At 40.1% G+C, this 65,745-nt stretch overlaps 1 protein-coding gene across 1 annotated transcript; it reads right to left on the bottom strand.

The window, feature by feature from the left end:
- Positions 1-19,884: 19,884 nt before the first annotated feature.
- On the bottom strand, positions 19,885-59,506 carry adipor2 (adiponectin receptor 2). The gene is made up of 9 exons (XM_023278305.3): positions 59,393-59,506; positions 40,695-40,757; positions 40,303-40,594; positions 28,972-29,139; positions 27,792-27,963; positions 25,291-25,477; positions 24,307-24,494; positions 22,493-22,686; positions 19,885-22,145 (listed from the first exon to the last, which is right to left on the bottom strand). The coding sequence occupies exons 3-9, from the start codon at positions 40,387-40,389 to the stop codon at positions 22,017-22,019; spliced, it is 1,125 nt and encodes a 374-aa protein (XP_023134073.1). The 5' UTR covers positions 40,390-40,594; positions 40,695-40,757; positions 59,393-59,506; the 3' UTR covers positions 19,885-22,016.
- Between the last annotated feature and the right edge of the window lie 6,239 nt (positions 59,507-65,745).

Raw genomic sequence — 65,745 nt, 5'->3', positions numbered from 1 at the left:
ACTTGCTCTAAAGGAGTGAAAGTTGCTCCATATTAGTTAAGTTGCTTTGTATTACTTAAAGTTGCTCTGTATTAGTTAAGTTGCTCCATATTAGTTAAAGTTCCTCTGTATGAAAGTTGCTCCATATTAGTTAAAGCTGCTCTGTATTAAGTTGCTCCATATTAGTCAAAGTTGCTCCATATTACTTCAGTTGCTCCATATTAGGGCTGCAACAATGAATCAATTAAAAGCGTTGGCAACGAATTTCATTATCGATTCGTTGTGTCGCGCGATTCATGCGTCACTCGCCATGTCGCAGAGCTGTCTACTTCACCTGCAGAGCTTTGTCAATGCTGGCTGACTGAAATAAAGTTTAAAAAACAAACAAAATTCCACCTGCAGAGCGTGTTGAACAGAATGAGGTGGAGGCAGAGCGGAGGCGGTATTTTCAAAGGAAGAGTAAATACAACAAAATGAAACGTAGAAAACTGTTTGCCGTTTTTAAATGTAGGACAGATCAGAACCTTTCCTATACTTTCCAACAATCACTGCAGCTGTTTTCTTCGAACGATCGGATGACAGACAACACACCACGACCGGCATTGACAAACTGCGAATGTCTACCACCTTAGGACCTGCAAATCATTTACAGAACCACCTTCTAACTTGGACTAGTGCTTAGTTGGATCATTTCTTTATTTCTGGTGTACATTCAGGGCTTTATTTACATTACCATAGCTCAGAGAAATCAAGCAGAATGCAAAGTTCGATTCACCATCACCCCTGAAAGGGCTGCTTCCCAAACGAGTAAGCCACCTGGATTTCACAAGAAGTTTTCTACTTTGGTAGAAAACGAACCTCTGAAGGAGCGAATGAATAATATGGGTCACCGTCTTCAACAGCTCCTCACTGAAAAGGAGCAGTTCTTTAAGTGGGTAGAGGCCAGCAAGGTCAGAACCTGCAAATTGGAAGAACTGTTGATTAACCAGAGCAGGCAGATAAGGCAGCTACAAGAACAGCTGGGGCCCGAGAGCCACAACACCCAGCAAGACCAGGCCTCTTCAGAGACACCAGCTCCAACCATGACATCGGTCAATATCGCTAAGGGTGAGGAAGAGGAGAAACAGCCGGTCATCCAGAGCGAAGACCAGGCCTCTTCCCATACCCAGACTACGACCATGAATTAGGCCGATGTCATGGAAGCAGAGGATGAGGATGAGGATTATCTGTTGTAGATTTAGATCAGCGCAAAAAAGTAAAAAGAAAAAGGTTTGTCATTGAGAAATGCAGCTGTGATGGGAGGTTTCACTTGGCGTCTAATAATCATTTCAAAGCTCTTTTATAATTTTTTCTGGAATCTGGAGAAAATGCATTTCCAAGAACCTTGCAGAAATCAAGAGATGGTGAAGAGCGTTTACTTTGCAGATCGCCATCAGAGAACAGGAAGTTGATCGAATGACTGGCATCAATGACAGCCTCTCAGCGGCGCTCTTCAAAGCTGAGGAGCTGCTGCTGGAAACTGTCAATGAAATGGAGGAGAAAGAACAGGCATAGAAGACTGAGCATCAAAGTTGAGAGCAGCTCAGGAAAAATGTTGCTCTGAAAGAAGAAAATTATATATATATATATATATATATATATATATATATATATATATATATATATATATATATATATATATATATATATATATATATATATATATATATATATTTATAAACAGATTTATATAGATACACAATCTGTAAAAAAACATGTCTAGAATCTGTAAATATATGTATACAAACAATATAAAAATTATTTTTGCTATTTTTTTTTATAAAAAATATAATACACACACATATATATACATGTGTATATACATATATACATATATATATGTCTCTCTCTCTATATAAATATATATATGTATTATATGCATGTATATATAAATATATATACACACACACACACATATTTTATATATTTGGGTTTTGCAGGCATAAGCGTTGTATAGATATTGGATGGATTTAAATTCTCACAATAACAACCCTGTCGGGTCTAAGCTCAATATGTATTCTACTCAGGTTAAATCTTATTCTACATGCTGCTGCTGTGTATGTTTAAAATAAAAAAAACAATGGCTTGACTTCAGATGACTTCCAATGCATCTGACAATTTTTTTTTTTGAGTTACTGTTGACTGGTTGTTTAGTGTATAAATTGCTTAATAAATGCTTTTACTGTGTAGCCAGTTGTCAAAAATGAACAATAAACAAGAGAAAACAAGAAAAAGTAGCTAATATTTGGATATGAGAAGCTGATACCAGTAAATCTTTGCTTCAAAAATGTCTAAAAATCATAAATTACAGAGTTTAGAAATGGCCTTGTCTTCCAGAGGCCATCTAGGTGAGGATGGCACGCCATCGCAGACGGAGACGCCGCAGAGGGCTCCTCCTCCTCGGTTGTCATTTTCATTTTCAGCAGCTGCAAGCCTGCCGTCCGTCTTCGTCTATCCCGCCTCCGTGGTTTTGCCCCACCTGCCGCCAAGGAGCTGAGGACGGATTGGTCCAGGAAAGACAACCCCCGCCAATCCAGGTGCCAGGGGGACCTCAAAAGGCTTGGTCATGCAGCATTCGGTGGCAGTTCAGGAGTTGAGCTGTCCAGATAGGGTTCATGAACATTGTTTGTTGAGCATTTTGTGTGTACGAATAAATCTTTGGTATAGTCCGATTTATATAGAACTCATTGTTAGATAGGAGTGCTACTGTCCTGTATTTTTTTTTTTTTTTTTGGTTAGGGGTTTACTTTGCATTAATTATCTACTATTTCGTTTCAGTAGGTTAACATCAGCTTGTGAGTAAAGTTCGCTTTAGGTTATGTTTTATTCTTTTCTCTTCAGTAGCACCTGACCGTGTTGTGCTTCCACATTGTTTTGTTGTACTTCTTTTTTGGTGAACCTACCATTGTCCAGCTCATTTGCAATGCCTTTATGCGCAGGGGATGCAATAATAACGCATAAAGAGATGAATCAGTCTCATCCTCCTAATCTCAAGTGTCCAGGCCCAGTCGGAAGCTGACACCCTCCTCCGTTTCCACCTTGAGGGACCTCCTGACTGGGGGGCCCCACGTGGAGGAGGGTGGTCCCATCGGCCCGGCCCTCCCCCCTGGACTTCTCTCCTCTGCCCCAACCTGGCAACCCACTCCATCCCCCTCCTGCCCTGGCCCCCCATCCTTCCCACTCCCCACCCCTTCCCTCTATAACTTTACCTCACTTGCCTCCTAATTCCAATCCTACCCAGTCCCCCCTCCCTTCCCATTTCCCTCCCATTAACTGTACTACTCCACCTCCCCTCTCTGTTAATTCCAACCGGACCCCCCCATCCTGCCCTCCCCTTCTCCCATTGTTCCTATTCCCTCACCTGACCTTTTTTCCTTTTCCTGCAGACTGCTGCTGTGCCGTTGTCCAGCTCATTGTCCTCATTTGCAATGCCTTTATGCGCAGGGGATGCAATAGTGACGCATAAAGAGATGAATAAATAGATGATATATAGATATATGTGTGTGTGTATACACATACACATACGCTGTAGATGTTTCAGGGAGCTTTTGGGACAACCTGATAATAAGGAATTACAGTAGTGAAGCCTAGAAGTAACAAATGCATGGACTAGTCTTCTGCATCACTCTGAGACAGGATGTTCCTGATTTTCACAATATTTCTCAGGTAGAAAAAGGAAGTCCTACAGATTTGTTTTATGTATGAGTTAAAGGACATGTCCTGGTCAAAGATAACGCTGAGGTTCCTCACAGTAGTACTGGAGGCCAAAGTAATGCCATCCAGAGTAACTATATGCGTTGAAAGCAATTTTCTAAGGTGTTTGGGGCCAAATACAATGACTTCAGTCTTGTCTGAATTTAGTAGTAGGAAATTATAGGTCATCCAGGTCTTTATGTCCTTAAGACAATCTTGCAGTCTGGCTAGCTGATTAGTTTCATTTGGCTTCGTAGATAAATACAATTGAGTGTCGTCAGCGTAACAATGGAAAATAATACAGTGCTTCCTAATAATATTGCCTAAGGGAAGCATGTATAATGTGAACAGTATTGGTCCTAAGACAGAACCCTGAGGAACTCCATGATTAACCCTAGTATGCTCAGAAGAGTCATTGTTGACATGCACAAAGTGGAACCTATCTGATAAGTAGGATTTAATCCAGTCCAGTGCTGTCCCTTTAATGCCAATACAATGTTCCAGTCATTGTAATAAAAGTTTGTGGTCGATTGTATCGAATGCTGCACTAAGGTCCAACAGAATAAGTATAGAGACCAGTCCATTATCTGATGCTATGAGAAGGTCATTAGTAACTTTCACCAGAGCTGTTTCTGTGCTATGATGCACCCTGAAGCCTGACTGAAACTCTTCAAACAAGCTATTCCTTTGTAAATGTTCACATAATTGATTTGCAACTGTTCTTTCCAGAATTTTAGAGAGAAATGGGAGGTTGGAAATTGGTCTATAGTTGGCTAAAGAATCTGGATCTAGAGTGGGCTTTTTAAGTAAAGATTTGATTACAGCAACCTTAAAAGCCTGTGGTACATAGCCTGTTACTAGAGAGAGATTAATCAGATCTAACATTGAGGAATTAATTAAAGGTAAAGCCTCCTTGAACAGTCTAGTTGGGATAGGATCTAAAAGACATGTCGATGGTTTGGATGTAGAAACTATTGAAATTAGTTCAGAGAGATGTATGGGAGTGAAAAATTCTAAATATCCATCTGGTCTTACAGCCAATTCTAAAGCATCTGTACTTGATGATACATCTGTGACATTTGCAGGAAGGGCCAGATAAATTTTTTCTCTAATCGTAACAATTTTATTTGTAAAGAAGCTCATGAAGTCCTTACTGCTCAAAGCTAAAGGAATACAAGGTTCAACAGAGCTCTGACTCTTTGTCAGCCTGGCTACAGTGCCAAAGAGAAACCTGGGGTTGTTCTTGTTTTCCTCTATTAAAGATGAATAATATGTTGTCCTGGCATTACGAAGAGCTTTTTTATAAATTACTAGACTATTTTTCCAAGCTACATAAACTTCCTCTAAATTAGTGGAGTACCACTTCCTTTCCAGCTTTCGGGACGCCTGCTTTAAAGTCCGCAGCTGGGAATTATACCAAGGAGCAGGTCCTCTCTGAGATAGAACTTTCTTTTTTACAGGTGCAACACTATCAAGTGTTGTACGCAGTGAGGCTGCAGCATTATTAACAATATAATCCACTTCTGCGGGGGTAAAATAATATTTCAATGTCATAATCAGCTTTATTGTCAATTCTTCAATATGTACATGACATACCAAGAATCGAAATTTCGTTACTCTCTCTCCGTGCAACAGTAGACATTAAATAAACACTTAGAAAATAAGATATTAAAGGGCAAAAAAGAACAAAGGAAGCAAAATTAAAGCCGAGCAACAACTAAGAACTAAGAAAAGCAGAACTGAGTGAAATGTAAACATGACCATGAGATAAAGTGATGGATTTAGTGCAGAATACTCAGAACAGTGCAAATAAGTAACAACAGTCCACAAAGTGCAAATATGCTTGACGGTTGAATGTGCCATTACAGTGCAGATCAGACGTTATTGACCAGAGTTTGTGTATGCGGGGGAAGCGGGTGGTAGAGAGGGGAGAGAGTTCAGCTTCCTGACAGCCTGGTGGATGAAGCTGTTGCTCAGTCGACTGGTCCTGGTCCTCAGACTCTTTAGTCTCCTCCCTGATGGCAGCAGGCTGAACAGGTTGTGGGACGGGTGAGCAGCTGGGTGTGTCCTCTCCTGAAGTCAACAACGATCTCCTTTGTCTTCTCCACGTTCAGAGAGAGGTTGTTGGTGCTGCACCACCTGGCCAGGTTGCTCACCTCACTCCTGTATTGTGTCTCATCGCTGTTACTGATGAGACCCACCACAGTTGTGTCATCCGCAAACTTTATCAAAAGATTGGAGTTGTGAGCCGGAGTGCAGTCATGGGTCAGCAGGGTGAAGAGTAGGGGGCTCAGCACACATCCTTGGGGGGCCCCGTGTTCAGGATGATGGTGCTTGATGTCTTGCTGCCGATCTGTACTGCCTGTGGTCTCCCTGTCATTATATCAGTAAGTGGTGCTGAACTAAATAGAGAGGGTATTATTTCCTTAAATTTAGTCACCGAATTGTCAGACAGACATCTACTGTAATGATATTTATTGTTAACTCCTATACAATCTATTGTTGTAAATTGAAATGTTATCATAAAATGGTCAGAAAGAAGAGGGTTCTGGGGAAATACTGTTAACTGTTTGATTTCTATGCCATAAGTCAGAACGAGGTCTAGGGTGTGATTAAAATGGAGTTGGTTTATTTACATGTTGAGAAAACCCAATTGAGTCTAATATTGAATTAAAAGCAGTCGTAAGGCTGTCACTGTCCACGTCAACATGAATGTTAAAGTCACCCACAATAATGACTTTATCTGAGCTGAGCACTAAATCAGATAAAAAGTCTGAGAATTGAGATAAAAACTCAGAGTAAGGAGCAGGAGGACGATATACAACAACAAATAAAACTGGTTTCTGAGCTTTTAAATCTGGATGAGAGAGACTGAGAGTAAGATTTTCAAATGAACTGTAACTAGGTTTAGGTCTCTGGTTCATTTTTAAGCTAGAGAGGTAAATTGCTGCCACTCCTCCTCCTCGGCCTGTGATTCGAGGAACATGACAGTTAGTATGACTAGTAGGAGTTGATTCATTTAGACTAACATATTCTTCCTGCTGCAACCAGGTTTCAGTCAAACAGAACAAATCAATCTGGTGATCAGTTATCAAATCATTTACTAACAGAGATTTAGACGAGAGAGATCTAATATTTAACAGACCACATTTAATTGTCCTGTTTCTTCACTCAGTTGAAATAGTGGTATTAATTTTAATTAGATTTTTATGGTTACTATGTCTTTTGTTTATTTTTGATTTGCTTAATTTATTGAATTTTGGTGGTTGGGGGACAGACACAGTCTCAATAAAGCTAACTGAATTCCTAGAGGTTGACAGCTGTGAGGAAACTGCAGAGAGGTGTGGAAGACTACAACTCTGCATCCTGGTCTGAACTCTGGGTTGTCATGCTTTAGGAGTTCTAATAAAATCAGCAATATTTCTAGAAATGAGAGCTGCACCAGCCAAAGTGGGATGGATGCCGTCTCTCCTAATCAGACCAGGTTTTCCCCAGAAAGAGCTCCAATTGTCTATAAAGCCAACGTCGTTTGCAGTACACCACCCAGCGGCGAAACGATGACATGCGGCTAAACATATCGTCGCTGGTCAGATCTGGCAGGGGTCCAGAGAAAACTACAGAGTCCGACATGGTTTTGGCAAAGTTACACACCAATGCCACACTAACTTTGGTGACCTCTGATTGCCGTAACTGGGTGTCATTACCATTTCTAACATTTATTTTTTATTATATCACTCCTGTGATTCCATAGTTTTGTTGGTTTAACATAATTATGTTAAGGTTTTTTCTGAGCCTAAACGTGTAGTAGAAAGTAGGCAGGTTGTGTTACTCAAGCCTTTCCATGTCATGGAAACATTGCCGACTGAATGTTTGTGTTCACTGACACTACCTGTACCCCTACTGTGTCTCCTCAAATGATGGGCCCTCCGTTTTCATCCCATCTCCTCACAAGTGGTGAACAGAGTTACATGGTTAGAATGAGGCCACTTCTTTACCATCACAACTTTAAATTGCTTATTTGCACAATAACATGAGTGCTGATCTCTGGCACAGGCGACACACCAATTCACCTGTTGTCTCGGTGACAGCTCATCATTGTAGGTAATCCCACGGTCTGATGTGTCACCTGGTTCCTGAGGCCGGTGAGCACCTTCGCAGATGTAATGCTGTTCTAACAGGTTAGGACATTCAAGTTAATGGGATGTCTGAAAACATACTGGATTCTTAAACCTTCGAAATCTGACTTCAACAAATGTAAAATACAACCAAACACCACTATGTGGAACCCAAATGGCTGACAGCACTCACCAAACTGTAACGAGTTCCTGTCTAGATAAGAGCACAAACACCAACAATTAGCTTCACATGTAAAAACATTTGATGGGTTTTTTTTTTATATTGGGCAAAACTAAATTTGTCATAGTAACAGGGTCTTTGTACATAAAATGAAGATGATTCTAAACATAAGTCTTACATGTGCAGCGATGCGATTTTCAGGATTCACAACAAGCTCCCTTGTTCAGTTACAGTTCAACAGGGCTGCTGACCTTCAGTCTGAAGGTCATGGTGAACCTGAAGTGCTTGAGCTTCACAACACTGTTGACAAAAAAGAGGAAAAAAAAGGAGATACAGAGGAGAGGGTCACATATCACAATGAGAGAGGAAATTAAATGAAAAACTGCTGGTGGTTTTAGGCTGTTTGTGATGATATGATGTTACTCACTTTGGCAGAGTCAGAAACAAAAGCTGTTCTATTGATTCTCCAGCTCCACATGGACACCAGACATCCAGTTGGCCCTCCTGCAACAGGAAACAGCATGAAAAAATATGTTTTAGTTGTTATTATTCACAGATTATATCAGATTCACGTAGGCTTACATGTTCATGCACACACTTTGTTAGAGTGTTAGAATAAATTATAAAGCGGCACTTACTTTCAGGTAGTGCAGACACTCGCTTACTGAGCCTGCAGGTACCAGGTCCAAAGAGAGCTTTTAGTTATTTTTTATTTCTGAAAACTGAATAAGGTAGGATTGGAGGTTGATGGTATAGGCTGCAGGCAGTCATGGAAAAAGAGTTGAGACTTTTGTCCAGTGTGGATGCGCATATGATATTTCACATCTTTTAATTGTCTGAAAGCCTTCCCACACTCGCTCACTGAGCCTGCAGGTACCTAGCAGTGTTTTTGGACAGTACTACTTACAAAGCCTGCAAGGAATAGCAACAAGCGATAGGTTTTTAGGAAAAAACTTATACATACTAGACATACACTATACTCACATTAACTGAGTGCAAAAAAAAGTTTGTGCGTGTGAGAGTTGAGTTTCACAGCAGCACCAGCAATGCAGCTACGAGCCACTTTGCATGAGAAGGAGACTGTGAACAACACCCACATGCACAATGCGTGTGAGATCAACAAAAGGGATGGGGGGCTGCAGCAGACTGCGATATGTATGTTTTTGGTATGTTCTCACATAAAATCAGCATGCAGGAGAGTGTGAGAACAACAAACCAGAATGCATTTTCTGCATGTTTCTGACTCTCAACTACTGTGCCACAAACATACACACATGTACACTGACACACAAAACACCTGCAAGGAATAGCTCTGTGTTTTGTTACAAAATAGTGTTTTGGACATGCATTTTTTCTGTCCCTTGCAACTCAACTAAAGTGTCACATACAAGCGTACGCACACTCTCACACACACACACACACACACACACACACACACACACACACACACACACACACACACACACACACACACACACACACACACACACACACACACACACACACACAACCTGCAGGGAATAGCAACAAGAGATGCTTGTTTTTTTAGGAAAAAAATTATACACTATGTATCAGTACTAACAACTAACAACCAATCTCCATCATATCTTAAAGACCTGATAGTACCATATTATCCTAGCAGAACTCTTCGCTCTCAGACTGCAGGCTTACTTGTTGTTCCTAGAATCTCTAAAAGTAGATTGGGAGGCAGAGCCTTCAGTTATCAGCTCTTCTCCTGTGGAACCAGCTCCCAGTTTGGGTTCGGGAGGCGGACACCCTCTCTATTTTTAAGACCAGGCTTAAAACCTTCCTTTTCGACAAAGCTTATAGTTAGGGCTGACTGGGGGACCCTGACGGGGTGAGCTGGTGTTTTCATTTGCACAACTGACTTCCCCTCTTGACGTCCCTTTAGTCTGCCCCTAGTTATGCTGCTATAGGCCTAGGCTGCTGGGGAACCTCTCTTGATGCACTGAGCCCTTCTCTAACTACCTATGTATTTACTATATATACCATTATTGCATTACATTCACTCTGTTTCTTTCTGTGTCCTTTCTCTGAGTGTCCCTGGTCCCAGAGCTGGATGCTTCAGATGTGTGGTTGTTCTCCCACCTCCAGCTGCCCATTTCCACTGATCTACTCTGCATTGCCCTTACTATACTTGATTTGCTCATCTACATATTTTTGAATTTACCACCAGCTATATATGTAGTATATTTAATGCCAGAGCTGTACACCATAGCAGTAAACTATAATTAGTTTCCATGTTAGTTGTACTTTGCATGTATCATCTGTCTTATCATGCATGTATTATACTGTGTGTTTTATGGTCCTTGTGTCCCCCCCCCCACCTCTCTATCTCTACCTCTTCCCCTCTACCTCCATCCCTCTATCTCTACCTTTCTACCTCTTCTGTCCCTCTCAACCCGCCCGGCCAGCAGGCAGATGGGTCCCCCCAAATTAAGAGCCGGGTTCTGATCAAGGTTTTTTTTCCCTGTTAAAAGGGTGTTTTCCTTGCCACTGTCGCCTTTTGGCTTGCTCTGGGGGTCAGGCATATGGGTTCTGTAAAGCTTCTTGAGACAATTTCACTGTAATTGGCGCTATATAAATAAAACTGAATTGAATTGAATCTGCTTCCATGATGATGAGATACATGGCTTGAGATGTGCATGTTCTCACAGTCAGACTTTTTTTTGCATCAGGAGCAGACATGGGCCTCTCAATAAGGCATTATTGTCTGTTGTCAGTCTCACATCATGGGTGTTTTTTCACACGAACGATCATGAGGGCCTCTCGAGTCTGGAAAACGGCTTATAAGGTTTATAAGGGGGAAAATGACACTTTTCTTCTGTCATTTCACAAGGAAAGTATCTCTGTTTGTTAATAAGTTTGCATATAAAATCACTTTCTCCTGAGGAGACACACAAGTTTAAGCTTGATTTTTTTTTTTTTTTTTTTTGCTTGTCTCATAAAAGTGATCCCTGTGGCTGGCAATGGGTGTATCTATCACAATCAGATATCGGTAGGTTTTGTCTTTATGTTTTTAAAATAGATCTGCTTATTTAAAGAAAATAAATAAATAATGTAACAGGAAAAAAAAACAACTGTTTATAGATTACGAGGCCGTTGTAAGGTACTTACCGAGCCAGAATGATTTGGAGTCGTTTTTTGCCGAGGATTGGTTGGTTGACCGACCTCTGACCTGCAGGCCCGCAGTCCCTAGAACCGGCTCTGCCGCAGCATCCTACAGTTCCATCTCCGTGGAGACCTCCACCCGGGCCAGGTATCAATACGTGCCGGCAACTCAGAGACACACGGCCCGCAGAAAAAGAAGCCGAATTTGGGGGACGAAGCCGAAGCCTCCGAGAGCCACGGGTTCTTGACCCGGTCAACATCCCAGGAACCCAGCACCCAAATTGGTCACACCGGCAGCCGGCATCGGGGTTCGGCCTACAGGGGTCCCCGATCGTCAGAGCTCGGCCAGAGCTCCACCACAGTGTGAAAACCCAACAACGCTGAAGACAGACTCGGGTGAGTCTTAATATTTTACTTTTCCAATTTGAATAATACCAGAAAGTTTTAAAGTTGAGGAGCTGTTACCCCTAGCGCGCTATCGTTCAAATGAAAATCACGTGTTCTTTCGTCAGAGTTAACGCCACCCCCTTTGACGATGTATCCTGTTCTAATTGGTTATTGTTTACACTGCATCTGTGTCTGTGTTTGTGCCTCTGCATGTCAGCCTGTGTGTATGAGTGAGTGTTTCCTGTAGAAGTTTGTGTAGATTGCATTTTGCATTTGCATTTACTATGTATGGTGTACTATCTACATAGCCCACAGCGCGTTTTACTGCCTCTAATGTTTGTATTTGTAACATAATTACAAAGAATTTTGTTTAGTTCACAACAAAACGGAAAAATCGCATGCAAAAACATCAACAGTATTACATACAGACAGAAATCAAAATGCGTACCCACATTAACATCATCCTGCATTTCATATATTCTATGAGACACAGATTAAGAGCACCTATACTGTGTTTTCTGTGCTAAATAATGCTTTATTACACATATTCCTGCTTTTATGTCATATGCTACACTAAGTGTGGCAGTGTTTTTACATGCATGTTTACATATATCCTCTTTATTTTGTTAAATTCTGAATCAGGGCTGCACTAAAGGGGCATTTTCCTCTGGTTATATAATATTTCTTTCGATTTGTGCCACCTGATGGAGTCTATTTCCTTTAAATGTGGTTTCAAGTGCATTTTTAAGTTCTGAGGTCAGTCGCATGTAGATCAGATTGTTCTGAAGCCTGCATAAAACAGCACAGATATGGATACCCTCTGTCCCCACCTGGAACTCCCCCCATCTTCCCCTCCAGCACACCCACTGCCTCCCCCCTCTGGCTCCCCCTGCCCGTCACCCCCGCTCTACCAGAATTCAACAAGCTGCCAAATCCCCACCATCATCAGCTTCAGACAACCTCGGCAGCCCTCCCTCAGAAACTGCCATTTTGCTAACCTTCGCCCACTTCCACGGACCTCACAGCCTTGTCCCCAGAAGCCCTCCCCTAATCACACATCCACACTTCACCTGAACTTTGCCCTCTTCAACACCCGCTCCGTCACCAGCAAAGGCCCCATTCTACAATTATTCATCCTGGACAATAAACTGGACTTCCTCTGTCTAACCGAAACATGGCACAAACCACTGGACTTCTACCCACTCAACCAAGCCACTCCCTCCGGATACACGTACCTCAACTCACCCCGCCCAGAAGGTCGAGGAGGCGGCATCGCAGTCATCCACAAACAGCTCTTCACAACCATCCCACTTTCCATCCCTGCCTCCCCCTCCTTTGAACACCTTGTTTTTAAATTACCCGGTCCCACCCCAATGGTCACTGCTATCATTTACCGCCCACCTAAACCAAACCCCTCATTTCTCCCTGACTTTTCCCACTTTGCCACCCAGCTATTAGCTACATCTCCGTCAGTCCTCATCCTTGGTGACTTCAACTTTCACATGGACAACCTTCACAGTAAATCTGCCTCTGACTTCCTAGACCTCCTACAATCACTCAACCTCACCCAGCATGTCAATTTCCCCACCCACAACCATGGACACATCCTCGATCTGGTTTGCTCCTCTGGTCTTACAGTCCTAAATATCTCCAGCTGTCATCTCTCCATCTCTGACCACCTAGCAATAACTATGGACATCAGCCTCCCCACCCCCCTGCCCAAGGAAAAACGGACAATCTTTTTTAGAAACACTAGATCACTCTCCCCCTCTGTATTCTCCGCCTCACTGACCACTGCATTGTCCATCTCCCCTCCCCCATCAATCAATAACCCCACTGACCTCATCAACCACTACAATCATACTCTCTCTTCCTGTCTTGATCAGCTTGCTCCCCTCAAATCCAAATTAGTCACTTTCTCCCACTCTGCTCCATGGTACACCCCCGAACTCCACCTCATGAAAGCCCATAAACGACAGCTGGAACGTCTTGTCAAGAAAACAAACCTGACAGTTCACCGCCAAGCCTACTCCGACTTTCTCCAACAATACAAAGACGCCCTGAAATCTGCACGGTCCACTTTCTACTCTGACCTGATCAATACCAGCTCCAACAACCCCAAGTCCCTCTTCTCAACTGTCAATAAACTCCTTGCCCCCCCGGACACCGTCTCAAACTCGTTCACCACCGACAAGTGCAACCTATTCCTCTCTTTTTTCCATAACAAAATCATCTCCATCCACAGCAGCCTTGTCACCTCTCCCACCTCACTTGATCCCCCCTCTCCTCCACCAAACCCTCTGAACTTTCCCCCCCTGGCCCACTTCTCGCCCATTTCCCCCCTGGACCTGCCCAAATTCATCACTGGAACTAAAAACTCCACATCCTGCCTGGACCCCATCCCCACTGACCTCCTCAAAAACTGCCTCCCTGTTATCTCCCCCCTCATCTCTAACATCATCAACACTTCCCTCAGTACTGGCTGTGTCCCCTCACCCCTCAAGCTCGCCTCTGTCTCCCCCATCCTCAAAAAACCTGGTTTGGATCCAACCTCCCCTCACAACTTCCGGCCCATCTCCAACCTCCCCTTCTTATCCAAAACATTAGAACGTGTCGTCGCTGCCCAGTTGAAAACTCATCTCACCTCCAACAACCTGTATGAAACCTTTCAATCCGGATTCCGCTCTCATCACAGCACTGAAACCGCTCTCCTCAAGGTCACCAACGATCTCCTCCTCTCCTCAGACTCCGGACAAGTCACCATCCTCATTCTTCTCGACCTCTCTGCAGCATTTGACACAATCAATCACTCCATCCTCCTGTCCCGCCTTCAATCCTCCATTAACATCACCGGCACCGCCCTCACCTGGTTCACATCATATCTCACAAATCGACAACAATTCATCAAGGTCAACAACTGCACATCCGCCACCGCCCCCCCTGTCCCATGGTGTCCCTCAAGGATCAGTCCTTGGCCCCCTCCTCTTTATCCTGTACCTCCTCCCCCTCGGCAACATCATCCGCCGCCACAACCAACACTTCCATTGCTACGCCGACGATATCCAACTCTACATCTCCACCAACACCACCGCCACCACCACCCTCCCCTCTCTCTCCAGCTGCCTGGCCGACATTAAATCCTGGATGAGGAAAAATTTTCTCCTGCTAAACTGCGACAAGACTGATCTCATCTTTATTGGACCTAAATCACTCACACCATTTCCCCACTCCCCCATTACCATTGATAACACCACCCTATCTCCTTCTGCTCACATCCGCAACCTCGGTGTGATATTTGACAGCAACCTCACTTTTGAACCCCACATTAATCAGATCACCAAAACTGCCTATTTCCATCTCCGCAACATCGCCCGTCTCCGCCCCTTCCTCTCCTTCTCAGCCGCTGAAACCCTCATTCATGCCTTCGTCACTTCCCGCCTTGACTACTGCAATAGCATTCTCTTCGGCTCCACCTCCAAAGTTCTCAATAAACTTCAACTCATTCAAAACTCTGCTGCCCGACTCCTCACCCGAACCTGTTCTCACGACCATATCACCCCCGTCCTGCAGAACCTCCATTGGCTCCCCATTTCACACCGCATCCAGTACAAACTGCTTCTCCTCACCTTCAAGTCCATCCATAATCTTGCCCCCTCTTACCTTACCGATTTGCTCCTCCCCTACACCCCCCCCAGGAATCTCCGTTCCTCCCACACAAACCTCCTTTCCATCCCGCACAGGACCAGCCGGCGACATTGGGGGGACAGAGCCTTCGCCATTGCCGCCCCCACACTCTGGAACTCACTCCCCCATGCCCTCCGTGACTGCACCAACCTCACCACATTTAAATCCCTTTTAAAGACTCACCTTTTTAGATCTGCTTTCCTTAAGTGATTCTGTATTTTATCTTGAACTTGTTTTACTACCTACTGATTTTAATTAACAGTTTTGTTTTATCTTATTGTATTTTATGTACAGCGTCTTTGAGTTTTTGGAAAAGCGCTTTATAAATGAAATTTATTATACTATTTACCCAATGAAGAATCTGATTTATGTCAATAAGACACATTTTAATTAGTTTTGCATCATATTAATTTATGTTCCTCTTAGACATAGTTGCATTAAGCCTGACTCAGTCCCTGCATCAAACTTTGGCAGGAAGATCATTTGTACAGCAGCAACCATAAAAAATAATAAAAGTGTTTTACTGAATATGTGATTCCTGCACTCAGGAATCACATATTCCTAGTAGTAGTGGTCATAACATTGGTGTCTATGAGCAGCCGGCTGTAAACAGGTATGGTCTGCAAATTGCAAAACCGCTTCAACAGCAAAGAGAGACACAAATATTCAATAACTTCACTCTTTTACACTGTAGTATCACCAAAATCACTGCAGCCTTCAACTGACTCCTGCTGACACCAATGTTATTCCTGCAACTTGAAAGACAACTTGGGCGTCTTTTATTTTCATTTCTGAAAGGTGGCAACCCGACACACAAATATCCTCTTTATTATCATCTAACTTCTTCAGACGTCTCCATCTTTGAGTTCGGTAAAGTTGGAAAGATATTCACAGATTCGGACTTCCGGCATCAATAACTCATGAGATATACGTTGTAAAAACATAAACGAGGCCTCTTTTAAATCGTTGTAAGCTAGACAATGTGCTACAAGGCCAGTTTTATCAAAAGTCGCTGTCTTTCAAGCTGCAGAAATAACATTGACGTCTATGAGCAGCTGGCTGTGTGACGAGTGAACAGGGACCGTCTGCAAATTGCAAAACCGCTGCAACAGCGAAGAGAGACACTACACAAATATTCAATAACTGCATTCTTATGCATTGTAGTGTCACCAAAATCACTGGAGCCATCAATTGGCTCATGCTGGTCATACTACAATTCTTTATTTGGTGCTAAACTAAAAATAAGAATTTTAAGGAATTTGTATTAGTAATAAAATTCAATAACTTCATTCTTATACATTGTAGTGTCACCAAAATCACTGGAGCCATCAATTGGCTCCTGTCAATCATATTACAACTCTTGGTTTGACAAAAACATATTTTTTCATAATTTTAAGGAATTTTTATGGTAGTAAAATTCAATAACTTCACTCGTATACACTGTAGTGTCATCAAATTCACTGGAGCCATCAACTGGCTTCTGCTGGTCATACTACAACTCTTGGTTTGATATTAAATATGAAAATCTAAATTTTAAGGAATTTTTATTGGTAATAAAATTCATTTGGTTTGATATAAAAACATTTTTTCACAATTTTAAAGAATTTTTATCATTATTATTTTATTAGTAATAGAATTTAATAGCTTCACTCTTATGTACTGTAGTGTCACCAAAATCTGTGGAGTCATTAACTGGTTCCTGTTGATCATACTTCTACTCTTAGTTTGATATTAAACACAAAATCCGAATTTTAATAAATTTTTATTATTTTATTAGTAATAAAATTCAGTAACTTCACTCTTATAGACTGTAGTGTCACCAAAATCACTAGAACCTTCAATCATCTCCTACTGGTCATACTACAACTCTTGGTTTGATATAAAAACATTTTTTCATAATTTTAAGGATTTTTTTTTCTTTTTATTAGAAATAAAATTCAATAACTTCACTCTTATAGACTGTAGTGCTACCAAATCACTGGAGCCATCAATTGGATCCTGCTAATCTTTGAGACAAGCATATGCTACTATAGTAATAACTCTTGGTTTGATATTTAAGTATTTTTTCGTGATTTTAAGGATTTTTTTATTAGTATTGAAATTTTTGTTATATATCTCAGATATTTTTAGTTGAAACAGATAAAAGTGCTCATCCATCTTTTTGGTAAATTGTGAAACATTAATAACCGAAAGCAACTGAATGTTATTTTATTTGGGTTGTTTATTGCCATGTGAAGTTGTGCAGACTATTTAGTGTGCATGCTTGTGTGTGAAGTTTAAGGATTATGAGTAAATTAGCTCTGATGGCTCTTCTCTTGATGTATGTGGGGCTATATTTTTAGATCCACAGTGCACCTGTTTGTCCAAATACATGATACTAAATAGTAATGGAACTTGGAATCCTCACCAAAGAGAGCATCAGATAACACCAATATACCAAACTAAATTGTTTAGACTGTCTCCTCAAGTACTGATGATTGGGAAGAAAGACAATAAGATGCCTTCTTACAAGGCTGCAGCGTTAATTGATTTATTTAAACCATAATGTTAAACCGCTAATAATATTTTCCAAGTTAAGGACTGTACGGACAATACTTGGAAGAAAAAACCTGAAGGTATGATCAGTAGGACCCTTTTGATGGTTGGATGAAGTTTATTTTTTCTGCAGTGTTTTAAGAGTGAAGTGATTGAATTTTATTTACTATAAAAATTCCTTAAAATTCAGATTTTTAATTTATTACCAAACCAAGAGTTGTAGTATGACCAGCAGGAGCCAATTGATGGCTCCAGTGATTTTGGTGACACTACAGTACACAAGAGTGAAGTTATTGAATTTTATTACTAATAAAATAATAATAAGAAAAAAAATCCTTAAAATTATGAAAAAATATTTTTATATCAAACCAAGAGTTGTAGTATGACCAGCAGAAGCCAACTGATGGCTCCAGTGATTTTGGTGACACTACAATGCATAACAGTGAAGTTATTGAATATTTGTTTCGTGTGTCTCTTCGCTGTTGCAGCGGTTTTGCTATTTGCAGACGGTCCCTGTTCACTTGTCGCACAGCCGGCTGCTCATAGACATCAATGTTATTTCTGCAGCTGGAAAGACAGCGACTTTTGATAAAACTGGCCTTGTAGCACATTGTCTAGCTTACGATTTAAAAGAGGCACCGTTTATGTTTTTACAACGTATATCTCATGAGTTACTGATGCCGGAAGTCCGAATCTGTGAATATCTTTCCAACTTTACTGAACTCCGTCTTTGTCGGGAAAACAAAATTCACGACAAGGAAAGAAGTGTCACTGGTTCGTGTGTTATTCGCGTGGAAAACGACGTGGTAAAACACCAATTTTTACTGCGTCATTTAATAAATAGCAACGTAAAAAACACATCACTAACGTTTATGTATACGCTTTATGTCGTTTCGGAAAAGCTACCGTATTTCTAACCTGAAAAGTTTCAGAAGTGAGTTGAGTGGTTCCCTCTGAGGCAGTTATTTGAGCCAACATGGCTGCCGTTGTCTCCAGTTTCCCTCCTCAGTGAACTTACAACTAATTAGCGCCACCTACTGACACAACAACGTTGTAACATGACAACAAAAAAGTTTGACTTTTGTATGAAAGTAGAAACTTTTAAACTTAAATATGGATTTATTCATGAGAATTTCCCTTCATAAACAATGCATTTGCTTCCTTTTCACCTTAAAATAGAATAGAATAATTTCAGAGACCATTCACTATTCAGGTTTTGGCAGCAGCTTACTGTCTATATTCAGACATTTTATGAATTTCTGCGCTGGAGCAGGTCCATATTTATTTCAGGTAGTCAAAAAAACGTACTTCCTTATATTAGGCATTGAATTAAAGACAATTTATGCCAACATTTATAAGATTTAGGTCCTTAAACTGGTGAGCTAATAGGTGGCGTGTACATACTAAGCTGCAAAGCATGAAATACACAAAAGCTCCAAATATTTCAGACATTTTTGACAAATAAAACTAGCACTAGGGATTACTCAACGCAAATAAATACATAAATACAGCCTTTTAGTGCACATCTTAGTGCTTTAGAAAGAGGAATTTGAACAGTCAGACACAATTGCAGCAAGGGATCTGATTGATTGCATTTGAAATTTAGAACATGATATCGTGATTTTGGGTGTTTTTGGTATAAATTTTTCAACTAGTTTAATTTTCTTACCTCAATTTAAAAAAAAATATACACCCCCCTTCTTCAGCGTTGTTACCTGACATTTATGCAAATAAACCATAAGAAACTGAATTAAAGTCCAGTGAACCTGATGTCTTTTCTGCATCTGGAGCTTAAACTACAAATATATGAACTCTGATTCAGAAAGAAATAAGCATTTATCCAGCTACTTTTTGTTGAGTTGTCTATAGTTTTCTAAAATACATACACAAAGAAATGTCCTTCACTAACTTTTCTAGGCAGAAAAGTAACTGATTCTCACATTTGTGATTGCATTTCCTACATTTATTGATGCAAAATTAGGAAATCGAGGCCAGCAAATGCTAAATGTTTTCTTGTTTTTAGCAAATCTTTATAAATGATTTACTTTATTATAAGAACAATAACATACAATACAGGAAAGTAGCTCATTATGTGTGATTTAGTGTTGTGCAGATATTAACCACTAGGAAGACAGAGTGACAGATTCAAAAAACCTTTTTATTAGAACAATACAGCAGATATAAAGGTCTATTGCAATCAAACACTCCCATCAGAACGGAACGTGTGCTTCAACAGACAATATGCCCCCCCAAGAGAAATAAATTATTATAAACTAGATAAAATAGAAACAGAAAATGAGCCAAAAGAAAAGAAAAATGACAGTGAAAATAAGATCTTTTTCTTCTTCTTCTAAGCAAAGCGAAATGCAAAGAAGACACGCAGGTCAATCGACTCATTGTTTAGCAAACCGCAATTTCAAACAATCATAGAAATACAAGCTGAGAATATAGTATTTATTTATATAAGTGTTTTCATTGTGCAGGTGTAAGATTTTGGTATTGCCAGAAAACAAAAATGCAAAAAGTTCACCTTGTATTAATCTCTCAGGATCTGAGACTTATTCACGAGCCCTTAAAGTAGATGGAACTTTTTCAGAACGTTGTCAGATCGTTTGAGGAAACTTCATGTCGTTTTAATTTTTTTGTGTTTTTGTTTTTGCTGTTTTTATGGTTAAAGAAACTTCCTGCCCTTTCCCCACCTCACCTGATGATCTCTGGCTGAGCAAACACAAATCAATGAAAAAGAAAAAAGTGAACTTAAAGCTTGAAGTATAATGATAACAGCAGTGGATAAATAAAAATACAACTCAATCAAAAAAAAAGAAAAGAAAAATAAACATGTCTTCAGACAGATTAAACTTGTTCTGTATTGAGGTGAATTTTATCCAGAGGAGGAGGAATATGAACTGCATCTGTACTGAAGTAACTGCAGATTTACCAACATGATATAATCGACTCTGGGGCCTTTTTTACTATAAAAAATATCATAGCTATCCTTGATGTGTTTCAATAAATCATTTAAGGGCATGTTATAGAAAAAATAAACTGGCGGAATACAAATTTATCTTTTAGACACATCAGACAATTTACAGCAAAATAAATGAACCGCTACATATCTTAATCTTTTTCATAGTTTTTGATTTTGGTTTTGCACAAATCTGCAAGTCTAATTTAAGAATCGCTGCAGATTGAACACAAAAGTGACTCCAGGACAGTAATTCTGTCGTCTCCTCGCTTGTAATTTGAGGTTTTTACACCAGAAAAGTGACCCTTTGAGTTGCCACTTCCCACCTACACTGGAGACAAAACCAGTGAATTTCAAAGCTTGTTAAAGATTCAGGTGCTGTGCCTTTTGTTTCTGCTCAAATTCCACCTTTTATCGTCACGTTTATGGACTAAATAAAGTTGTCTGAAGCACCAACCGCAGAATATTTCCTCCACAGCAAGAACAAGAGTAGATATAAGCCCTCTCCTCCTCGCCTTTTACTCGATTTATCGTCTAACATATTCATTTATTCTTGCCATCATTTTATAGCATCTTTTTTTAATTTTATTTTTTTATATATATTTAATACAAATCTATAACCCAAAATTTAGAAATCTTATTTACATGGAAAAGTTTTTTTTGTGTGTTTTTCTTTTTAACTTTTAAAAGTGACTATTAACCCCTCACCCACCCTGTTTCCCAGCATCCCCCACCCCCTCGCAAACTTTCACAATCGAGGAAGAAATCCAAGACATTTTCCACTCAGTTCTTTCACGTTTTCACATCTGAATGCTCTAAAAAGTGACTTGGAAAACAGCATCTGACAAAAAAAAGCAACACCCCAAAATGTTTTTTTCTTTTAAAGCCACGATTATGCTTCCTCTTGAAATCAAACCATTAATTCTAGAATAAAATGTAGAATTACTGAAGGGAGGTTTTGTCGCTTCCTCCCGAACAACAGGAGATACTTCTAAGACAGTCTCAAAAACTGCTTTATAAAACTCACAGAGGTGGTTTTATAATCGAAGCAACAGAGCCAGAGAAGGTGGGGATGGACAGACAGACAGACGGAGAGAAAAAAAACCCTCGTCAGTCAGTTTAATAGCGCCCCCTGGGAGGCCGTCCTGTGTATTACAGACACACAGCGGGAAGCCACTTCGGTTTCAGTTTTGGGCGATGGAGATCATGTGTGTGTTTAAGGAGCGAGTGTGATTCTGTGCATATTATTAGAACCAGTGCCTCTCCAAAAACGTGTGTCAGTGGATGAGTGAGTCAGTGTTCTGCGTTAGAGAGTGCCGTCCTCGGCGCAGCCAGCTCCTGCTGTGTACCGAAACTCCTGCAGGTTGGACACACCGTGAAAGTGAACAAAAGCCCCGGCGACCACCAAAATGTGGAACAACTGGTGGGAGTGGAACTACGAAAGAGAAAGAAAGAAAGAAAGGCGGGCAGAGAAAGGGAAGAGTGAGTTACATGTGTGTGTGTGTGATAAAGAAACATAACGAAAGAAAAACAGTTTCATTTAGCAGACGCTTTAATCCAAAGCAACGTACATCTGAGAGCAGATACAACACAAGGTAGGCAGGCAGGGCTGCACTAAGGACCTTGTCTGAAGGTCCTCACTGGACAACTGTGCCCTGACTGGGATTGGAACCACCAATTTCCTGTGCCAAAGTCAGGGCTGCTAATCACTGAGCTATCCAGCTGCTGTAATGTGAACTTAAAATGTGAATAAAAGGCGGAAGAAACAATCCAAACACTCACCCAGATGTCACACTTTCCAGGGAAGAACCTCTCAGGGATGCGAGCGGCGTAGAGACAAGCTCCGGTGATGTAGAGCGTCGCCATGAGCAGCAGCCAGCCCATCTGACCGATGGTGGTCGCTTTGATCAGACCCTCGCTAATGACAAAGTGCAGGGTTGGAACGACACCGCTCAGACCCAGACCCACAAACACACCTGAACAGAGAGAGAGCAGATGAACACATTAGAGAACCAATGCAAGAAGAACATATACATATACTACCGTTCAACAGTTTGGGGTCACTCAGTTTCATTTTTTCCATGAAAACTCACACTTTTATTCATGTGCTAACATAACTGCACAAAGGTTTTCTAATCATCAGTTAGCCGTTCAACACCATTAGCTAACACAATGTAGCATTAGAACACAGGAGTGATGGTTGCTGGAAATGTTCCTCTGTACCCCTATGGAGATATTCCATTAAAAATCAGCTGTTTCCAGCTAGAATAGTCATTTACCACATTAACAATGTCTAGACTGGATTTCTTAATAATTTAATGTCATCTTCATTGAAAAAAATGCTTTTCTTTCAAAAATAAGGACATTTCAAAGTGACAACAAACTTTTAAACCGTAGTGTACATGTTTAGAAAACCAAGATTTAAACAAATTCAACCCTGAAGCACAACACGCTGATAATGATATATTCTCACATTATACAGCTATTGTGGTGATTTTATGAACAAATAGTTGTTTATTTACAAAACTAGCAGATGCCAAGTCACATTAGAATATATTTTGAGCCATGCTTCTGTCCACCCGACCAATTAAAGTCCACTATTGGCTCGTTTTTAGCTCTGTTTTTGTGCTTCACCGACTCCTGAAGCACGTCTGGTTCTTTAACTGCTAAATGGTCTGTTATGTTTAGCAGTTAGCTGCTAACTCTGTCTGCCTCCTGTTTAATGCCAGGCAGTTAGTGTGGTACTGCTGCATCTGGAAACAACGCTGATGAGAGCGATGACACTGAACACAAGCGGCAAATTTGTGGGTCACAAAAACAAATAAGTAATCAAGAAATCAGTGTGACTTTTCTCCATGGATTCACCACTGACTGACCTCTTTCCCCAATATAAAATATTGATGAGAGGAGCTTTAACCCTCTAAACTCCAAGTAGTTTTGGGGGCATTTTTTCCACTCATTGTTCCCTTCAATATAAAATCCTGCACCTCTATGGGAACAACACAACCACTAGAAGAAGAGAGAACTTAAGCATGTCTGTTGTGGTGTATTACACAGTCATAGCACAATAAATCATAAAAAAAACAGTTGATTTTGTTTGATTATTTTACAAAAACAATAAAAAAAATGTATGACATTTTTCCAAATGCGCACAGGTGTGGCCAATACTGATAAAAATAGCATGTAACTCAGGCCAGTTCATCTTAAAAGTCCCTGACTTTCTGTGACACGACTAAATTATAGATGAGTCACTCGTGGCTTCATAGTTGTGCAAAGAAGTGCTGAATTTTTTGTTTGTTGCAGGATCTGATGAGAGCAAATGGTCTACTCTCGGGGATGTTTTAAATGAGACACATGGAATTAATAGATTTTTAGCAAATGTCACAATTTTAAGCTTCGATTTGGTTACCAGCATGTCACAGATGAGCAGGTCAGGGAAAAGTTGAAAATCTGATCATTCTTCACCATTTCTAGCTCTGATAAATGGTGTGATTTGGCTATTTTGTAAAGCATGCCGTCTGACCTGGGTTTTGGGGTTTAGATTGTAGTAGTAAAAGACAAATACTGAAATGTATCATGAAACTATTTCACTCTACCTGCTCTGACTCCTCTGTACTGTGGAGTGGCGAAGAAGTCGCACTGGGAGACGGTGATGGCGGCCAGTCCCAGTGTACACACCACTATCAGGTAGATGAAGCAGGGCTGAGGGGAGCAGTAGAAGGAGTAATACAGCCAGGGCACGAAGGAGCCCATGATCAGGAAGGCGATCCCACTGTAGTCCAACCTGGACACAAAAACAGAGTAGATGATTCCAGATGCAGTTCACAACACAGTTAACCATCTACTGGCTTTAGTACTCCGCCAAGGAACGTGGAGGAGTTATGTGACGATCGCCGCCGTCTGTCTGTCTGTCTGTCTGTCTGTAACATTACTCAAAAACAGACTAACGGACTGGACTGAAATTTTCAGAGAAGGTCAGAAATGACACAAAGACCAAGTGATTAGATTTTGGCAGTGATGTGGCTTATAGTCTGGATCCACGGATTGGTCAAAGATTTCTCTATCATTACAAGATAGAGGCACGGTGTCACTGTAACTATGACAACAAGTGAACACTACGTCAGCTGACTGCTGACGATCACATGATTACGACCCACTACAAATAGACAGCTGTGGACTTATCGGGACTTATCCATCGCAAATAATACAAGGAACAATTGATTAAATTGTGGGGGTGTTTCCGAGTCCCATCAATTCCCACCGCTTGCTACATATTTAGGTCACAAGATTCAGAATCCGTACATAACGTACACATGCATAACACATGCCTGTGCTCAGTGCAGGTCATTTTGTTTGTGGGTACATCTATATTAAATGACCATATTCTATGTTGCCGTGATTTCTGATCATCAATATCTAAAAAAGAAATGCTGCATTTCTGAAATAAAAAAAAAAAACTTTGCATTTCTGACAATGCCATACATGGGGAATAAGAAGCTTTGGCGGAGTACTGCGATCTCGGAGTGCTTGTCTTGTTATTTTAGCTTTGAGGACATTTTCTGCTGCAGAATCTTTCTTACTTGGAGAAGACTCTGGACACGCCCTCCGAGTGGCAGTAGACGGTGTGGAAGAGCCAGGAGAAGGAGAGGCAGAGGATGGCTCCCAGGAAAAACATCCCGATCACCACCTTCTCCTGGACCGGAGCCACGAAAGACATGTTGGGTCTGAACATGTACATCAGACCCAGACAGAGGAAAAACAAACAACCTGGAAACAGTTACAGAGCAAGAGACAGAAGGAAAGACAAGAAGACTGTGAGAAACACTTGAGTGATATTAACAAAGACAAACTGCAAACATGTCTCTACTGGATTACTAAAAACTGCCAGCTTGTTTTCACTTGATGCCATGCTACAGTGTCTCAATACAGAATGTTAAGGTTTCAGGTACAGTAGTAAGATGTATTAATTTTCTTATGTTTAACTTAAACAAGTCAAATACTATTACTATTAGTCTCAATATTTCATAACACTGAGGTGCACTTTCTCTCTCACACCACTAGGTGGGAGCCGTGAGGCAAAAAAGTTGTTTATAATCCAGAAGTAGATTTGGCTTACAAAAGGCACAGAAATAAAAAGATTTTAAAAATGGGGTGGAAACCAAAGTTAGCATAACACAAATCCAACTAATTCCAAGTCGCCAACCCAAAATCAAAAATAATGTTCTGGATTTGCTGGATCTAATTTGCTTACAAAAAGCAGCAGCTCAGCTCTCGACACACTTCTTACATAAAAGGTAATAAGCCAGACAGTGTAGGATTTTTATTACCTAACAAGTCGGGATAAATATGAAGATTAACTCTAGGATAAAAGAAGTGAAGTAATACATGACGGAAATAGACGCAGAGGAACAAAGAACAATATACTCTTGTAACTTTAAATATCCAGGATCTAAAACATAATCTGCTGCTGTAATACAGTGTGTGGTCTTATACATCTGTCATTTCATCACGCCTCCTCACTTCTTGTAGGGACAATATTAAGATCAGTACTTAAGGTGAACCTGAGCTTAGAGATTTAGGATAGAAACAACCAAAAAATGCACAATTTCCAGTTTGGAGAGAGGGAATCTAGATGATAATACAAGGTCTAATAAGTGTCTCTGGTGATGAGTTGGAGCAAAAACTTAAGATCAAAAGAATCTATAAGGTTAAGGAAAAATCAGTTTCGAATTGCATTAGATGTGAAAATCAACTAAAATAAATAGATTATCTGAATGAGGGGCCATTAATGATAAAAGATCTGACAACTCATGAATTCAATCACTGTTAGCTGTAGGAGGTTTATACACAAAAGCACATAAAACAGAGTGACAGCATGAATTAATTCATCAAGTTGCACCTCAAAGGTACATTTATAATAGATGTACACTACCGTTCAAAAGTTTGGGATCGCTTAGGAATGTCCTTATTTTTGAAAGAAAGACATTTTTTTTCAATGAAGATAACATTAAATTAATCAGAAATCGTGTCTCATATAAATACAACTTGAAGTGTTTCAGTTTGTTTAATTCATTTGCGGATCAGAGTTACGGAAATGTTAAGACAATTCTCCTACATCATAACCTAAATAAACCTTTTTAAAACCAATGCACTGTCACAAAGCTGACAACTGAGCTTCTGAGCTTTTGGAGAATCTTGGCTTTCACACAAACGCAGACACGTACTTATAGAAAAGTGAGAAAACATTTATTGAACTCTGCCATAAAGTGATTCCCTGCCTTAGTCTAGGAATCATGCTAAAGCCTCTCAACCTCTGTAACTGTGAGCTTCTTTTCACTAGAAAGTCCTGCATATCTTTGGAAACAGTACAAACACGGCTTCAACTAGAGAGAACTCAGAGATTTCTTTTCTACAGACTGACAGAAATAATCATTAAAAAATGACAAATGAATTTCTTTGATAATTTGCTTGACAAAAATTGAAAAAAAAAAATGTAATAAACAATTTTTTTTTCCAGTGCCCACAGGTGCTACTTAATACTACAAAAACAATGGTGACTATACACTGTAGATATTTAACTAATTAAATTTTTAATTTGATTCTGTTTTTGTCTCCAGTCTGCTCTGTGTAAACACAGCCTGCATTTCAGCCCAATTTAACTAAAAGGCCCAGAATTTTTGTCACACGACTGTTGGTTGCAGCTGAATCACTAATGGCTTTATGGATGTGCTGATGTACTCAGAATTATTTGCTTTTTACAGAAACTGATGAGAGCAAACAGCGTATTTTTGATTCATTTTAAATGACGCATGTTGAAAAGAGTGATTTTGCTGAAGTATCATAATATTAAGCTTAGATTGGGTTTATCTTTATTACGGAAAGGCACGTTGCTGATCAATAGTTTAACAACTATCTAGAGGTTGATAATCTGATAATACTTTATGATTTTACAGTTGCTGGCTGTGATAAATAATGTCATTTTGGTGATTTTTCCAAAGATAACTTGATTTTCAAACCAGTCAGCAGGTTGTGGGGGTTCATTGCGTTACTACAGGTGTTGGTGAGAATGTGTGTTTCTTACCTAGCAGGTGTGTCCAGATGTTTCCCGTCTCTGTGTGAATTCTAAAAATGCTCTTGAAGCAGGCGCGAAATGAAGGCATGGGCGGCCTGTGGCCATGAAGCAGGAAGTCGTTGTCCTTCAGCCAATCCGGGAGCACGTCGTGAGGTATGACGCGCCACCGACCCTCCCACACCTGATTGGTTAATAAAGGACATAAAAACATCTGAAGTTGGGAAGAAAAGCCTGGAGGCTGATGGAAAATGTTAATGTGAAAATCGTTCCTAATCAAATTCAAATGTTCCTCATGAGGTTCAGCAGCTGGTTGTTTACTAGAAGCTCTCAAAACAAGATGTGTGTGTGTGTGTATGTGTGTTTGCGTGTACAGTATGTGATCACGAGTGTGTGTAGTGTAGGTGTCAAATGAACAGCATCGGGGTCAAGTGATGTAAATAAATAAAGTGAAGCCTGATATGGCAAAACACCCCCGACACAGAGAGGAGCAAGAGAAGCCTCTGACAGCTTCTCTCCTGTGATTAATTCCACTAATTTACAACCTGCTGTTTGCAATTTCAGCAGACTCTCAGTGTGCGTCTCCAAGTTCATAAAACTGTGTTGCAGCAGTGTCCTCGCAACAACAGACCAACTCTGAATGTCTGCAGTGCCTACTTGTTTATTTCAAAACAACGTGACATGTTTGACTGAAAAAAGTCCCTACAAGATACATCCCAGAAGTTGTTACGAAATCCAACAAAACCACAATTATGTTTCAAACAGTTGTTGGCAAAGTGAATGTCAGAAGAATGTGTTGGCTCAACTAACTTTATGTTCTTAAACTACACAGTAAAACATATTTTTTCTCTGGCAAACTGGTTGATTTTTGACATGTATTTTGGACATTTTTCAATTCGGCTTATACCCAGACTTACCAAGAGTATCAATAAAGTACAACTTAATAAGAGATAAAAAGTGATGTGCAAAGTTTATTCAGAAAACAATGCTCTATCGTTGCTGTTTTTATGGTTTTATTGGTTCTTTTACTCTGTTGCTTTATTGAGAGCTGTTATAAAACTCCTTGTGTAAAACAAACATAGTTAATGTGGAGTGGAATTAAAGATGCGGTGCTTCTAAACATCTACACAGATGAAGATAAAGGGGAGGATTGAGGGGAAATAGGTAGTTCATGTATTAATGTGTGCACTACCTTGTGTACAAACTCCTCCATCCTCTCCATGGCATGATGGGCTTGAAGCAGCGGAGTCATCCCCATGAAACCTTCATCGCTGCTTCTCTCATCCTCTTCCTGCTCTTTCTCTCCTCCTCCTCCTCTGCTGTCCTCTTCATTTATCCGTCTCTCCTCATCTGGGACACTCTGAAAAGAAACAGACACACTGTTCAGATTTTTGTTTTTTTATGAGCGGCTGTCTATCTCTCTTTTTTTTTTAAACAGTCTGAATTTCTTTCATTGACAGTGGAAGTCAGAAGAGGTGACCTTTAACATGAAGCTGCCATTTCAGACATGTGTGTGACTTTATTGATCCCAGCTTGCATAATTCCTCCTCTCACATGCAAATGAAATCCAGCATGACAAGTGAACTTCCTGTCGGGTTCATTATAGATCCTTTGGCAAAACCTGCTGCTGGCCAGTGGTGTCTGACAACAACACAGATTCATCTTGAGGGTCATAAGACAACACAGACTGTGAAATAAGATTACATGTTGGGAAAATCTGCCCTGGGACGCAACTATGTTCTTCACACGATGACCTCAATACACTACGAATAGATAGAACCTGTTTGTTTATGTGTACTGAATGCTGTAAAATGTAATTACAAGAAAAATGTCTTGAAGCAGTGTCTCCCAACTCTTTTTCACTACAATATGCCCCTTTAAAATACATAAAGAACTACTTGTGACCTCATGTAATAAGCTTAATATGTATTAACCCATAAATGACTTCACCTTCTGAGACTGTACAGCTTAAAACACAGTTTTAAAAGGTAGAAATATACTATATTAGGGCAAGCAGTGGTTATAGAAAAATTGAAAAATAAACACAATCTTTGGTATTTCAACCCCTCAGATTCATCTTAAGAATCCTTTAGAGCAGGGGTGTCAAACTCCTTTTAGTTCAGGAACCACATTCAGCCCAGTTTGATCTCAAGTGGGCCGGACCAGTAAAATCGCACCATAATAGCCTAGAAATAACCACAACTCCACCTTTTTTCTCTTTGGTTTAGTGCAAATAAAGTATGTTCTGAAAATGTTCACATTTAAGGAATTTTTTTTTTTTTTACAAAACATTATGAACAACCTGAAATTTCTTCAGAAAAGTAAGTGCAATTTCAGCAATATAATGTCTCAGTTTATCATTTACACATTACAGCTTACAGATCACAGAGCATCTATAAAGGCACAAAACATGTAGTCACAGGTGTCTGGAACTGAATGATATAGTATTTTACTTTATGATCAAAATGACAAGTCAGACAAAAAAACAACAAAACCAAGACAAAATGTTACAAAAATGACACAAAATGACAAAAACAAGAAACAAAGTGACAAAAAAATGGACAAAACACAAGCGAGACAAAAATGACAAAAGCGAGAAACGAAACGACAAAAAAATAGACAAATGATGCAAGCGGGACAAAAGGGAAACATAAGAGAACAAAAATGAGGAAAAAAACAACAAAAACATGAGACAAGCAACAAAAGTCAGACAAAAGAAGACAAAAAACAAGACAAAAAATTACAAAAATTAGACACAAAACTACAAAAGAAGAATGAGTAAGATAGTATTGTACTTTATAACAACTTGTCACGGTCTAGAAATTATTTAAAATTTATGGTTTTACAAATTCACAATTTGCAGCCAATGTCTTTTCTGTAATTTTTACACTTTACAAAGTCGTCCCAGGGGCCGAATTGGACCTTCTGGCGGGCCGGATTTGGCCCGCAGGCCGCATGTTCGACACCCCTGCTTTAGAGGGTCCAAGGATGCTGTAATTGTACAGTAGCAGAAAAGCCTATGTTAAAAGTTTAGGAGCTGGAGTGACTAAGAAGTGAATTATGACACTCACTGCTTGTAATTTGTGCTTTGTTGTCCAACTGTATGCAACCAAAATCAGATTATTAGCATTGTAACAAGCAAAAATGAAAACACAGTGTATTTTAAGAAAACAGAGTTCATTTTTATTGAACATATGTCGACAATGTCTGTTCGAAGCTTCCATTTATAAATGGAAGCTTCGAACAGACAGTGTGAATTCAATCTAACACAATAGCTGTCACAGCTGGGGAGCCGGAGACAGAATTAATACGGCTAGTGCTTTGTGATAAATACACAGTCATTCATCATAACTGACGCACAAACAAACAGACACACACAGACCCACGCAGAGTTAAACGCACACACATGCACTAAACCGGACATGCAGTGTGTGTGTGGATTCAGGTGGAAAAAATTGATAAGGCTTCGTATGCAATAAAACATGCAGCCAATTTTTTTCCTTATTCCTTTAATGCCAAAACAGACAAACTCCTCCACACACACATACACACACATACTACATTCCTCTGAAATGATTAGAAAAGATGTGCCTTCTGTTCGTTTTTATTATTACAGAGGAGGAGAGGGAGGTGAAGAACAAAAGGGAGACCAGAGTGAGGAAATTAGAAAAAAAGCAGTGAGACAGACACAGACAGGAGAACAAGAGAAGTGCAGAAAGAGAGAGAAAGAGAAGTCCTGTTATATATATATATATAATGCATGACTAACTCATTTTTAAAGACCCACTAGGCAAAATACACTGCAACAGCATGGTCCCTGCTTGTGTGAGTGCGAGTGTTGACTATGACGTGTCGCCTGTAGACATTCACTTTCAGGTTCCTGAAGTCTCAGTTTGTTTGTCTTGCTGTCTATCTGTCTGCACCATGTGTGTGTGTGGGGTTGTGCTCAACTGCGCATGAGGACAAATCTCAGTCTGCTGCAATGTGTAGAAGCAACACAAAGAGGTCCCATCGCACCTGAAGCAACTGTAAAAACACAGCCTAATAAATCCACTGTGTTTCAAAGCTGAGATAAAGGTGGCACCTGACATCGATTCCGTGTGTGTTGGGGGGAGCATCGGTGATTGAGTACACTATGTGGCTGGAGGGTATCTGGGTGAATGCCAAACAGTCACGTGTGCTCTGCGGTTTTGAGTGTGTGTCAGTAATAACCTCTCGTGTGTGTCCATGCATGTGTGTAATGTAAGTGTAGGCTGAAATCCAGATGCTACCAGTCTCTCCGTGGCTTGTGAGGTTATTCTTACAGAGTGTGAATAACTGTGTGTGTGTGTGTGTGTGTGTGTGTGTGTGTGTGTGTGTGTTTGTGTGAGTGTGCGCAGGGGGAATGCGTCCTCTAACAGATTCAAGATGCCATAACTAAATCTGTGCCTGCAGAGAAGCTGGTATATATACACACACATATGTATTCTCACCTGCACAGATGATACTGGGCCAAATGAAGCACGGTGACGCACTCGGCTGCACACCATACACAGGACATACACACCGCTATTTCACACAATATGTACAGAACAACAGGAGGGCATCTGCTGCACTGTAACAGTACAAATACAGCCACTGTACTGACTACTATTAGCCACACATGTACTGTATATTCAGAAATTACCCTCGTAATGTAACTAGGTGGCAGCTTTAAACAGAGAAGATGTTGTAAAAACAATATGGAACCTCGTGGCTGAGGCTGATTCATTTTCTACGATTTTACTACGACTTCACAAAACAATCATTATTTAGGATACAGACCTGAAGCTGTAACCTAATCAATTTGACAGAAAATGAACAGAATATAGGTTTGATAATAAATTAATTGTTACAGTACTATCCCCTTGTTTCCGTTTCACACTTCCTGGATATTACATTGCTATAGTACAATTGGATTTTTGAATCCATTTGAATTACTTCTCTTTGGGATTTAGCAACTGCTATGAAAAATTTTCAGCAGTTTCTTACATATTTAAAATGCCAAAATATTGATCAACAATTGGAAAGTAATGTGTATCTTAATCGGTGATGAAAAGTGTAAGAGAAAAATACACTTCAGATGTTCAAATGCTCAGAAACTGAAAATAAGAAGGTTAAGTGTCAAAGATGAGCCAACAGACATTCTGTTTATGTCTAGAGCTAAATAAACCTTCTTAAAAACAGCAGAGATGGTAAAAAAAAAAAGCACTGCCACAAAGCTGATAGCTTGTGAAAAGATGACATTTTGAAGAGTTTCAGTTTTTACACAACAGTGGACGCATACGTACAGAAAACTGGGAAACACTTTCAATTCTGTCACAGAGTGATGTCCTGCCTCTTTCTGGAGAACCATCCGTAACCCTCTGAACTCCAAGTAGTTTTGAAGTGTTTTCTGCTCCTATCAGATTCTGCTCACTGTGGGCTCATTTTTCACTGCAGTATAAAGTCCTGCACCTCTAAGGAAACAGCTCAACTCTGATTACAAGTATCGAAAACTCAAATTTGTCTTCTATGTAGTATGGGACAGCTACAATGCCATAAATCATAAAAAAGCAAAACTCAGCTTAAATTGGAATGAACATGTACAATATTTTTCCAAGTGTCAATAGGTGCTACCAATACCAGAAGAAAAATGTGATTTCATTTAATATAGGTAAAAGAATCTGTTTCCATATTTCTCTCCTACCTGTTCTGTATAAAAACCGCCTGCAGTTTAGGTGAGAGGATTTTAAAAGTCCCTGAATTTTTGTCATGTGACTGTTTCAAAATCTAAAATGTAAACACAATAGCACGTCTGCTGGGATTCAGAGGGTTTTTATGTGCATTGTGTGTCTTTTCATGAGCATCTGATCATCTTTATACCAAATATAAGGTGGTGAAAAGAGCTGATTGTAAAGTGGAAGCTATAGCTGTCTACATATGAAATGAAAGAATGGAAATGACCAGATGTCAGCTTGAAACCAGAAAAAGAAATCACGTTTCCCCTGCAGGACATCAATCCAGACTGTGAAAGCCGCAGAGCTGAGGTTTAGCAGCAGGTGATGCAGGAGGTTTGGCTGCAGACTGCTCAGCTGAAGTTGCTGTAATCAGATCCTACAACTCAGAGAGGCTATTCAGAAGAGGGGGGAGTGAAGAGAAATAATGTTCTTGGAAATCTGGGGTATCCCTCACTCATGTGCACTCACGCAGACACAGCTTTGATATTGCAGTATGTTAGAAACACGTGACTCAAACTCAGCGGCCCAGTCTCCCCAACAAGTCATTATGGCAGAGGTGTGGAGTCAAATTTCACTCAGTATGGAAGCGTGTGTGCATGCGGTCAAAGATATGATCCCATCCCTCTGGGAAGTGTCCATCCTCAGCTCAGAGTTCACAGTATAACAGCTCATCATGTATGACGGAAACAGTCTGGAGGTCAGTGCGACCAGGCAGTCGTTGGTCTGACACAGTCACATGTGTCGGCTGCCAACCACCTCAGTTGTCGTCATACTTCAGCAGTGAACTGTTCCCATTTTTCTTGGAACCAGTTTCCTCGGAAACACCAGAGAGACTCTCTTCAAACAGAATTTACCATAAAAAAACAAAAATTTGATCAAGTCGCTAAAAGGGCAACTCGACTATTATACAAGCAAACACTCGGGATTTGGGGGAGTTTGAAGGAACACTACATGAGTACACTGCTTTACTGTATGTGTGTACAGGTTTGTGTACATGAAAGCATGTGTGCGTCCGATAAAGTGTAAATAGACTTATCAGTGCGCTGCAGGCACACGCTGAATTTAGACAATACAGTTGATACAGTTGTTAATTCTGTTATTTTAATACTTTAATGTTTTATTTTTCACTAATGTGAAGGTAGATAAAGAGCAAAAAGGTTAATATAGACAACGTGATACCTGAAAAGTCTCAGTCTATCACTTTAACATAAAATGACAGAACCCTGGTATAGAGACGATCAAATATGAGCATGTGTCCACGTTTCCTAGCTTTGGCTCAAAGCCTGGAAAAAAGAGCAAGATGGGCTATACTAGGATTATATAATAAATGTTTTGTCAGTTATTTATTTTGTTGCTGACATGAAAGTCTGATTGTGTAAATTATTCAGACTGATTCTCTTTACTTTCAAGCCTATGTGCTCTTATCTAGATGTGTTCACAGATTCCATAACAAATGTACAGTGCAGGACAAAGTCCACAGTAACGATGACAGACACTTCCAACGCTTCTCGCATGAGCTAAGAAGCCAGTCCGGGATGATATACAGACACAAGATCAAGAGGAAATCCCTTGAGACACTGATCTGCTTCAGATTAAATGAGGTAGTTTTTCTTAAAAGTCCTTAAAGACCAATCTTCTCCTTCTCTGTCTCACGCACATAGACAAAAAAAACCATACACCCAGCTCCCCTCAGACTCATTATGTATTCTGTATGTAGATCTGGCTAATGACTTTCACTGGACTAATGACTAGTCACATCACACCTGAGACACGTGTGGAAACCGAGTATGTTATGACGGATCCTCTGCTCCAATTAGCTGTTCGGCGCTCTACATTAAGCTTGATGAAGATAAGTGTGACAGGGGAGCAAAGGAGGTGATGCTTTTTAGGAAAAATCTCCGTCTTCCAGTGGAACTTTGGACTCAATGTAAACACAGTCACATGCTGACTGTATAGCTGAGGGTGGGACCCAGGAAACAGCTGCCAACCAACAGGAACACAGCTGAAACTCACTGAGACCAATGACAGAGCAGAGTCAGAATGTGCAACAAACGAAGCAGAGGAGTGTTCACCCTTGTACACCATAACCCCTGCACACCACGGAGAGATTCAGCATGTGACTCACACATGTGCAATGCTCCTTTGGGACAATAACAATTTAGAAAAGATGCCAAGACCCTTAAAAACACACGGTATGTTCCGAAGACACATTCATGCCGAGCCAAAAACACACACACTGTGCTCTGGCCACCACGAGACAAACTGTTCTCTCTGTTCGTGTCCGTGACTATGATGAAGACATAAAAAAATCAGAACTAGTACGGCAACTACACTACCGTTCAAAAGTTTGTGGTCACTCAGGCAATTTCATGTTTTCCATGAAAACTCACACTTTTATTCATGTGCATAATTGCACAATGGTTTTCTAATCATCAATTAGCCTTTTAACACCATTAGCTAACACAATGTAGCATTGGAACACAGGAGTGATGGTTGCTGGAAATGTTCCTCTGTACCCCTATGTAGATATTCCATTAAAAATCAGCCGTTTCCAGCTAGAATAGTCATTTACCACATTAACAATGTCTAGACTGTATTTCTGATTAATTTAATGTTTTCTTCATTGAAAAAAACTGCTTTTCTTTCAAGAATAAGGACATTTCTAAGTGATCCCAAACTTTTGAACGGTAGTGTAAGAGCCAAAGTTATCACACTGTATACAGAGCGCTTAAATCAAAGGTCTTTAATCTCTCAAGCGACTTCAAAGTAGGTTTTTGTGTTGTCTTGCCTCATTGGATAAAAAATGGACATCAAACTGGGCTCATGTATCACCTACAGTGCTGTGAGATTTTAAAAATCAATGGAGCATGTGAGAGGCACCCGGACGTCAGCATTACCAGTACTGATTTGTCCGTGGGTTTAATACATAATAACTAAGGAGAATGCTGGAACAACTCCATGATTGTGATTGCGGACGGCAGGTACAATAAAAGGAAGTAAAACTTGATGTCACATTAACCGGAGATGCATGAAAAGCAATAAAAGCCAGCACAAAGAGAGGATGTGCAAAGGACTCTGAGGTCCAAGATCTTAGTGGTATTTGTTCACTGCTGGAGTTTCTGTTGGAATTTCCCTTTTATATTGTTGTCAATATTTGTGTGTGGGCGCATGTTTGCAATAAAAATCCTCAGTTTGCATTTTTGGCTGATGCTCTCTTCTTCTCGCTCATTCTGTGTACACACCACACGTTGAGTTTGTTTCAGGATTTGTTGTTGTTTTTCTCCGATAAAAAGCTTTTTAACCATATGAAACCAAAAAACCTGGCAGCTAAACATTGGAATTTCATCAGAATCACTGTACATCTCATTTAAAAATCTGCAGAAAATAACCCATTTGCTGAAACACAAACTCTGTAAAAAAAAAAAAATAAAAAAAAAACAACAAAAAAAAAACTTTGCACTCCACAGCATAATGACAAAGCGTGATGTATGCTTTCCCTGCATTATTAGTAGGACATGCTGGCACTTTTTGTACAAAATGATTCTAGGTTGTTTAAATTTGGGGAAAATAAATAATCAAAGAAATTCAACTTTTTCTTTTTTTCTGTGATTTATAACTTATATTTATTATAACTGTGTCATACTGCATAGAAGAAATTTTGAAGTTCTCTGTGCTTCTAGCCATGGTTGTGCTGTTTCCTTAGACTTGAAGGATTTCATGTTGCAGTGAAGAATAAGCCCAGAGTGAAGAAAAACGTCACAGGAGCAAAAAAACATCTAGAAGCTATTTGTGTTTCAGAGAGTTAAAGAACAGGATAATGATATTAGGGATGTGTACAATTAATCAACTAAACTAAACATTACTACCTTTGCTAGTTAGCACAAGAAATACTAGTTGGTTAAACTAATTATTGATATTTTATTAATGTACAAAAACTGTTAACTATTGTGTGTCAATCAAAAGTGGGGCAGATGACATTTCGTCAAAGTAGCGTGGTTTGGCAGCATTTTGATGTAGGAAATTAAAATAAAAATGTGCCGGAAATATCTGGCATATAACCAACCAGAGCATTGTGTAACCACATTGAGCACAGACATGTAGACTTTAACCACAAGGAAAGAAGGCTGCTGGTGCTTGCAACGCAAACACTAGCCACACTCAAGACAACCAATACGACATTTTTTACTCACAGTCGGTCTGAAAGAGAACACAGCTCACCGTGGCAATGACTGTGGAAGATATAAACAATGTAGGGGCACAAAACGATCACATCCACCTTTGAGCACAACCAGCATTTTCGTACTTTTAGACTTGTAAACAAGTCTAAAATTACATTTCCATTTAATCAACAGGGAAATTAGTCCCTAGGAACACCGCTAAATGTTATCAGATTTTACTGGGTTCTTTGGCTATATTTAGTTCTCAGTGGGATCTTTACTACTCTCCACTAATAATCTAATTTTCATTAGTTGCAATTGAACCTCACTGACCTAACAGCTCATTCCACACAAAATTCTTCAAGTCTTAATTACCTGAATTGAATTAAATAACCTATAAAAGACACTTAATTGAATTTTAATAGTGTTGGAACTTCAGCACTTAAAACGAATACAAACTGAAAAATGCAGAGTTTTAGTGTTAGTTTGACAGGCGCCATCCTGGCGAATTTTTACTGTAACATCAAATACTTGATACAAAGGTAAAAGGGTGAGGCTTTTGGCAGGTAAAACGCTATTGTTCCAAAATTCTTCTCTGCAAATTGCAGGGTGGGATCAGGAAAGTACTCAAATACCAGAATACCACAGGGAGAAGTTCAAAAAGGTCTAAACCGGAAAAAATCAATGAGGAGAAACCAACCCTGTAAAATAAAATAAAATGTATACATAAATAATGTAGCCCAAACTGCCAAACAAAGAGACTGGCTGGTATCTGATTCAGTCTGATGGCAAACAGGAAGTGTGATACCAACCCCAAAGCTATACCAGACACTCACAAACACATTTAAAGACACACACACTCCAACACCTACGTAAAATGCTGAAAAATTCAAAGAGTGGCCTGTGGGGTGTTAAGACAGCCTGCCCTTGCTGACTAGGGCAAGGGGCCCCTAACACCTCCTAAGGTATCCGTGTTGTGTTACAGCAGGTAAAAAGGCTGAACACAAACACACACGAGTTGACACAATGCACACACACACAAACACTATTGTGTTTCAGCTCTCTGCTGATTGCCTTTCACACTGAACAAAAGAACAGCAGCTTTGACTGCATGCACACACACACGCCGACTAAAACGGAACACAAGTGATGCCTCTGAGGGAGAGCGTCTGGCACATTTGTTTGATCAGTTCAATAGGTTGCCTTCATGGCATGCTTTTCACACACATTTTTGGTAATGTGTTTGCTTTCCTTCCGGGAAGACGTCCGTATATAGTCATAACATGCCTATTTTTAGAGTTGTGAATCTTGCACACATTCAATAGCCACATCACTTTAGATTTAGAGTGGAACTAAAAGTGAAGACGCAGAGCCGAGCCCATCGTGATGCACTGCTAATTGCTACAGCACAAGATGACTCATCATCGAGTTTGAAAAGCCTTGAAGGTGGAGAGGGTGTCGATAATAAAAGGAGGCGGTGGTGGGTGAAAACCTTGGGAAACAGGCTCATGCTCAAACCATGCAGAATCCTAGTTCCAAGAAACTACTGGTGAAACCTGATCACATAAAGCTCAATTCTCCTTCAGCAACTGTGTATTTCTGAGGGGCCTCCAAAAAAGGCACTAAATAAGCAACTGTTCTGGTGTTACGGTGATCAGTTATAGCAGCAGAAAGCATTTAAAGTTTGTCTAATTTCTATCAACAAACTGTTCGTAACCTTGTCCTGTGCTCTTTTTTTAATGAATATACTTTTATGTAGTCAAGCTCACAAGTTTTCATGCCTGTTTTCGGGGCAGACTTGAGTATATTGTGTGTGTTTTGCATTTTAGTGCAGTTCACTGGAAGTGTGAAAATGTGCTACTTTGACTCTTAAATCTTTCACTATTTTATGTATTGAACTGTATTTTTTCATGTTTGAAAGTTAAATGCTTTAAGGATAATCCCCCAAAATTACAATTAACTGATCACATAGTACTTTTAAAGGCCTTAATCAAAAATTAAATCTGCTCTTATATTTAAAATGCCAACTCTAAAAGAGAAGCAAAGTTATCTTGAAATCTTCAGCAAGAATGACATTTAATATACTCGATTTTTGATCTGTGTAAACATATTAGATCTTCAAAGGTTCGATAAGCAAGCCGCAGCATCACACTGTAGGCAAGTGATTAACCCGCAATAGTAAATACTGCTTTAATCAATGTGTGTGTTTATGTGGTGTGTGACTCACATCTACTCTGTGTTTATCTACATGATAAACCCCAGTGTGGGTGCATGTGTTTATCACAGGTTGCTTTTTGAATACACTGATGCAAAAATGTGAACGAAAACTAAAACTAAATCACATTCAGGTCTTTCACTACAACTGCTAAAAATGTGTTTATTCAGATTGTCATTTGAGAGAAAAACTCTAGTGTATAGTTTAAGTTCTGTGTTTTTGTTTTAACCCGACAGACTGGTCAGCATCAGTTACAGAATATTATACCTCCCTGTTAACAACACCTATTAAATTATAAATGTGAGGGTGTGTGCTTTGGTGAGACACTTTTCCTGTGTGACCGGTCAACCCACACCACGCCATGTGGCCCTGAACCAACCAGACAACAGCATGTGAGTGTGTCGGATACTCACCCCATTGTGTGAGGGGCACTCTGTGGTGCTGAGGTGACTGGTTGAAGAACCTGAGGTGGGCGTGTCTTCTTTCTCCCGCGGACTCATGGGATCTGTAGGCGTGCGCTCTGTGGCGTTTTCTATGAGATTTGAAGTTCTATGTCGCAGCACGAAGGCCGGGCCCTCGGCCGCACTCGTCTCTCCTCCGTCCAGCTTGACACGCTGGACTGGCCTCCACCAGAAACTGAAATGAACTCAGCTGGGACCGGACTAGAGGCTCGCGGATGCGTACAAAATCTGGCTGTGACCAAACCTGACGGGACCAAACAAATGTGGGTGAATATTGAAGCAGATGATAACTGGAGCTGATGCGAGCAGAAAATGATGATGAAAATGTTTCACTGTAGACCAACCTGGACTCCGCAGAGAAGTCTTTAAACCGGACTGACACCTGGACTTATTGGAACGAAGCGAGACTGCAATCAAGAAAGAGACAGAGAAGGAGAAAAGAGAAGAGAATGCAGGGAAAGAAAAACAAAATTAGCCTCATCTGTTTATCCTCAAATTTAAAAATATTTCTGATCAAAACAAAACAAAGAACCAAGACATTACTTCATATCTTTCCATATCATACATCTCAAAAGCAGTTTGCGAATCAATAAAAAAGGCTAGCCTGTAATAAACCCAGTAAATGCTATATATAAATGTCATGTTCTGTAACAAATACATAAATGCAATAGAACTCTGGATAACCTTATAGGCAGCAGCCAATGCATTAGGAAGGCCTCATATTCTGTTTGGACCTGCCTGTCCAGACTCAAAATATAATTAGTGGAGGCACAGCCTTGAAATTAAAGGTCAGAAGTTTCAGTCCTCCTAAGACACAAAGTGTCCTGCAGAAAAATCACAGACGCTCGTTCATTGGAAGCTGTTCTGCCCTAGAGATAAAGATACAGCAAATGCTTTGTCTCTGCCACTTCAAAAAGTTACCCATGGTATCAAGGCCTTAAAATACTGCATCTACAAGTACTCGCAAGCAATTACGAGCTGCCAACTTGCTGTCATGGTGAGCTGCTTAGCGGCGAGAGGTGTCAAGGACAGGAACAAGAGATTCACACACAGGAAGTAGATGCGCTCCCTGTTGTGAACTTACAGTCTATTTTTCTTTATATTTCTCTCACCGCATCACTGTTTCTCTATACAGTTAGTCCTCTGATTTACAGGGTCATGTATTACTATATTTGCAATCCCATTTCTACAAAATACAATAAAGTAAAGTAAAAATCTAAAAATTTCTGCTCGGTATGTCGAAGTGACTTGATTTCGCTGTACCTCACAAATTTCACTCCAACGTAAAGTCTAGTTCAGCATTGTTCTATGAAACACTACACTACTATTTAGTATAATATTTTTTTAAATTCTGAGAAATTCACATGATGGGAACAGCAGTAAAGCTGTGTATGCATTTTTACCAAACATGTATGGACTTTAATCACTACAAACTCTTGCAAACAGTTAAAGGAGATCTTGGTTTGGAAGATTTACTTTCGTAACCAAGTGAAACATTTCGCCTGCATAGGGGACAACGAGTTCATATCTGCATGTCTTCACAGCGGTATCTTCTCTCCAAAGCTTTAATATTCTGCAAAAGATGAGAAATGCAGCTGTTTTCTGTTTTCTCTCTGTGTCACCCTCACTGCGCTCCAGAGGGGAATAGTCAATGTGAACATGTCCCCGAGCACTGAACCACTTCATTTAAACTACCTCCCTCTGCTACCACACATACGTTAGGGTATTCTAGCCTCAAAAAACAAAGGTACATACGCACACAGACACAAACTCATGAGAATTACTTGCAAACATACACAGTCCTCTGCAGACATCCTTTGCATACGAGTATAGGAAAAAGTACAATACTCATTCTGGTGGTGGTGAAGCAACATTGTCATGTTAAAAGAAAAAGGGTAGAGAAACAACATGCAAGAAAAAAAGAGGAAATGACAGAGAAAATCATTACAGCCACACGAGAAAGGGAGTTTCATAACCCATGATATTGACCACAAGACAGTGACACTATTCTATGCTGAAAAGATGATGAAGAAGACTATTTGAGCTGACTGGCCGGTGGGCGAGTTCCCAAATCGAAATCAAACGCTTCTCCCCCCAGAAATTGTCCAATCAATCTCTCTCCTTTCTCCTTCTCCCCGATCGACTATTTGAGAAAATTTTACACACACTATTTCTTGTGAAGCCGCACCCTCATTTTCTGTCATGATGAAGAGTTAGATTTCACTCAGGCTCCTTATTAGCTAAAGAATAAGGGGAATAAACTACTTTTTATGGGCATTTTTGCAGCTGAAGTGAGTTCCCAGGATAATAGTCTTGTAGCCTGATTGCCACACAAGAACAAACAGTTCTCCTGACAATATAAAAAGCTGAGAAGTTTTGTGATGTGTGGTTCTGCCACTATGACAGTGGTGAGCGGGAACCTCAGTACTAAATTCCCCTGTATGAGGCGTGAAACACACTATATATCTCAGTAAAGTTGAGGGGAACTACGGACTAAGGTGAAAATTCTTCATCACTACAAGCTGCATCTTTTATACTTTCCCATCGATTTCACGTCTTTTGAAACACTGTTATTATAGAGTTCGGCCTGTCACAATCATTACATATTTGCCTGATTGTTTCTATTTGAGCTGACCGCAATTATTTAGCGTTATTGTTAGAATTGTTTACATTCACCTGTATATCAATAAAATGATCAGAAAAAGACAATTAAATCATTAATCACAATTACCTGTATGACAACTAATCATCAACTAACGTTTCGGGATCGTGACAGCCCTAAATACACTATATTGCTAAAAGTATTCACTCACCCATCCAAATAATCAGAATCAGGTGTTCCAATCACTTCCATGGCCACAGGTGTATAAAATCAAGCACCTAGGCATGCAGACTGCTTTTACAAACATTTGTAAAAGAATGGGTCGCTCTCAGGAGCTCAGTGAATTCCAGCGTGGAACTGTGATAGGATGCCACCTGTGCAACAAATCCTGTTGTGACATTTCCTCTCTCCTAAATATTCCACAGTCAACTGTCAGCTGTATTATAAGAAAGTGGAAGTGTTTGGGAATGACAGCAACTCAGTCATGAAGTGGTAGGCCACGTAAACTGACAGAGCGGGGTCAGCAGATGCTGAGGAGCATAGTGCCAAGAGGTCTCCAACTTTCTGCAGAGTCAATCGCTACAGACCTTCAAACTTCATGTGGCCTTCAGATTAGCTCAAGAACAGTGCTTCAGCAGAGAGCTTCATGGAATGGGTTTCCATGGCCGAGCAGCTGCATCCAAGCCATACATCACCAAGTGCAATGCAAAGCGTTGGATGCAGTGGTGTAAAGCACGCCGCCACCGGACTCTAGAGCAGTGGAGACGCGTTCTCTGGAGTGACGAATCGCGCTTCTCCATCAGGCAATCTGATGGATGAGTCTGGGTTTGGCAGTTGCCAGGAGAACAATACTTGTCAGACTGCATTGTGCCAAGTGTAAAGTTTGGTGGAGGGGGGATTATGGTGTGGGGTTGTTTTTCAGGAGCTGGGCTTGGCCCCTTAGTTCCAGTGAAAGGAACTCTGAATGCTTCAGCATACCAAGACATTTTGGACAATTCCATGCTCCCAACTTTGTGGGAACAGTTTGGAGCTGGCCCCTTCCTCTTCCAACATGACTGTGCACCAGTGCACAAAGCAAGGTCCATAAAGACATGGATGACAGAGTCTGGTGTGGATGAACTTGACTGGCCTGCACAGAGTCCTGACCTCAACCTGACAGAACACCTTTGGGATGAATTAGAGCGGAGTCTGAGAGCCAGACCTTCTGGTCCAACATAAGTGTGTGACCTCACAAATGTGCTTCTGGAAGAATGGACAAAAATTCCCATAAACACACTCCTAAACCTTGTGGACAGCCTTCCCAAAAGAGTTGAAGCTGTTATAGCTGCACAGGGTGGACCGACGTCATATTGAACCCTATGGATTAGGAATGGGATATCACTTACGTTCATATGCGAGTCAAGGCAGGTGAGCAAATACTTTTGGCAATATAATGTATCATCTATTGATCAGTCGTGAGTTACAGATCCCCACAGATACAAAGTACACACCTTGTGGGAAAATAAATGACCATTAATAGATGTTGGATAGCTGACAACATCTGCTTAGGTGAATAAAACTTGGCGTACTGTAGTTTGATTTTTCAAGCTGCCTGCAGAGTCAAAATCACAAAACACATGAGGACACATGTTCATTGGCGTTACTGACACAAAACAGCTGCACAACAACAGAGGCAAAGCAGACAGAACACACTGTTCTGACTCCATGTTGAGATAAAAAAATGACTGTGATGGAATATAAGATACGGACAGGAGAGGAGAAAAATGATTGTTTTTACACACCCAAACCAAATGGGGTTTCCCATGGTCCAAGCCAACTTCACAGAAGTTTCAGTTCTGAGAGAACAGCTGACACAAAATGTCTGTCGACAACAGGATGCAGGGTGACTCATCAAGATGTTCCATGTCGTGTAAATCTATGATCACAATTTTCTTGGCTCATAAAAGCCTTGTGAATGTTGTATACACCCCTCTTTCCCTCTATTAAAGTGCCAGTGTGAGGTTCAGTCATTTTCCACACTAAATCCCCCATGAAACAAAGCAATCACAGAGACAAGTTTACCATCTGCTTTGTTTCCTGCAAATTATAGCAGCTCAGAAAATAACGTCAACCTGGCCCTCAGTGACACTTCAACCTTAGGGGCAGACACAGGAACGAACACACCGGATAAAAACAGCAGCAGCCTGAAGGAGCCTGGCTGATGACCTGCTGGGTAAACCTGGCCTGAGAAAGGAATAAACCAGCACTCTCATTTCATATCTCTTCTGGTGTACCCTTGAGCAACACGTCCCCTTATTGAAATTCCTCAGTGGACAGTGCGTTTCAACCATTCCCTGAACAGATGAAACGGAGCAGATTTCTGAATGCATGCTGTCAGCTATATTATAATATATGTATAAACTGTAAAATTTGAAAAGCAATAATCTTTCAGTATACTCCCTGAACCCCAGTTTTAATATTGATATCTTATTCTCTTGACATCATCAACCATCCCTGAGGTGAATGGAGCCATGCCATTAATACACATTATTGTTCTTTAACCATGGATGCTATTGAACTTTTAATATTGATGCTACTGATTTGACCCAAAGGTCAATAGTCACAATACTGCGAGTGCATGTATCTACTACAGCTGACAATACAGTATGTGTCTTACAGGATGCGATAGCATGACGTGAAATGGAAATTATAAAATTGCACATTACTGATCTTTAAATATTAATACTACCTATGAGACATTTTGTCACAATCAACACAAGCAGTCAGGCTAAAGGATGTAGATGTGTTTTTAAGAAGTTTTGAGGATATAAGTTCCAGCGAATTGATCAGACACTTTCGTGCTACACTGGAAAAATTTTCCAGCTCTGACTTTGTTCTTACACTGTGTTTATTTTTAGTGTAGTGTCACAGAGCACATCTTATCTGCTCAGCATGTTAGTGTCTGATGAACTGATTCCTAACCTATGCCAAGTTTACACAGGTTTATAAAACAGCAGATGGAAGGTTGCTTCGTTTATTACACTATAGTGTATTTAAAAGCTTTTCTGAGGGTGCTTTCACACCTGTTAGTCCGCTAAAGTGGTTCGTTTGGACCCAAAAGTTGTTACAATGTTGCTATTTTCAACTGGTTCGGTTCGCATTCACACCAGTGTTTTCGCAGGTGAACCTACTCCATCCATCCATCCATTATCTATACACCGCTTAATCCTCACTAGGGTCGCGGGGGGTGCTGGAGCCTATCCCAGCTGACTCGGGCGAAGGCAGGGGACACCCTAGACAGGTCGCCAGTCTGTCGCAGGGCTACATATATAGACAAACAATCACTCACACATTCACACCTACGGGCAATTTAGAGTAATCAATTAACCTCAGCATATTTTTGGACTGTGGGAGGAAGCCGGAGTACCCGGAGAGAACCCACGCATGTACAGGGAGAACATGCAAACTCCATGCAGAAAGATCCCGGGAAAGCCGGGACGCGAACCAGGGATCTTCTTGCTGCAAGGCGAAAGTGCTAACCACTACGCCACTGTGCAGCCGAACCTACTCCAATTAATGTTATATCTCCCCCCAGTCGTTTGGCGGCGCTGTTTACAAAACAAGGCGTTTACGATGACGTAGGTGTACGCTGATTGGCGTAAAATTCCCTGTGCAGGTTGCTACGGAAGCTCCCGTAGACCAAAAAGTCTGCTGCGCCATCAAGTGGTCCGAATGGAGACAGGTTTGTGTTCTCACCAGGAGCGAACCGAACTGGAGTTCACATAGAAGCGGACCGAGACCACCTCCCGAAGGTGGTCTCGGTGCGGTTCGTTAGTCCGAACCAAAAAAATCTGGTATGCTTTCACATCAGCCCAAACGAACCGTACTTGCAGGTGTTGCGGACTCCAGTCCGCTTTAAGCGGACTAAAAGACGTAGGTGTGAAAGCACCCTTAAAGCAGTTGTAGGTGCCCTACATGTAGCAGATGCTGTTGTAAAGAATTATTTATTATTAAGGGAAGAGGCAGAGCTTCAGCTTCTTGCAGGGCCACTAGAATGGGACCGTGAACATTACTGATTGGCTTTGGAGGAGATCAAACCTGCGGTCATCTATTCAAAAAGCAATCTCTCTAACCAGTACATCACTGCGCTCGCGAAGTCACTCTCTAATCTGCCGGTTTTCATTGTGCAGCTTTGCATGTCACTAAACTTTTCACTGAACTAAAATGCAAAGACACCCACAGAACAATTATCTTTTCTTTAAATCCTAATAGATAAATTACTTTAAAAGGAACATTTCTGGGAAGCATGCTTATTAGCTTTTTTGCTGAGAACTGAATGAGGAGGTCAATGCTACTTGTGTGTGCATGGTATATGAAGCTACATCCAGCAGCAAAGCTTAACTTAGCATTACAACTTAAAACAGGCACTTTTACTATTATTTTTTTCAGAGATTTAAAAATAACATTAACAGTTAATTTGGGGGCTTTAAAGATACCGGCAGGTGATAGATTTCAGCTTAACACATCAGTTCATGCAGATACTACATTTAATTCCTAAATTCCTGCTAGACAAATCTACGCTCAGAGAAGAATGGTTACTACATGTCATCACGCTAACATTAGCATCTTAACAGTCTACAGGTCACTTATTCACAGGCATGGGCTTGTGCCCAGCATTCCCTCATACTCGCTGTAACCATCTTACTCCTTGTCTCACAAATTAGAATAATAGACAGCTGACTACACGCCAAAGCAGTGTGGAGACGGCCGTTGTCAGTGTAAAGGAGTGAAGTAGCTGCTCGAAAAATCAATCCCTGAAACCGACAAAGAAACCCACCAGGAACTCAGATAAAAAGAGAAAACAACTGAGGAAAGAAAGGAAATAAGAACAACTGAAAACTGGGGAGATGTGTCAATGGGAATTGATTTGGTCTTGTTTTTCTTTCTCTTTTCAAGGAAAAGAATGAGCGATGGCAGTTGTAGAAAGTGGAAGTAAAATGAAAAAGAGGCAAAAGTACCCATTTCAGGTTCTTAAAATGTGCACTGAGGTCGCAATTTAGGTTGAGGGTCCCTTTACTCATGGCAGCTATGACCATGTGTACTATAGACTGCCCCTACCAACATAACTATTAGTATGTGTAATAGAGGATGGGGCTTTGGCAGGAGACCTAAATGATGGTGAATGCTGTGAAAAATGTTGCAAACATGAGCTGTTTGGTCCAGGGAACCAGGGACAGAAAATGCGTTTTATCAGGAAGTTCACTGCAGACAAGGGCAGTGGACAGAAGTGGGTGAAAGATTCACTTCTGCAAAATAAATGAGAAAAAGAAGGAGTGAAGCAAGAAAAGATGTTAAGGAAGGTCAGAAAATATGATTCACTAAACCTGCTTTACAGCATCATCTTGTTGTCAGACAGGCAACTATGCCTGAGGACTGCATGAGTGCGTGGGTGTTTGTGTAATGCCCCACTAAGTTGTAGGTCATAGACTATGTGAAGGTAAGCAGTGTTTCCTTTATTTTCATTCAGCAAAAAGCAAATGTAGGACAAAGGTTACGCAGCATAGTACGAGCACTGTGCTGGTGCTCCATCTACTGCAAAAATAAAAGCCAATTTCAGACACGTAGACAGACTGGAAACTGTTTCAGGCTGGCTAGAGAGAGAAATGTGGCAAGACAGGCAAGGGGAAGAGATAGGTAACATCCATGTTCTGGCATTTTTATTTAATTTCACACAAGTGAACAACATAACTAAGTGGATACATCTTTTTCAAACTGTCATCCAACTGTGCCTTATTGTTTTATTGCAAGCTACTTCCTTATGAATTTGCTTGACAGACTGATAAACAAGATTTTTGTTCTTTCTTTGCAAAAAAATAAAGAATTATATCAGAGAGTAACAAGCAAGCTCTCAGAAGTGATGGGGAACGTACTGAGCACCTAACTGAAGACAGATGCCAATGAATTAAAGTGCAACATGAATCTCTATTTTTAGTCTATTTTGGTCAATGTCTGGGCTGTTTACGACACATTTCAATGACAACACAGCCTGAGACTGAGGATTTTAAGAAAGACTTGACGGAGGAAGGAAGTTTATCCGGTACTACAGCACTGTTCAGCATCCCTGTTCCATCATTGCCGCTACTGGTTTGTGAGTTGTGAGTGTTACTGGCTGTCAAACTGCATGACTTTTTCCCTTCAACATGCGCTCAGTGTCTGAGTCACTCCATCAGGTATGGCCCGTAGCGTGTCACCTGCTATGTCGTTACTCTCCCTTTCATACAGGGTTACAAAACAAACAGTGTTTTACATAAGAAGAAGTGCCAACATTCTCCTTAATTTCTCTCTCATACATAGTATTTACATTATGCAATGGCTAAGGATGACATAAGACTGACCAAAAAACTGACAGCTACAAATGGTTTACAATCACTAGGTTTGATCTAACACTAAAAGTAGGCCACCTTTCTTAAACCAATCCTTTTTTTTTAAGCCACTTTATACTGTCATTGTCTTACAGTGTGTCAATACTGTACTATTTCATCCTCATCTCTCACCCCTGTATATATTGTAAATATTATTACTACTGTTCTATTATTATTTTATTCCTATTACTATGTCTATTGCTACATAAGCTGCTGTAACAATGTAAATTTCCCCTGGCGTGGGGAGAAATAAAGGACTTATCTTATCTTATTGCGTTTCAGCAGGTGAGATTGGACATTGAGCTTCCGCCCTGGTTTTTCAAGTTAAACAGATGAAGTCATTGGCTAACAGAGCTCGTAAAAACAGGTTACACAGACCTATCAGTTAAAAAACCAGTTGCACTGATCTGTATCTTATCTCTACCCATAAACATGTTTCACAAACAAGTTTTCCCACGTCAAAGTCGTCTGAACCCAAATACCTAAGCTTAATAAGCATCTAACATGCTTATTTAAATTTAAGTTTACTTTACCAAATTCTTAATAGGTTAAGGAAATAGTGCTAAAAAGGTGCATATTTAAGCAGATACATTTTGTGATTGCACATTTAACTGTGAGCATTGAGCATTTATCAAATTAATCTAGTCATAGTTTTCTGATTAAGTCTTTTTTATCTCTTTCACTGCAGTGTATCAGCTTTTGTGGCAATGTTATCAGTTTTCTTTAAAAGGAGCCATGATAACTTATTTAAATGCATATTAAAACAGCGACCTTTGACAGGGAAAAGCACTTTTGCTGTCATCATATCAGTCCAAAAGCCACAAACTCATTACATGAGATAAAGACTGCTTGTGATAACACATTTTGGAAAGTGCACTTTAAACGACACGGTGTCACTTATCTGATGTCATGTTTTGTTGGTCAGTTGATTTCTGCTTTAACTCCTTGTTAACGTAAGCACTAGTAAAAAAATACAGATTTGTGAAAAGTCAGGGTGAGTGAGAGTCGGTAATAGTGTTTGGAGTCAGGTATGTGTGGGAGTATAGTAATCAGCGCAGGAATTTTTCAGAGCTGGTGAAGACTCATTTCATTAAATTGTCAACATCTTAAGCCCCTGACCTTGCTTAGTCAGGCATATAGTATTGACGTCAAAAACTTAGCTCTATTTTTTGCAGTTGGTGTCCCAGTGGCCGCCTCTGCACTGAAATAACTTCAAATCTATTCGTCTTGCAGAAAGATAAAATTAAAATAATTTTTCTCCATTTTCAAGTGCATCAATTAACTACTGTTACCTGCTGTTTTGTCAACTAAGGTCTACCCAGTGTGCTTTTACTGTGTCCCTTTAAATATTTACCAGGTGCAGACTTAGCATTTGCTTTTACAAATATTGGTTTTGTCACTCTGAAGTTAAACTCTTCATTTGGCAGGGCAGTTCGCGGCATTGTGCTTTATGCTGTGTGTGTTCTGCTGGCAGGGGGTCGGTGAATAGGCCTCCCTTTGTACGTGGGGCAGCTTTACAGTGATTTAAACCTGCTTTTGCAGACCACATGACTACTTTTACTGTTCACTGGAACTATGTGGTTGTACTGAGACCTGCACTTAAACGTAACCAACATATACATGCCCACCTAACTATGATATTACTGAAAACACACCTTTGATCCTCCCTTTCCCACCCTTTCATCAGCAAATGTCTGGGCTGTTTACGACACATTTCAATGACAACACAGCCTGAGACTGAGGATTTTAAGAAAGACTTGACGGAGGAAGGAAGTTTATCCGGTACTACAGCACTGTTCAGCATCCCTGTTCCATCATTGCCGCTACTGGTTTGTGAGTTGTGAGTGTTACTGGCTGTCAAACTGCATGACTTTTTCCCTTCAACATGCGCTCAGTGTCTGAGTCACTCCATCAGGTATGGCCCGTAGCGTGTCACCTGCTATGTCGTTACTCTCCCTTTCATACAGGGTTACAAAACAAACAGTGTTTTACATAAGAAGAAGTGCCAACATTCTCCTTAATTTCTCTCTCATACATAGTATTTACATTATGCAATGGCTAAGGATGACATAAGACTGACCAAAAAACTGACAGCTACAAATGGTTTACAATCACTAGGTTTGATCTAACACTAAAAGTAGGCCACCTTTCTTAAACCAATCCTTTTTTTTTTAAGCCACTTTATACTGTCATTGTCTTACAGTGTGTCAATACTGTACTATTTCATCCTCATCTCTCACCCCTGTATATATTGTAAATATTATTACTACTGTTCTATTATTATTTTATTCCTATTACTATGTCTATTGCTACATAAGCTGCTGTAACAATGTAAATTTCCCCTGGCGTGGGGAGAAATAAAGGACTTATCTTATCTTATTGCGTTTCAGCAGGTGAGATTGGACATTGAGCTTCCGCCCTGGTTTTTCAAGTTAAACAGATGAAGTCATTGGCTAACAGAGCTCGTAAAAACAGGTTACACAGACCTATCAGTTAAAAAACCAGTTGCACTGATCTGTATCTTATCTCTACCCATAAACATGTTTCACAAACAAGTTTTCCCACGTCAAAGTCGTCTGAACCCAAATACCTAAGCTTAATAAGCATCTAACATGCTTATTTAAATTTAAGTTTACTTTACCAAATTCTTAATAGGTTAAGGAAATAGTGCTAAAAAGGTGCATATTTAAGCAGATACATTTTGTGATTGCACATTTAACTGTGAGCATTGAGCATTTATCAAATTAATCTAGTCATAGTTTTCTGATTAAGTCTTTTTTATCTCTTTCACTGCAGTGTATCAGCTTTTGTGGCAATGTTATCAGTTTTCTTTAAAAGGAGCCATGATAACTTATTTAAATGCATATTAAAACAGCGACCTTTGACAGGGAAAAGCACTTTTGCTGTCATCATATCAGTCCAAAAGCCACAAACTCATTACATGAGATAAAGACTGCTTGTGATAACACATTTTGGAAAGTGCACTTTAAACGACACGGTGTCACTTATCTGATGTCATGTTTTGTTGGTCAGTTGATTTCTGCTTTAACTCCTTGTTAACGTAAGCACTAGTAAAAAAATACAGATTTGTGAAAAGTCAGGGTGAGTGAGAGTCGGTAATAGTGTTTGGAGTCAGGTATGTGTGGGAGTATAGTAATCAGCGCAGGAATTTTTCAGAGCTGGTGAAGACTCATTTCATTAAATTGTCAACATCTTAAGCCCCTGACCTTGCTTAGTCAGGCATATAGTATTGACGTCAAAAACTTAGCTCTATTTTTTGCAGTTGGTGTCCCAGTGGCCGCCTCTGCACTGAAATAACTTCAAATCTATTCGTCTTGCAGAAAGATAAAATTAAAATAATTTTTCTCCATTTTCAAGTGCATCAATTAACTACTGTTACCTGCTGTTTTGTCAACTAAGGTCTACCCAGTGTGCTTTTACTGTGTCCCTTTAAATATTTACCAGGTGCAGACTTAGCATTTGCTTTTACAAATATTGGTTTTGTCACTCTGAAGTTAAACTCTTCATTTGGCAGGGCAGTTCGCGGCATTGTGCTTTATGCTGTGTGTGTTCTGCTGGCAGGGGGTCGGTGAATAGGCCTCCCTTTGTACGTGGGGCAGCTTTACAGTGATTTAAACCTGCTTTTGCAGACCACATGACTACTTTTACTGTTCACTGGAACTATGTGGTTGTACTGAGACCTGCACTTAAACGTAACCAACATATACATGCCCACCTAACTATGATATTACTGAAAACACACCTTTGATCCTCTTGTCTCCTAACAGCTACAGATGAAAGCTAGTCAGAGCAAATAATTGCAAGGGTTTGTTTTAACCTACTTGTAGCTTTACATGGGTGGAGTTAGCTTTTTGGGGAAATTGCAGAAGACATCCCACACTTTACCAGCCAGTGTTTAATGTTTTTTTATTATTATTATTTATTTATATCACACAAAATCTTAACTGCTTTTTTCAAGTCCTGCACAAACCAGTTGAGAATTATAACAATCTAGTATTCTGTTAGATCACTTCGAAACTTAACGTGATATCCAAAGTGTGTGAGTAAAGTGTGTGTCCACTGGTGACCCTTAAGTCCTGATACAACAGTGAGTTTCTGATGCAGCTGCCAACAGTCTTATGATAGAGAGCTAAACAAAGACAACCAGTGTGACGTGAACAAAGTGCACACGCGCACACGCGCACGCGCACACGCGCACACGCGCACACACACGCACACACGCACACACGCACACACGCACACACACACACACACACACACACACACACACACACACACACACACACACACACACACGTTCTCTGCTTCACCATGCACACACAGCACAGTTACCACATGACTATACACAGACATGCTTGATAGACAAGGTGGTACTTGGAAATACACAATATACACAGCAACAGTATTATGCTAGTGTTATGATATAGTAAGCCGTACTTCTCCAGGGGAGATGGAAGAGTTTTTCATCAGCAAATGTTTAATTTGATATGAAATAAACTCAAGCGGGCTGCACAGTGGCGTAGTGGTTAGCACTTTCGCCTTGCAGCGAGAAGATCCCTGGTTCGCGTCCCGGCTTTCCCGGGATCTTTCTGCATGGAGTTTGCATGTTCTCCCTGTGCATGCGTGGGTTTTCTCCGGGTACTCCGGCTTCCTCCCACAGTCCAAAAATATGCTGAGGTTAATTGATCATTCTAAATTGCCTGTAGGTGTGAATGTGAGAGTGATTGTTTGTCTTTGTATGTAGCCCTGCGACAGACTGGCGACCTGTCTAGGGTGTCCCCTGCCTTCACCTGAGTCAGCTGGGATAGGCTCCAGCCCCCCCGCGACCCTAATGAGGATTAAGCGGTGTATAGATGATGGATGGATGGATAAACTCAAGCAAACAAACAACCTTTCTGATATTTTCACAACATAGTTCAACAGTTAAACAGGCTATTTATTCTTCACAAAAAAGAAAATGATGCTCACTGAGGCTAGCAGGAGCCAGAGCATATCAACTCACAAAAAAAAGTTACCTGATGTTAAAAATAGCAATCCTATAACCAGAGCAATCCACACAGACACTGCATTTTAAATTAGTGGGTCCATACCTGGGGTTATGGAACAGCCACATGATGTGAAATACTGGACAGCTTTACCTCTCCAGGCCTCTAAGGTCCATCAAATTGTAGAGCCTGAGGGCCAAAATGTTCTTTCATAACTCATATTGGTCATAATAAGTGATGTAGGCTAACAAATAGGCATTGTTTTAATGGGGTTGTAAGGCAAAAACATTTGGAGCCACTGCCATAGATCTGTGTGTAAAGGCACACATGAAGTATCCATGTACACTACAGCTACATGGCTGACACCGCCCGTCACCTTTTGTTCAGCTCTCTACAGCTGATTGGTGGTGCAGCCTAAAAGAATCGATATGATAGTGATCTAGCAACTCTGAGCACAATGAAATTGGAAAATGCAGAGGAGCAGAAAATCATTTAACATAACAAATCTTTCCGGGAAATTACATAAATGTTTTAGAGCTCCAAGTGCATAATACTGAGGCTACATCCTGTCCAAATTACAAGTCAGAGACAACTAGAGTGAGAGCTCTTAGTCTCTGATTGATACCAAATCACCACAAACCATCAGAGCACAAAGCTGACCAAAACAAGGTCAATGTGCACAGTGGAGCTAAATGAAGTGGTTTCCAAACACTAGGAGGTAATACAATGGTGGGTCAAATCAAGATAAAAATAGTCCCCTAAAATGAAGAGAAACCTAAAGCTACTAGATATATGCTATCTTTAGCCCGTCAATGTGGAGCAGACTGTGTAGTTGCAGTTTTTCTTCTTAGCTCCCTACAAGTATGAGGAGTTGAGTTGCTGCTTCCAATAAAAATAGATTACCTCTGGATATGTCTGCTTGTTATTAAAAATTATTGCCGCAACATGAAGCAGCTCATTTGCTATAATTTATATATTCTTTACACAAGGCTATTGTGGGAATGTGAGATGATATAACTAGATACCTTGAATTAACCTGTTTATTTTTTCCAATTATTTCATTAAAGGCTTGGTTTATAATATGCCATACAAAGTAACAACTCATAATTATAATTTTCCAAACTCCAACTTGGCAAATTCAGACTGCCTGTTTTGTCCAATGCACAAATATATTTTGAATTATATCATAGAAAAAAGTGAAAAGAGCAAGTATTCACATAAGAAGCTGCAAGCAGTATGTAAATTATGTAAATTAACCATACATTACTGATTATAACTGAAATTAGTTTTGCTATCAGTCTAGTGACACTTCTAGTAGTATTTAAGAATGTACAGTCAAAGATCCTGGAGAAAATATACACAGAGGCATAAACTATTTAGGCACAACATTAATAACATTGACAGGCGAAGTGAATAATACAGAATATTGAGGGGTCGGATATATTAAGCAGCAAGCTGATGTGTTGGAAGCAGCAAAAATGGGGATGCATAACAATCTAAGCAAATTTGACAAGGGCCAAATTGTGATGGCTAGATGACTGAATTGGAGCATCTCCAAAAACAGCAGATCTTGTAGGGTGTTGCCACCAAACATGGTCCGAGGAACAAAAATCTGTGAACTGCCAACAGGGTAACACGACTGACCTGTGTGGTCCGATCCCACAGAAGAGCCACTGTAGCACAAACTACTGTCTAAGAACACATAGAGAATTGCTGCTTGCAGCATATGGGGCTTTATAGGCGCAGATCAGTCCCATGCTAATCCCCCATCTACCTCTGAAAGCGCCTACAATGGGAACGTGAACTAGACCATGGAGCAGTGGAAGGTGGCCTGGTTTCATGATTCCATTTGGTTTTATGCTAGGAGGGCATCTGGGCGTGATTACATCAGTTACTTGGGGAAGTGATGGTAACCGAAAGCCCCATAGAAAGAAGGCAAGTTGGTGGTGGCAGTGTAAAGCTCTGGGCTATGCTCTGTTGAGAGATCTTGGGTCCTGGCATTCATTTGGATGCTGCTTTGACATGTATCACCTACCTGAACATTTTTGCAGACCGCATACACTCTGTCACGGCAGCTGTATTCCTTGGTCGCAGAATAATGCTTCCTGTCACACCACAAAAACTGTTCAGGAATAGTTTTAGGAAGGTGGAAAATGGTTCAAAATGTTGACAGTCTCCAAATTGTCTAGATCTCAGTCCAATTTTTTGAATGTGCTGAAAAAACAAGTCCAATCCACGGAGGCTCCACTTTCAACTTATGCTGCTAATGTTTTGATGCCTGATACCAAAGCACACCTTCAAAGATCTTGGAGGATCCAGGCCTCAACTGATCAGAACTGTTTTCAGGGATGAGGGGGATCTACACAATGATAAGCATGTGGTTTTAATGTTGTGGCTGATCGTTGTAAGCCAACTTAAGCATGTACAAATGTTTCTGCTTAGACACACTCCAGTAAACTCTCACACGCAAACAGACACAAACATATGTCTTTAAATGCTCTTTACACTCTTACATGTTCACAGTGTAAGATGCTTACTGTGTCTATGGATAATTACCTCGTAATAGGTGTATTCATCTGAGTGTATTGCAAGTGTTGTAGTGTCTGTACATGCTTATTTAGACAACAACATAAAAAAACATTTCAAACAAAGCCTTGTTTTGTTCTTTTTAGCTTTTTTACACAACACATACACACAGTCACACGCCTGTTTTGAAATTTGTGAGACAAAGAAAAAAGCAAGAAAAAGAAGGGGAATAAAACAGAAAGAGAGAGTAGCTACTCTGTCTTATGATCAATCATCTTAGCAATGACAGATCTCTACTATTCTTAGAAGCTATGTTTAGCTGTTCTGCCTGGCACACTGTCAAAGACTGACTTCATTATACATTAAAATCTCGAGAGAGTTGTACTTCCAGTAAAAATATGACGTATTGCTCAATAGCCATGTCTACCAGAGCGAGAGTTGGTGCACAGAACTCAAGCACTGGATGTATTCATTGTATAACTACAAATCAACCAACAGGAAATTACAGCAAATTTCCTGGTTGGATGAAAATAAAACGTATGAGACACATGTTAGAGAAATGAATGCGGTAAGCTTCTGGTGTGGTGCTGTGCTTTGTACACAACTTGTTTTGCTATGGTACACACTAAATATAAAAATAATGCACGCTCCTGTTTTGCAGCCATTTATGGGCTCTGACACGAAGTAACACTGACAAGCACAGGTGCTTGAAACTTGAGGATAACAGCAGGTATGAGTGAGCATAAATCTGTTTGCAGATAACACTTTTGGTGTTGTTAAAGGTGCAAAACTTATACTAAGAAGCAATGACACAGTTAAGTCCCAAAGGGTGGAGCTGCACAAGAAGACAGTGATTAAAAATGCAAAACTGAAGAAATGCATAAAAGGCAATAAAAAAGCACAAAAAAAATATTTTAGAAACTATTTAAAAAGAAGAAGCAGGCAGTGTTTCATGAAATATCCATGTGCTAGTCTCAAGTTAAAGGGTGGCTGCAAGTGTTTTGGTACAGTTAAAGTTTGGGTTCAAGACAAAAAAGCTATCAGCTACCCAGCCCATAAAATATTTATGAGATGACCTCATGCTTTGTGGCAGTCAGAAGCACATGGACATGGGCTGGGCATACACAATATACAGCAAAAAACAAATATTATGTAACAATAAAATCAGAATTTAACACTCCACAGTTTAGTTACTCTTTCTGTACTATTGTTTCTTTACAGCTAAAATATAAAATAATACTCAGTTGTGGCAAGTGAAGGACTGGTAAATTACTACAGCAACTGCCATGTTTTTCAGTATTGTCTGCTGATGATGACTGATAGCTAACAAACCACTTTTATAAGTCCCATTTGCAGTAACCATCATAATTATTTCAAGAGTAGTTAATGCTGGGTAAAGAGTTGAGCCACTGTTCAACACATTAACCAAATAATGAATGGTTTTCTGCACCATCAGATTTACATAAAACGAGGTTCAACAACGGGAAATCAACTTATGTTTACTTATTTACAAAAGAAGATCATTTGTTTATTACAGAAACAAAAATGCGGCATTGACTTGATGGGAGGTATATATGTCACAAATCATTTAAAAATATGTTTAAAAAACACTGCATGTCGCTGACATTAGCCGGGCTTTTTTCTAAATTCAAACATCATTAAAAGACAACAAAGCGAGAAGCAAAAAGCTAAACATACACTTAGACACTAAATGGACAAAGCTGAACCAAGTGATTAGCCTTAACCGCAGCTAATTGCGTGTTTTTTTGCAAATAGGACAATCAGAATATCTTAACCCTTTATAAATAGCCTAAAAAGCATATACGCAGCAGCAAACTGAGCCACACAAATCAGTTCCCTAAACTCAGAGTACCCAGGAGTCAAAACAACACTGGCGAGCAATCAAGACAAAGAAAACCCAAACTCCAGCCAGACTACCTTCTTGTTGACAGCCACAATGCGTGCACTTCCAACACAAGACATACGCGAAGGGGCATTTTTATTTGTTCATCCTTACGTTGGGGAGAAAAATATATTCCACCTTGCATTTGACACAAGCTGTGATACAAGATAAGAAGCAGACTGCAGCCCCATCGGCAGGCTACGGTGATGGTTTGTTTACACCGAGCTAGCGAGCAGGCTAGTCCGCTAACAAGAGCTGCCACATCCGAAAGAAGCCACATAACTCTTTAACAGAGCCCGTGCTTATTTTGACAGCGTCACACATCGACCTATCTGCCTTTAAATATGCCAGATACTGCCTCCACATGAGTAACAATGGTTCGTAAAGACAAAACAAAGCCGTGCTCTTCTCGCTGGCTAGCAGATTATGCTTCTCTCTGTTGTTTTGACAGCCAGAATTAGCTGGATAGCAAAGCTGCTAGCTGGCAGGTTACATTCAGAGCGGAGCTAACGTTACGTTGAGAAAGTGAAATGTAACAGCTTGAAACAAGACAAAACAACGGCGATAACAGTCTACAGTCATATATATGAGTTGTATTATTCACCTGGTGCGGCTGCCTGAGGAGGAATCCGTGCTCTGGGTAAATGTACAGGAGTTGACAGAGTTGTAGCCGCCGCTCCGCTGCTCTCCACTCTGAACGGTTACTGAGTGTCGCTGGACCAGACTTGACTCAACGTCGGGGGGAGGAGCTTAGCGTTTGACGCGACTCGCATGAGCGTCGGATGTCCAATCAGATCGCTCGACGAAAGACACGTTCCAATAAACTGAGCAACATTTTTGTAGTTTTTATTCACAGGCAAAATCTATCAGCTTAAATTATAGAAAACTATAGAGATCGTTGTTAATGGGAAACAAATATAGGTGATAGTTTGGTATTTTGCCAGATTTATACTCGGTGGTGTTTTAAGCGTTTTTTCATTGAAAAACTTGTTTGGCAAGTAGCTGCCATGTGGAAATTGGGCAACTCTCAACAATGTTTAAATAGACAGGACATCTCAAACTAGAAACGTTACAAACGGGGTCAACCAGGGTAAGATGCCCCGGAAATCAGAAGTCCTCTCAACTATAGTTCCCCTTATGAGCCCTAGACGTAGCCATTGTTCATTCCAAGGTTTTTTTTTTGGATGATAGTGGCCGTGTTAACCTTTAAATAGCTTTTTTTTTTTTTTTTAAACAAAAAAGAAGTCGTTTTGATGTATGTTGATGTAAGATTTTGACAGATGTCATGTTTTAATAAGGATATACATATATAAATGTGTCATATGGAGTAGCTATTCTGCACAGAACCTGTTTCTCGGTGGTGTGACAGTCCGGTTCCACCTCCATCTTTGAAAAAAGGGAGAGATAAAAATGACTTCATGCAAGCAATTACACCATCACCACAACTTCTCTGGTTTGAGATGCACCTTATCCATGAGTGTATCATTCCAGAACACACACTGAAACACACACCCGATGTACTGCACTGATTGCATGATTGTGCAAATGGATTTATTGTGATGCAAGGCTCAAGCTGCTGGGTGTGTTGCTAAACTCAGTACACTTCGACAGAATTTTATTGGTCTGGTTAATCTGGTCCACAGTATCACCACTAAACACGTTCAACAACTTGTTCAATAGATACTCTGCTTGCTTTGTTTCCAAGAAAGCAGAGGTCTCACAGATACAAGTTGGAAGGGGTCTAAAGGTGGCAAAGTCTTTCCTCCGTCGCTGTGCTGATGCAGATAATCACAGCCTTTAACCTCATTATTGCTGTGTGCTCCTGAGGCAATGTGCTTGTCTTGTTGAAGTCTTATTTTCTTTGAATTAGTGTGTATCAGTTCAGCTGTAGTCTCTTTAGTTCATTAAAACAAGAGTAGACAAATCTAGTTGTATATATTTTATGAGTATATTTTAGAAGAAAACTGGATACAAAACAGAAAGATTTGCAATATTTTTGGTTTCCCAATAGCATCCCAAATTCTTATAGAAATATAATGATTTGAGAAGAATTTTTACATTCATTTCACAGGATTGTTGACTGAGAAAGTCATTTTTAAGCTAGTGAGCTTAGTTTGAGTAGCATGGTTTAAATTATTGATTTCTTTCACAGTGTAGCTGACGTGCGTTCAGAGATCTGTACCAAGGACTCCATGTACACCGGCACATTATGTGATTTCAACCTTGTCTGGTACTGATAGTGAAGATCAACACAATGTTTCTCCATAAGCACCAAGCAAGGTGCTTTTAAAGACTGGATTATATGATTCCTTTAAAAATATCTGTTTGACCACTTTGCCAAAGCAGATGCTACAGAATTAAAACCTCCACTTTTAAAATACTATTTATGAAGTTGTTTTCCATTTAGATATGTGCGTGTTGAGATTAAGGAGTGGCTCATTCCAGTGTTCATGTGATGCAAACCCTCAATTGCTCCTTTTTCGAACAAATGATCTATTACGCTTTCAAATATGGGGAATAGCTGCTTATTAAAGGCAGACCTTCAGCTCTGCAGACCTCCACAGAAGTTGCAGTGGTTGCAACATACAATCAGTACGGTGCTGCTTTGTGTTTGCATAACCTTGATTTCTGATTGCACCACGTTGCTAATCCAGCATTTAAATGTTGTTCTCTGTTGCTCTATTTGTGTGTATGTAGGAGTGTGTGTGTGTGTAATATGTTTCTTGTGGCTGTTCAGATAATCTGTTATTGCTGAACCAAATGGAGAAACACAGCAGACTCAGCTGCTTTATAGCTTTGGGGATTATTACACTTTGGCTGCAGTTAGTTAAAGAAATGGTCAAGAATCAATCAGATTTGGTCAGTGTTTCTACAAACCGTGTGTGTACTAAAAGTGTGTGATAATAGGAAGGTATTAAATGCTGGAAGACCTTCACCTGGTTGTGGTAACAACAGGAAACACAAATACACTATATCTGGTGTTATAGCACACAAATGACAGAAAGAGAGGTTAATTCTCATTTGTACTTATTTAAAATTCATTTTAATAGTTCATGCTGTTATAAACTGCACAGTTTAACATAAAACATTTAAAAACACAAAGTTCTTCTCTAATTTATTATTAATGTACATAAAACTACAAGTTTATTTCCATCAGCTGGCAAAGTTATGTGTAAGGGGTGTGTGTGTGCACAATCGCGGGGATTGTGCTTGTGTCGCTGGGATGCTGGTATCCACACAGGGTCAACAAGTCGCAACAGGTTTACCACACCTGAAATCACATTTGTGTCTGTGTTTTGTGTGTTTCTTCTGAAACGATGGAAACCAAAAGCAAGAATTCCTTCAGTGGATGTTACGTTTGGGTAACATTGTCAATTTAAAGCTCGAAAATAGGTGAGAAAAACATTAGATTTCAAGTTGTACGACCGTGAAAGATAAAAATGTGAATTGTGAGATGGCTTCATGTGCATGAAATAAATGAAGAAGTAAAGTTTTTTTAATATTTTAAGTGCCACTGATATAAATACTGTGGAAACTACAGAGCTGAAGCTAACCTCAGTTGCAAAAGGAGCCTTCAGATGTAGCACATATGATCGAATGCTTCACACGCAGGATTTATCACACCCAACATGTGCATGCAGGGTGTGATAAAACATTATGTGAACCATCTGAAAGCCACCACACCTCTGGATCTCACCACACCTCATTCTCTCACTCACAGGTTGGTGGGAAGTTTTAATTACCGAGCGATTTCGCCTTCGGTTAAGCAGTTGTCACACTGAGAGGAACGTCATGAATTGTTAATTGTGTTGTTAATTATGTGTAAGATGGTAGGTTAATAATGCAATCCATTCCCATTAAATCCATCATGCAGACACACTGATGGAAAAGTGCATTATTGTTTATGTCCACGTCACGTGGTGTCTTTACCTGCTGTGTGTAGTTGTGAGGAAACATTTTCATGAAGCCTGGAGCAGCTCGTTGCTCACATTCTGATTTAACTGTTTTAATTTTAATGCACGTTTGACAGTTAATTCCCTTAAAGTGGTTGGGTGCTTCATTAATCAAATTTATTTGCAGGTATAAATTCTTAATATTTTCATTTTGCAGTTTGCATGTGCTATTTTTCTTTCAAAAAGCACCACAGTAGCTCAACTTTGATTTACATTTTTTTTGATTACTAGCCACAGACTGCATAATCTTGGTTTAAAAAAAGTAACTGAAGCCATCAATAAGCTTTGGATATGCCCTAAAATGTCTATTTTTTTGGTTTTTGAGTTGAATATTTGTATATTACTCTATAAAATTTGTATTTCAGGTGTTTCCCTTCTATTTTTTGTGTGGTAAAGTGTTTTGATGCTTCATTAATAATTTTTTTCACACGTATAAATTCTTAATGTTTTTTTTGCAGTTTGCATGCGTTATTTTTCTTCTAAACACCACAGTAGGTCACCTTTGATGTACATTTTGTCTGATTACCAACCACAGACTGCATAATCTTTACAAAAAAAATAAGTGAAGCCATCAATAAGCCTTTGATATGGAGCCCAAAAATGTAGGGTTTTTTTTGCTTTTTGAGTTGAATATTTATATATTACTTGTGCAAGAGGTTTCAGGTGTTTCCCTTTCACACTGGCAATAACAGAAAGTGCCACCATACATAACATGCTGCATGTGCACTCAGTTAGCTGCCGGCTGCAGGTTGGTGGGGTGGCAATAAACAGAAGACATCAATTAGGAAGAAAAAAAAACAGCATTGATGTGGGAATTGAACTTCCAACTCACAGTACATTTACCACGTCTCCAGGACTCTCCCAAGAAGATTAGATATTCTGGTTTACTGAGACTCTGGGATCCATTCTGCGCCGACCAAAGCTTGTAGAAAGCATATGGATGAATGAGCTTATGGATAAGTGGATGAGCATTTGTGTTTGACATGTTCTTTGAGCTTCTTGTGTGTCAGAAAACTGGGGGGGGGGGGGGGGGGGGGGGGGGGGCGGCAGAAACGGAGCAGCCGACTCAAATACACAGACTTTTGAGTGTGTGCAGACAAAAAAAGAGGTTGTGTCTTCTTCAATTCAGCTAATCCAGATCAGAGAATTTGCCTGCAGATGTCTCAGCTACAACAGCTGCTGGCTAAGCAACACATGCAAGAGCCCACTGTACAGTTTGCTTCAGGCATTACGTACAGCTTCAGTAAAACCATCAAAAGCAGCCATTTCTCAGCAAGACAGCATTGTGAAATACCCTTATATCAAAAATAACTTTGTTACTGGCATTTAAACTATGAATGGCTTCTTTTAGGGAACAAATCGTACCGTACAACCAAAGATCTTTTGATTTTTGCCCATTAAATGCTATTTCTGTCTATTCTGCTTTCCATCCTTGACAGCTTTCCCCCCGCTGGACACTGGAGGAGGAGAAACCAGAGCGTCCAACTCCTCCTCTCCTGCTCCAACATGTAGAGAGAACAGGTTGTAGAGGAAATGATCTCATTCTTCAATGTCAGAACAGCTCAGAGAAAAGACACCGAATGAGAGAAGATGTTAAGATAAATTGCACGAGCCATTCTTCCTCTAATGTAACTGCGAGGAGAGCAAAGGATGCCACTAAACTGGTTAGGCTACATCATTAGCCAGCTGGTGGTTGAACACTAAAAGGTCCTGCAGGACTTCAGTGTCATTAAGGCCTTACTTAAACACCGTGATGGTGTTTGTCAGCAGATGACACTTTTGGCCTTTAAAGACAGCAGCAGACAGATGTTTCTTCTTGGTCCAGAGATAAATTTAAGGGTGAAGACTGGAAGTAAATGTGAATATAAATGTGAGAGTCTTCCTACTAGGTGGATTCTGCAATACATTGGCTTTAAACAGGAAGAAAAGCAAAAAGCTTCTCTCCATGTTTTTGTCCCAGAGAAGGTGCAAAATATACAAGACTAACTTAAGGCACAAAAACTGCAGATAGACTGACGTGAACATCCTCAGTGCAGCATCTCTACTCTTTCCTCTTCATGAACAGTGCATTAAAAAAGCACAAGATAAAAAACATAGCTGCGAATGAGAAGAAAAGGCCTCAGAGAAGACAGAAACCTCACTAATTTGTTTGTGTTAGAGATTTCTGCAGCAGATGGCTGTCAGGTGAAATGGGTTAGCAGGCCATCAAGTTACACTTTCACTGGGCTAATCTTCATTAAATACAGTATGGAGTGACATTCAACGCATTCACAGCTAAAAGTGCAAAATGAACACACTGATACCAGATTTCAGAGCAGTAATCAGCAGCAGCAGCAGCAGCAGTTGGTCTATAATGAAAAGAGAACATCTCTCACACAGTCTCCTGTCAGGTGATTACACAGAGACAGTGTTGTAGGCTGGTCATGCTGTTCTGGTCAGTGGTCTAATCCAATTACTCGTGAGCCGCTAAAAGTAATGGGATTGTTAGTTAGGTCACTGTACGGACCTGCAGCCATGACTGTGTGCTTGACATTCAGCACTAAAAGCCGTAAGAGGCTGTTGAGCAAAGCTGCTGGAGCATTTTATAGACAGAAGGACAAGATGAAGTCAACCTGCTGCTACTGTAAAGAAGATAGGGACGATCCAGCTTTAATGATTTAAGAATACAGGCAGGGCTACAGAATATTGGGAAAAAACTGTCACTGAGTTTTTTTTTTCTGTGGCTTATACTGCAATATGAAAAAAAATGCAGGAATTTTCACCAAATTACTTGAAAATGGAAAGATTTAATCAACCTAGAAGGATTGGGTGATTTTGTAGGGCAGCACATCTGCATCAAAAACAAAAATTATTTCAAAAAATGTGGAAAAAAGCCAATTGGAAGATTTCTCACATGACACAACTCTGCCAAAGGCATCCATAAAAAAGTTATTTGCTTTGGATGGCATTCAGATTTGCATCAGACAGAGTTTTGTGGTGCAGTTTTAAATAGTCAAATGAGTTA

Source organism: Amphiprion ocellaris, chromosome 21, assembly GCF_022539595.1.
Source record: "Amphiprion ocellaris isolate individual 3 ecotype Okinawa chromosome 21, ASM2253959v1, whole genome shotgun sequence".
Taxonomy (NCBI): domain Eukaryota; kingdom Metazoa; phylum Chordata; class Actinopteri; family Pomacentridae; genus Amphiprion; species Amphiprion ocellaris.
Note: the sequence above shows the minus strand (reverse complement) of the source record. Positions and strands in the feature narration are given on the sequence as shown.

Excerpts from the sequence above, each read along its gene's own strand:
- adipor2 (XM_023278305.3), bottom strand. The coding sequence starts at position 40,389 with ATGAGTCCGCGGGAGAAAGAAGACACGCCCACCTCAGGTTCTTCAACC. Across the intron at positions 27,964-28,971 it reads TGGAGGAGTTTGTACACAAG|GTGTGGGAGGGTCGGTGGCG; the intron begins GTAGTGCACACA and ends TTAACCAATCAG. Across the intron at positions 22,146-22,492 it reads CTGGAAAGTGTGACATCTGG|TTCCACTCCCACCAGTTGTT; the intron begins GTGAGTGTTTGG and ends TCTCTTTCGTAG.